This window comes from Dryobates pubescens, chromosome 5, assembly GCF_014839835.1.
Source record: "Dryobates pubescens isolate bDryPub1 chromosome 5, bDryPub1.pri, whole genome shotgun sequence".
In the NCBI taxonomy this organism is placed as follows: Eukaryota; Metazoa; Chordata; class Aves; order Piciformes; family Picidae; genus Dryobates; species Dryobates pubescens.
Window position 1 is genome coordinate 35,436,927 of NC_071616.1, and position 50,779 is coordinate 35,487,705.

The 50,779-nt window shown below is 45.3% G+C and overlaps 2 protein-coding genes across 4 annotated transcripts; one reads left to right on the top strand and one right to left on the bottom strand.

Annotated features, from left to right (window-relative positions):
- Positions 1–13,892: 13,892 nt before the first annotated feature.
- Positions 13,893–23,012, bottom strand: GSTZ1 (glutathione S-transferase zeta 1). 3 transcript variants are annotated; one of them, XM_054161996.1, is made up of 9 exons: positions 22,943–23,012; positions 19,823–19,874; positions 19,111–19,178; positions 18,202–18,282; positions 17,652–17,777; positions 17,097–17,172; positions 16,188–16,240; positions 14,900–14,949; positions 13,893–14,360 (listed from the first exon to the last, which is right to left on the bottom strand). In XM_054161996.1, exons 1-9 carry the CDS (start codon positions 22,961–22,963, stop codon positions 14,234–14,236), a joined length of 654 nt encoding a protein of 217 aa, XP_054017971.1. In that variant the 5' UTR covers positions 22,964–23,012; the 3' UTR covers positions 13,893–14,233. The 3 variants fall into 3 exon arrangements, with proteins under 3 accessions (XP_054017971.1, XP_009907653.1, XP_009907652.2); XM_009909351.2 differs by lacking the exon at positions 22,943–23,012 and adding an exon at positions 20,400–20,481; XM_009909350.2 differs by lacking the exons at positions 13,893–14,360; positions 22,943–23,012 and adding an exon at positions 20,400–20,478 and having other exon boundaries at positions 14,864–14,949.
- Positions 23,013–23,087: 75 nt separating this feature from the next.
- On the top strand, positions 23,088–50,493 carry POMT2 (protein O-mannosyltransferase 2). The gene is made up of 21 exons (XM_054161995.1): positions 23,088–23,369; positions 23,993–24,077; positions 25,530–25,634; positions 26,728–26,836; positions 27,823–27,931; positions 29,636–29,795; positions 31,954–32,060; positions 33,818–33,900; positions 35,034–35,143; positions 37,026–37,092; positions 37,904–37,973; positions 39,427–39,505; positions 40,435–40,586; positions 42,539–42,630; positions 43,744–43,820; positions 44,933–45,004; positions 45,219–45,278; positions 45,489–45,594; positions 47,955–48,095; positions 48,696–48,810; positions 49,376–50,493. The coding sequence occupies exons 1-21, from the start codon at positions 23,125–23,127 to the stop codon at positions 49,479–49,481; spliced, it is 2,250 nt and encodes a 749-aa protein (XP_054017970.1). The 5' UTR covers positions 23,088–23,124; the 3' UTR covers positions 49,482–50,493.
- Positions 50,494–50,779: the final 286 nt, after the last annotated feature.

Sequence of the window (50,779 nt, forward strand, 5' to 3'; positions counted from 1 at the left end):
CATTAATCCAAGTGACAGCTTCCCTTTGGATGGATATGTAGTCTTCAGTAATTTTCTGATAAAGCTTGGCTACATGACTAGTGATTAACAGCAGCCATTCCCATTTAAAGTGGAGCCTGTAGTTGGTTCAGAAAAGTAATTTATTTCTCATGCATCCTTTTTTCAGTTTGGTGTATCTCCCAGATTTGCATTCAGTCCTCCTATCTGGCTGAGGCAGTGATGGAACTTTTTATTATTGTAATTGCAGACCTCTGGAACTAAGCCTTGAGTTTAGAAAGCAAGATGAATTTAGAAGGCAGTTGCACTCCAGAGAGGGAAATTAATCCTTGAGAAAGGAAAATTCTTTCTTTGTTGCTGTAGAAGGAAGATTTTGGGTAAGTGTGTGTTTTCTCCTGTAAACTGTCTTAAGAATTCAAGAAGCTAAATCAAGAAAGAGGCTTCTTTTGCATTTTGGGTTTGCTTTTGTAAAAGCACAACATTGTTTTCCATTTTCTTCTTAATATACTTCAGATCTAGGAATAAAACATGTTCAGTCAGAGATACAAGACAATACTGTAGTGCAGGATGTGTATGAAACTTAGCTTGTGTAATTGCTTACAGTAATAAGCAGCAATGTTTTGGGCATTTCTTCTGTCTCAAAGAAGGTCATAAGCTCTCCATTGTTTTCTCTTTTTCTCTCCAGGTGTAATGTAGTAGCAGGAGTTTAAAATGTATTTTACTGAGGACAGAGAGTTAAAATTGCTTCAGTTAGGGACTACTTGGACTGATCCAGTTTACTCTCAAACTCTTTGGAAGCCTGCATTATGGCTTCTTGTGAAAGGTTACCGGTGTCAGACATTGGCTGATTGCAAATTAATGATCGGGACCCATTTAATAGTGGCAGATGATTGTTAGTAGTGAGCTGTTTAAATGAGCAGGTAACGTGAAAATGCATAAGAGAAAGAGTGAGTTTAGTTGTTGGCTGGGTGCTAGGAAAAGAGTTGAGTTACCACACAACTGAGTCTAAAAGACAGCCACACACCTTTCATTTTGGCTTTACCCTGCATGCTTGTCTACTGTAGCTGTGCACACATGTAATCTTCATCCATGGTTGCCAGTGGGTCAGTTATTGTGGTGCTGGACCTTGTGAGGTGGGGTAGGGATCATATGTCTATTTGCTGAAAGACTTGTTCATCCTTGTGGAGAATCAGAGTAGAGATCCTTAAATGAGTTCACTCCTATCCCTGCTACTTACACACTTCTTTTTTGTCTCACTACCCCTACTAAAGCCACTGTACAGAGGATTTATTACAAGGTGCCATAGGAACAAGGAGTGCAAAATAAAAGCCATAGATGTCATTAATCCAAGAGTCTTCTTGTTTCTCTGCCCATGAGTCAGACAAGGAGAGCCCCTATGGGCTGTTTCTGCAAATTTAAGCTGTTAATCAGAGACTGTCTTGTTGCTGTAAAATTAGTTTGAGTTTCCTGGTGCCATAAGATCCATGCCTTGTGAAAATCACACATTGCTGTCAGATATTGAGGAACACCATTGAGGACTAATCCTTTTGAGATACTGGTGATAAACCTGAGGACCAGAGGAACACTAGACAGACATAGAAAAGCATCCCTTGTGTCCATTCATCATTTTCTCCAGAAAAAGTGTCTGAATCCAGTGTTGTGAGTGGTGTGTGCTTGTATATATTGAGGTTGGATAAGAGACCAAAGCAACAAAAGGGTTTTTTTCTATCTACAGGAATGAAAGAAAAGACTGTTTCTCCTTTTCTCATAATTAGGGAAGTGCTGGATCTGATAGTGTCATGTAGATGCAGCAGAACATCTCAATGAAAAACTGGGAACTGATCATGTTCAACACATTGGTTAATTAAGACTGTGAAAGAAGCCAGTTTAGCAGGTGTCAAAGTGCTGCATCATTAATCCAAATAAGTTATCTGAAGCAGTAAATACCAACTAAAAGTTTTAGAAGGTACATAAAACTGCAGAGTTCAAATACATCTTGCTAGGAGGGGAATTTTCTCTGGGGTTATTCCATGTTTGCCTCCAAAGAATTTCTGGCAACTTAATCACTGGTGCTGAAGACATACAAGGTTGAGTGGATGGTGGGTCTAACTCCCCTTGGCTTTTCTGTGTTCCACTCTGCTTTTACATTGTTGCTTTCTCAGAAGCTCTGTCCCAAGAAATGTACCCTTTATCAGGTAGGGAGAGGGGAAGAATTTTGTAATCTCTCAGTGAGAGTTACCTGGTATAAGCCCATCTGGACTGGTGAGTCGGGTCCCATGGGCAAAAAGCTGGATGCTAGCCATTAAGCTCAGAGCCATGGAGGCTTTGCTGAGTAATGAACTTGAAGGTTAGGAACTGCATTTGAAAATTAGAAATAATTGGAGATGGTCTCCCTGCAACCTCCAGGATGCTCAGAGGGAAACAGTCTTTTCTCAACTCACTGCTCCAGGCTGCTACCATAGTCTTTTAATGGGGAGCACCTTGTAGCTGGTCATACCTTTTACAGACCTATATCCTTGTGAACTGTGAGGGTTGTCTGTCAGTCCTTAACTACGTGATGTGAATATCTTTGATGTCCTGCGGTTTCAAAATTGAGTTCTCAGTGCCAACTGTTTGCTGTTCATGTCCTCTGAAGATACAAGTTCTAAATGGAGGAGAGGGTATTTCAACAAAATGTGGCACTGAACCACTTGCTGAAGGGCACATAAGATGACTATAGCAAGATTGCATTGCTTCTGTGCTTGGTTTGTGTTACTTGTATTTGTGTTATGGCTGATTTATAACAGTATATTGGAACTTACTCTCTTTAAATAAACTTTTCACTATGCAACCAGAACCTTTGTTTTCTGCTTAAAGTGAGTGCCTTGATATGAAAAACTGAACTACACACTCCCCAAGAAGACAATTATAATTAGGTCTGTGAGCAAAGAAGAGGCAAACATGTAACACACTGTGCATTCTGGTTGCAGATGGATTGGGAAATACTCTGATGTCAGCTGTAGATGATGGTTCCAGCCAGGAGGCTTTGTCTGTTAAACTGACTTGCTGGGATATTTCTTTTTCATTCTTTACATTTTCTGCAGTGCTTGAAATTGTACTGAATAGCTGAAGAAGTTGAGAGGAGCAAGCAAGTAGCCAAGCTCATATCAGGGACATGTGCTTCATATTAATACTTTTCACGTTCCTTTGCAGAGATGCCCTATAGCTATTCCATTACATCATCTTTCAATTTGAAGGATTAAAAGCATGTCTTCAAGTGACCAGGTACTCATTAAATTACCCTTCATAGCTCCTGAGAGCTGCCTACCCATCAACTTTATCTTACTATGAAGACTGTATTTATGTGGCCTGGAGAAAGCACCTGCTGCTCAGAAAGAGGAATGATACTGCAGCCTGAGCCATCCTTCCTCGCTTGTGAAACTGTAGGGCCACTGCTGCAGAAGTTCAGTGGTGTCTGTTTCTAATCTGCTGTTCTGTGGAGCACTTTTATAAAATAATTGATGGGCAGGAGTAATGAAGCAAGGTGATTGAAAGGATAGATGACTGTCAAGTGAAAGGCATTTCAGCTTTTTAAGCCCACTGAAAAGAAACTGCTCTACAGCAATTTAATTACTGTGCACTCACTATGAATTCCTGCCCTTGTGGTTGGCTCAGATACAGGGTCAGGAGGAAAACTAAATAACTCAATGGAGATGCAGAGAAGCAATGGGAAATTTACTTAACAGTAGCTCTTTCCCACCCTTTCTGCGATTGTTGTGGCTGAGCTGCAGCAGAAATGCTCTGATCATGAGCTGCTCAGCAAATGTCTTGCAGTAGGCTTTGTTTGCCCTGGCTGGGAAGTGATTCTCCCCTGCTTCAGCTACACGGAGAGAATATAATTTTGCTGCTGAAGCCCCGTCGTTGCTTTTAGAGGTGTTAGATTGTCAACATCAGTTCTGAATTTAGCAGAATGATTCCTTGTAACACGGGTGGTATTGGAGACACAGCAGAATCCTGTGGGAACATATTACACAGATTTCCTGCCTTCTTTTGCTGCTAGCCCTGACTGCAGAGTAAGGGGAAAAAGTTTCACACCTGCTGGATTTTATGAGAGCTACGGGAAATGTGTACCGATGCCAGCACTGAGGAATCGGCAGACAAGCTCCCTCTTTCCCCGCAAAGGAAGGTGTGGTTTGGGTTCTAGCTTGCCCCGGCATGAGTGGGCCGGAGCTGCTGCCCGTGCTCTCCTCACTTTCTGCCTGCTCCCGGGGCTAAACCCCGGGGGCGAGCGCGGCGGCTCCGGGCTCTTCTAAAGCCGACTAAGGCGGTGCGGACGGGGCGCGCCCCTGCGGCTGCTGGCTCAGAGAAGCCGAGGGGCGGTGGCCGGCGGGCGGTGGCCGGGGGGCGGTGGCCGGCGCCGCGGGGCTTTTATGGCGGCGGCTCGCAGGCGGTGCACTCGTTTGCTGCCATGTTGCCCGTCTGCCGTCGGGCCCAGCCGAGGCCATGGGGCAGCGCTCTGGAGAGCGGCCTCACCTTCTATGTGCTGTGGGGGCTGCTGGAGCCGCCGCGGCGGCTCGGCAGGTGCGGAATGGCCCAGCCAGGGGTAGTCTCGTCGCAGCAGCGCTTGCTCGGGGGCTGCAAGGGATCTGTGAGATCGGATCCGGCCCGTCTGTGTTCCGGGGTGGGCTCCCCGGGGGGCCGAGGCATGCCACGCCTTGCCTCTCATGTGTGTGGAGGTACCGCAGCTCATGGCAGCCCTCCCTTGTTAGGCTGCCGCTTGCTTCTCGCTGCATCGCTGCGCAGTGTCAGCTGTAAATCACACAACCCTTTTCCTTTTGCCCTTCCGTGGCATAAATGTATTTTCAAACCTTTCCGTATGTTTTTTTTTTTTGGACCTTCCACGTTACTGCTTGGTGGTTATCTCTGTTTTCTCTGTTGTGTTTTGTTTTTTTCCCCACTTCCCTCGCAGCCAGTTCAGCAAGATGGTTTTCCAGGCTTGGCTGCCCCTGCCATTGCCAAAGCAGCTGGTGGTGTTTGCGCTGGGAGACTGGAGCTGTTACTCTGCGGACACAAGCGTTGTGGTGGACGTGCTGGTGACCCCAGGCATTGCACCGCAGCAGGTTGGAACGCTGGAGCCTGCCTGCAGGTCCGACAGGAACTGGTGGTCTCAGGGTGTATTGGTATAGCTGTCTGCTGTGCGGTGCTGCCAGGCGTGCCAGACCTCCACCATGGTGTTTCTTTTTAGTAATGCTTTTGGCAGCTTCCTTGTGGCTGCTTTCAGGGATGGATGTGTTTGTGGGTTGGTTTTTTTTGGTTTGGGGTCATTACCAGCTAGTGTGGGAGCAGGAGTTTTTCCATGGTCAGTGTCTCTTGTTGGCTGAAAACCCCTGGTCCCCTGTGCAGGTCTCTGGTGTGGGAAGGTGACTGGAGGAGAGATATTTTCATGGCCTCATTGAAAGAGATGGATGAAGGCAACTATGTGAAGCTTATCCTGACTGTCAATGGGCAGGTAAAAGAACTGAAGTCCTCCCCTCTTCTTGTTTTGGGTCCCAAAACATTGCCACTGCTGAGCTACAGAACTTCTTCTCCCATCTTCTCCTTCTCTTTGCTACCCAAGGCAGAACTGCCTCATGCACATCTGCTGAGCCTAAACCCTCTTGTGATGCTCCAGGCCCATTGCCTAAACATAGCTTTGAAAAATGCCTTGTGTGTTGCAGGAGATGAGTAGCAGAAAGCAGTTCACTGGGTCTGTGGTACTTACACAGTTGTTTCACCTTGCAGTGAAACTCTTGGATTTAGCATCCCTAGTGCCTGGCTTTGCTTTTCTTTGTTTATTCTGTTGGTGAAGATGAAAGCTGGGCTATTCCCTTGCAGGGAATTTATCACTTGCAAGACATCTTTTGGCTCACCCCTTGGGGGTGGAGCCCAGCACACCCGGCATGTCCTTTTATTCTCATTGTCGCTGTTGCAGCTGCTCCGAGGTCTCTCCAGCAGTACCCCAGCCCGCACTTTCCTTGTGCCAGAAACCACCCAGTCACCAGTGCTCCCAGCAGGTGATATGCCCCATGGCCAGGACATGGAGGAACCTACTACAGTATGTCTGTACTTTGGAGATTTCCTCTTGTTTTTCCATCTCTTAAGTATCTTCTCCCTCACTTATAGCTGTTGAGTTGATATCTAGCAGAAACATTTGCTGCTGCTGTCTTTGAGGCAGCCTGGCAAGGCAACTTTTGGAGCTGAGGATTCACTTGTGAAAGTGGTACTCTTAATTGAAAAGCCTTTGGAAGGAATAAATTTAACAGCCCTTGGTGGTATGTTTGATTAGGCTGCTCCTAGCACAGATGGTCTTTCTGCCTTTCTAATTGCTTTGTGCTAGCTGTGCCCATTGCAGCCAGCAGTCTGAAAGCAGGCTGTTGGGCATGTAGTAACATGTAGTAGCATTGCTCAGGGTGTATTTGGCAGCTGATTACTGTTGGCATGCTAGTCCTTATGACCAAAAGGGAAGGAAGATGAGCCTGAAAATAGTCGCCACATGAAACTGATGTCTGACCCAGTAGTAACAGTGACCTCAGGTCTTTTTCTTCAGGGCTGCTTTGACTGAGGCTCTTGTCACAGGTTAAGGGTCAGAGCTCAGAGGTGACTGCTAGAGCATTCAGGCCTGCGAGGAAGGACATCCATCCACCACTGAGGACCCTGGCAAACACCTGTGCCCTTAAGCCACCATCTGACAAGGTGGAGCCCACTGAGGCCTGCCGGAGGAGTCCTGTCCACCTCAAGAAGCCCAGAAAAAATTTATTTGAACCCACAGCATCTGAGAAAGATCTCAGTGAAGAAGGTAACTCTGGCAGCTCCCAAATTTGTTTTACAGATCTTGTCTGAATGCTGCTGGGCAAGAAGCTTCTAGACCATTTCTCTGTATACCTCAAAGGCAAGATGGGCTTGTCTATTTAAGCTTGAAAAATACTGAGAACTGTTCTTTAGTCCTGGATAAACTACTTGATGATTTTTTTTGTGCCTGTTAGCAAAAGGCCAGAAATAGAACATAGGATACTTTTAGTGTCAACACACTGTATCATAACATAATATGCCTGTCTCTTTGTAAAAGTGCTTTATAAATGAAGGCAAGTATTGTTAGTCTTGTTTTACAAAACAGTAAGCTGAGGCATAAGAAAGTTACCTAATATGATGTTCTGTAAATTCTCCAGCCTGTTCTCCTACTCACACTTGGTCCATAGAAGACAATGGATGTTATTATTAAAGTATAGAGAACATGAAAAGGAATTATATGCATAATTAGTGTAGTTGTGCTCACTTTTCAGTAGTGAGGAGGTAGCTGCCAAGGGCTTTGAACCTTTAGCTTGTGGAGTGTTCATTCCAAGTCAGCTCCAGGGTGTGACCAACTTTGTGTTAACATTTGACAGTAACTCAGTGGTCTGCATGTAAAAGTGACTTTTTGGGGCTTGACTTGCTCATTACAAAGGCAAATATAACTTCTTCATAAAGTCACTTTTGCTGTAGGCAATGTGAGAAATGAGCTTCCATCACAGGGGTAAGATGCACTGGTGACAGCATGATGGCAGAGAAAGTGTGCCCTGCTGTTACCTGTCTTCTGCGTTCCTGTTAAGACTTTCTTCAGGATTCTTGGTCTTGCATCATGTTTGTTGCTTTGAGGTAGCTTTGTTCTAGGCTAAAAAAACAAAAAAAGAAGGCTAAAGGGCTTTTAAACCTTAGAGCTTAGCACTTTCCAGGGTATGTCTGCTGGCTGCATTCTTTATGGGGCCATCTCTGTGTTTCCTCTGCAGATCTGGCAGTGGAGGAGTTGCAAGGTGAGAATCTGGTTCCTGGGCCCTGGTTTGTCTTTTCAGCCACTCATTGATGCCATTCCCTTTAATGTCACAGGCCTCTCACACTTCATCCTTTTCATCCTTTATCTCCTCAGTGATTACAAATATCAAGTAGGTTGTGTGTGTATACTGTTCTTCCCCATTAAATTGCCCTCAGTATATGTTCTTCCAGTACTGCCAGGCTCTCCAGTATGTTTCTGTAGCCCCTCTGAATCTCAGGCACACCTCTGGGTGCATAGCTGATTGAGGCAAAGGGTAAGGTGTGAAATAGACTTTGATTGAAAAGTATTTTTTGGCTTACTCAGCCAACCACAGGGGCCTGGGAGAAGAAAGGAGCAGGGACAGAGCAGTACAAGCAATAACTCCAGAAGCAGTTCCAAGCTTCTGATTGCAGTATCTTAGGTACTGGCAAGCTCTTCCTGGGTAGGTCTCTCTTACAAGAAATAACAGGGGGATACCACAACTAGGATAGTCTTTCTGGGGATGGGTAATTAATTGGGGGTATCCAACCATGTCTGAAGTGGCAGCCTGTATGCATCCTAAATCCAGCCAGACTCCTTGCAGACTCCTTCTGCTAGTAGTGTCTCTCGTAGTACAGCAATTATTCTCCTAAGCCAGCAGAAAGCCTTCCTTGGGAAGATGTCTCTTGCCACCCAGAGGGAAGGATCCTAGGCCCTTTGCCTTCCCACTTCTTCCCTCTGAGCCTTTAGCTGCCTTGTTGTCCCCAGCAGGGAAGGGAGCTGAGGGTGCATTGTCTGACTGCTCACAGCCCTGTGCTCTCCCCTCCCCAGGCATTCCCAGCCCACGGTGGTGTCATGCTATGTGCCTCAGTGACCTGGGGACAGCTGTTCTGATCGGTGGACAAGGTGCCAATCAGCAATCCTGTGAAGATGCGCTCTGGAAGCTGGAAATAGGTGGGAATTTAAGGGTTATCAGAGGCAATAAGGTCAGTAGGACTCTAGGGTAGCTCATGCACATGGGAAGAAGTACTCAGGTCTCTGTGCACAAGGAGGGGACCAGGGTCACCAGGCTGAGCCGACAGTGTAGGGTGCCATGAGAGGCTGTTGGGTTGTGTGTGAGGGCCCTGTAGGAGCCAGAGTGTAAGATCTGGAAAGAGTTGTGTGAGTTTTAAGGGGTAAAAGCAACAGTGCAGTTTACAGTCTGTGTGCTATGACTGGTGGAGAAGGGCGAGATAAAATTCCAGTGCCTCACAGCTTTCTGCCACTCACCAATTCTCTCTTCCATCCTCGTATTCCACACCTAGTTAGTGTTTCCCTTCATTCTTCAGAAACATTTCTGTATGAGTCCCCTTTAGGCCTGACTCAAAAAAGAGGAGGAGATGAAGGAAGCAAGGTCTTGAGTGAAGATTTTGACATATTCTTTAAATATAGAGAAAACAAGAGCATCTTTGAACTCTCACACCATCTGTCTGGTGTTGCTCCAACAGACAGGGATTTCTGGCTTCCACTGGATTTCCAGCTACAAAACACCACACCATTGTGTTTGTATGGTCACACAGCCACCTATGACCCAGACACCAAGCGTATCTACGTCTTTGGGGGAGTAAGGGAGGACAAAGACTGCAGCAGCATCTACATTCTGGACACAGTTACCTGGAAATGGCTCCTTGTGGCTGTAAGTACTGCAGCAGATAAAAGCACAGGGTCAATGGCAGGTCCTGCCTGAATGTGGCAATCTGTGTGCCCATACCCTTACTCTAGTAGTCTTGGGCCACTGTTGCTGCAGGTTTTCGGAGCTGCTTAGGTGGGATTGACATGTATAAGAATGCTATGTTGAAGGGCTACAAGCTTAGAAACCAGGGGCTGTGCTTACAGTGAGTGAAGCAAGGTGAAAAGATAGTTGTTGCAGAGTGCTGTGCCTGACCAAGGTCATGGGTAGGAGGGCTCTGCAAGTGACAGAGGGAAATAGCCTCTCATTTGGTATGGTGCTGTTGAGAGTTGCACTGGCAAAGAGCTGGTCTTCTCAAATCATGGACTGCTGGGAGCATGGCAGATCTCTAAGCTCTGCAGTTGCCTGTCGTGTCCGTACAGAGGGCTTTCTGAGCTGTCACAAGATTGCTTCTACAGAATAAGCCTGGATGACATTTGTCTGTTTCCTGAGGAAGCTAGGTTAGGAGATTGACCACCTCCTCTCATCAGCGCATTCTGGTGGTGCAGAGGATGCACTGTCTGCCTGTATGGCAAATCTCTGGCTAGGGAGCAAATAAAGTGAAAATGAATGCTTGTTGGTCTCCCTGCATGATGTGGGCCCCTTTCCTACAGGTCATGCAGCAAACAATGCACTTCTCATGACAAAAGTGTGCTGAACTTTTTCCAGGCTAAAGGGAGGGTGCCATTGCTCACCTACCACAGTGCAACCATCTACCACAAGGAGCTCTTTGTTTTTGGAGGGACTTTGCCCAGGAAGGCACCAGTTGGACCCTGCAGCAACATGCTCTATGTCTTCAATCCAGAGCATGAAATTTGGTACCAGCCCATCTCAGAAGGGGAGAAACCTCTCCCTAGGCTTGGGTGAGAGTGCTCTTATTCTAGCCCTCCAAAACAGAGCAGTAAAACTCTGCTCACCTTCCCTCCCACCCCAGTAAAATTTCCTAAATATTGGGTGATAGTTCCCCAACATTTGCTCCTTAAGACAGGGCTATGGTTTGAGCAATGTGACTCCCAGTACTTCCTGTCATGAATCCTGATGGGATTTTCTCTTTGGGTAGCAGTGGCTGAAGGCAGAGGCAGCTGCAGACTGAAGCTATGGCAACCCAAGGCTGAAATGTCAGTTTTGGGAACCTGATGGAGATACAGAATTACAGAATATAGCTGGTTGGATGATCTTTGAGGTTTCTTGCAGTCTAACCCTTGACCCAGCACTGAAGGGTCAATACTAAACCACGTCCCTAAGTGCCAGGTCCACACACTGCTTAGACACCTCCAGGGACGGTGACTCCACCACTGCCCTGGGCAGACCATTCTAGTGCTTTATAACCCTTTCAGTGAAGAAATATTTCCTAATATGCAGCCCAAACCTCCCCTGGTGCAGCCTGCAACCATTTGCTCTACTCCTGTTGCTTGTTATCAAGGAGAAGAGGCTGCCCCCTCCTTGCTCATACCTCCCTTCCAGTAGTGTTAGGGAGTGATGAGGTCTCCCTTCAGCCTTCTCTTCTCCAGACTGAACAATTCCAGCACCCTCAAATGCTCCTTGTAGGTCATGTGCTCCAAGCCCTTCATGAGCCTGGAGTACTGTGTTCACTGGCTTCCTCATTGCCCAGGCATTCAGCTACTCTGCTGAAGAACAAGCTGCTGATTTTTGGGGGTCGAAGGACTTCTCTCTACCTCAGTGACATGCATATCCTGGATCTGGGTAAGAAAGTCTCTGCCAGGTGGATGGGGAAGTTCCTTTCTAAGACGGGGACTGGGGAATGAGGCATGCTTGATGTGAGGGTAGGATTAATTTCCAAAAATCATCCTGACTAGGCAATGGAGATGGAAAACTAAGGGGTGAAAAAAAACCCCAACCAACCAACACCTTTCTGGGGTAAATATGGGGGAGTCTGCTTCCTTGGAAGAAGCTGGCTAACAGAGAATACAGGGTGCTGATGTGACAGAGTATGTCAGTTTCTATCTAGTTATGAGGCTGAGCTTTTTGAACATTTCACCTGCATTTCTCCTGTCAGGTTTCATGGAGTACACACCAGTGCCCCTCCTTGCAGGACAGCCTTCTGCACGCTGGTAAGATCCTACTGCAGACTCAGAAGCCCTCTTGCTCTGTCCTTTCTCTCTGAAGCCAGACTTAAACGGTGCCTGTGATCAGACCCAGTTGTGTATCTCTGCCCCACTAGTCAAAATACAGTGGATGGCCCCTCTGCTGTGGGACCAGAAAGTCCTGTGCTGTCCTAGTTAGTGCCTGTAGGGTGGGGGCAGGGTACAAACTCTTAGCCTCCATGAAAATCTGCCTTTCAGGCTAGGGAAAGTTTTCTGCTCTGTTCCAGTGAACTTCATTGCTTGCTGTTTGGTCTACACAGTACCTGGAATACCACAGGCACACAGAAAAGATGAAACTAAATCAGGACTAGGTGGTTCCTAAAGAGACACTGTTGTCCACTAGAACAATGACCTAGATCAGATCAAAACCCAGCTAGCCTGCTATCTCACTCCACAGAGCAAAGCACAGGAGTTTTAATAGCTCCTTCTGAGATAATAAAGTGCTTTTCAGGCCTGCTTATGGCCTGAGCTGTGGAGGCAAACAAACAGCTCTGTCAAGGTTATTCAAGTCAGAGCAAAAGAGAAGCAGAAGTTAGCTTTCATTCTGCAGCTTAAGCCCCCAGCCTCCTGCTGAAGTCTGCCCACCACTGCCCATTGCAGACTGAGGTAACTGCAGCAGGTTTTATTGTAATCACCTTTTGCCTCTGCTTTGGTCACAGTTTTCATGCAGCTCTAGCTGTGTCGGACCAGAAGGTTTTGATCAGTGGAGGCTGCAATGCCAAGGGAGCCCTGCAGGATGCCTTCATCTTCCACCTAGGTGAGTGACTCTCCTTCCCTGTTTCCATAGCTCAAGGTGACTATGGGGCTGCAGTGGTGTTTTTGAATACCTAGGCTGCTCCACTTGTTGTTTTATCCCTTGGACTAGGAATGGGCTTGTCAGTGTTAACAGCCCCTTTCTACTTCAGATACTCTTTCATGGAGCACAGTGATCCATCATGACCTCTGCTCTGTGCCCCGAGCTGGCCACACATTGCTTGGCTTGACTCCTGCCTACCAGATGGATGTGGACCAAAAGAACAAACAGGAGCACAACCTACACACAGTGTTGGTCTTTGGGGGCTCCAACTGTTCTGGGTCCTTTTACAACAGCACAGTCAAGATCCAGCTGGACCTAGGATAATGCACAATACTCAGAATGAGCCTGGAACAGAAAGGGCTTTTCACCAGCCTGAGTACAGACATGCACGGCAATAAATGACCCCAAGTAATGTGGCTGTCCAAGTATCTGTATGTAAGTGAATGCTACTTTGGCCCAAAAGATCATGGGTTTGTGAAGTCCTGAAGGCAGTGGTATTGTCCTCTTATGGTAGCCAATATACAGCTTCAGACTGGCAGCAATTTCCTCCCATGTCTCTGGCTTGGTACCTGGCTTGAGTGCCAAAATACTCAGTGTGATCTGAGCTGAGCCTGGACAGGAACAGTCACAGGCTTCCAAGTTTCCCTTCTCACTCTACAGGTTTCTGGGCTGGAATTCTTGAGGTGTTTTCACTCAGGTAACACTGGAACAGGTTGTTCAGGGAGGTCATGGATGTCCCCTCCCTGGGGGTGTTCAAGGCCAGGTTGGATGAGGCCTTGAGCAACCTGGTCTAGTGGAGGGTGTCCCTGCCCAGGGCAGGGGGTTGGAAGTAGATGATCTTTAAGGTCCCCTGGTCCCCTCCAACCCAAACCATTCTATGAATGGGATTTACTCCTGCTGCTTGGAAGGTCCTCATAGTCAGGTATGATTCCAGTTCGGAGGGAATCTGAGGTGGGATTTCCTTGGGCAATACTCTGCAGCTGAGGACTAGGAAAGCACCTAGAGCAGTGTCTTGAGGAGGGGAAGAGAATGCCATAGTTTTCAGGGTATGGGAGTGAGCTGGTTGTGTCTTGCTGACTATGGCACAACCACCTTGCTGTGGACAGGCTTTTGTTATAACTCCCGTAAATCTGCTGCTAGGAAGAGGTACAAGTCAGTTGGCCAGGAAGTTATTCTCTTGTCACTGCAAGAGGTGGCAGAACTGCTGACTGATGACTCTCACAAGACCTGCAGGACCCAAGGAGGGTTGGGGTTAAGCTGCCTGCTGTCAGAGACTAGCTCTTAACTATTTATATCCACAGCACCGATGACTATGCCATAGCTCTGAAGCAGCTGCAAGGGCAAGCAGACCTACTAGGTTAGTAGCACACTACATGCACTGGTTCCCTGATGCACTTAGATGGTAGAAAGAAGCCCCGGGGGAGAGTCCAGAATTGGCTCAATGCTTCACAGTTGTTCATGGTTACATTCCCCAAACCAAAGACATACAAGTGGGACTTCTGATAATTATGGATACTTCTGCTTTAATTGTTTCATGGAGATACATCAGATAGAAAAAAATATAGTCAGAAATAGCTGCAAACTTTCCAGCACAGGCCTAGAATAGAATTAACCAGGTTGGAAAAGACCTTTGAGATCGAGTCCAACCTATCATCCAACACTATCTAATCAACTAAACCATGGCACCAAGCATCCCATCCAGGCTACTTCCAGATCCTCTGTCTGTCTTCCCACTCAGATGAAAGTGAGACAATGGTACTAGGGCTTCCTGCTGGCACTGAAGTCCTACTCAAGCTGTACCTGTTTTCTTTGCCACCTTACTTGATTTAATGAGTAGAAGGGCTTCAAGCTCGCAGCTCTGCAGGAGTATCTGGCTGCCGGGATGGGTGGCTTACTTTGAATGCCTCTAACTCCAGGAGAGCTTTGTTTATTCTGGTTATTGTAGGATATGGACCCATATCTACTTTGTACCTGCAAAAGGAAAAGAGTTTGTGATCAGAAGGGCAGAGCAGTGTGCTGTGCTTGCCCAACATGCAAGAAAAGGTTCATCTTTTTTTTAGGTTTATTTCTTCCATCTTCAGGCTCTCACACAGAGTGCAGCACAGCATAAGAAGGCACTATGCTCTTCCTGGGAATTGTGCAGCCACTACTAGCATAGGTTTTCAACAAATATAGTCTGATTAATCTTTTCCCACTGTGTGTAGTGTAAATATAGGGGAAATAGGGAGAAAGGATGTGGAGCATGAGCAGCCTTAACTTCTCTAAGGCCATAAGATCAGGCTTCTCCCAGGAGCCTCTGGAAGACAGCACAGCTCCTCATTTCCAAGAGCTTCCAAAAGAGACAGTATTTGTGACAGGAAAATGAATGCAAAGAAGAATCCATAACTGGATAGGCCAGGCAGAAGGGATGCTCTTCTTACAGGCACAAGGGGCAGCAGAAGCTAAGCTCTGACAGCCCATCACAAGGAACAGATGCCCTTGAAGAGTGCCGCTAGCTTAGCTGTAATTACCTTTCAGCATTGAAAACTTGAGGTACCAAGCACAGATCAGCCATGGAAACCTGCGAATGTAGCAGAAAAAAAGAGGTCAGAGTAACTCAGAGCCTGTCCCATCACATTTCAGTGTGGCAGCAGGCTTGGAAGCAGGATAGAAATTATTTTATTGTCCAGTACAGAGGAGTTGTCCTGACAATCTCATTCTTTAATCTAGCAGTAATAATACAACAATGGTGCATGGAAAGGAACTTCATAGTTGTCACTAGCAGAATAAGCCATCACCCTCTGGGGAGCTTCGTATCTACCAGCTGATTGTGAGGACCTCAAGGACACAGTGCTTCTATGGCAACTGCCTCTGAGCAAACAAGTCTGCTGGCAAGCTACAGAGGGAAGCAATGGAGGGAGGAGGGAGTTTGCCTGGCTGGGAGGAGTAAATTTTGCATGTTTGTATTGCAGGATTATCTAGCAGCTCTGGCCAGTGTCAAGGCTTGATATGTGATAGTGCCTTTGCACACAGGCTCAGTGACTCACCATGTGAAAAGACTCAAGGACGTGCTGCTTAGCAGCACAGAAGCAGTTGTCATCCCATTCCCCAGGTCACAAAGTCCTGAGTGCCCTTCAGAGGGCACTCAGCACAACATCTTGTAACTAGCCTTTGCCCACCAAGGGTTCCAGTTCCATAAGGCTCCTATTAGAAAATCCTCTGCATTAGTGTATTGCAGAAGCTTTCCTGTTTTGTCAGCCTTTTATAGGAAAGATCCAATTTCCTGCTAAACAGGACTACTAAAGGGGAGAGGCCCAAGAGGCCTCTACCTTGGTAAGGGTCAGAACAGCTTTTATGTGAGCTCTCTGAAATCTATCCATGTTAGAACTGGACAAATAGAGCAGAAAAATACAGTACAGCTTGGTTAACGGCTCCACAGAGCAGAGCTAAGAATTGAATCTGTGTTACTTGAGCCAAGCGTTGCTCCTATGACAGAACTTCAAATCTCATAACAGATGAAACATATGTAATCTATTTCCACATTCTCTAGTAGCAGCAAAATCCTAGGTACAGCTGCAGAGTGGCCATCAGCAGGTTAGAGGTAGGGACAAATAAACATCTTTGTAACTACCTGCAAGTCAGTAAGGACCTAAATAGGATTCATGCAGCTGTTTCTCTTAGGGTGAAGGTAGCACATGTAACTCCAAGCACAGGGTGGGGTTGTGCTGTGTCTCCACAACTTCCTTCCTTTCCTATTTTGTGGAATATACAGGAGTTCTCAGCTCTTCAGTGGTACACAATACTCTGTCAGATACTTACTTCATCCCCCACACAGTAGCGCCCAGCAGTGTGCTGCAGAATCTGCTCCAGCGCTGTCAAAAGAAGTGGTACATTGGAGTGAGATACAGGAAACTCATTTTGAAAGGGACACCAAAGATCTTTTAGACTGTGAATTATGAGCAAGTGCATTTTCACTCTGAGATAAATATCAAAAAGGAACTGTATGGAACAGAACCTGGAAGAAACAGAAATCTTACAACAGTGTAGTCATGGGAGTCTTTACAGTCCTTCAGCTTTTTGGGACTAGGGATTTTCAGCTGCTTCACACAATGCACCTGAAATACTAAGAGGGCAGTGTGGGGGTACATGACTGGAGAAGGGAAAAATGCAGAGGTTCAGTCTGTTTGCACCTTTGCAGAAGTGAAGACATGCCTACCATTCCAGCATGTGGGAGAAATGGGTTTTGAGGAAACAAAAAGCACCACATTTCTCCCAGGGAGGTAACTAAATATTCTACTACTTGCTAGATTCTGTGGGATTTTGCCATCAAGTATCTTTTGTCTGATTACAAAAGCATATAAATATAGACTGATATATCCTTGAAGCACAAGACTCTAATCTTGGAGTAGATGCGTGGAAAGAACTGCCGTCAGCCCTCCTATTTCAGGATGAATCAACTGCTGCGGTATAGAGGAAGCCTTAGGCCTTTCCCTTGCATGCACAGAACTGCCCTGGACAGCATCCCTCCTCTGAGACCCTGGAGAGCTACCTGGGAAAAGTCCTGGGCAAAGGACTCAGCAGAAAGAGCACTACCTCTGCCAGCAGGGTGGGACTCCAGTACACCAGTTTAGGGAGGGCTGTTCTGTTCAAAGAGGAAAGTAGAACCCCAGAGGTGAAGCATTCTGAAGGGTCAGTTGAAGTGCTGCTCATTTTGGCTGTGGGACGCACCTTTAAAGCCAGATGTGATGCAGTTCTGAGCCCATTCCATTTTTTTCTCCCCCATTTGATTCAGGATGCTCAGGTTCTGCAAAGGCAAGCAGTCTGCAGGTTAGATTGACCACTGCTGGCTGCAGCTTACCCACTGCCCCATTCAGTGGAGGAGAGGAGTTGAGGACTTGCCAAACTGGAAGCCCTAGCCTGCTGGATCAGCCCTGTTCTCACCCTTACTGAATAATGTATTCTGCTGTCTTAGAGCTGTCCTTCTGTACCAGCTTTGTCTCTGACCTTTGGGTTGCTCAGTTGTCTTCTTCCTAAACCATCCTAGGCCCAGCAGTGAAACTCTGTGGGTTCTGCTGTTTCTGGAAAGACCCCTGGGGTGCTATAGGATTCTCCCTGTAGGCAATACATATTGTTGTCATTGGCAGATGAGGCAGAGGCCAAGCAGAGATTGCATCTGCTAACAGCCTTAAGGTCTGCTTATCTATTGGCTGAGCTTTTCAGAGATACAGACACCTAGAAACCCATCCTGGGTTTCTCATTAGTATGGCTATGACAAGACAGTACCTGGAGTGGCTGAATGCCAGAGACGATGTGTTCAGCAATCATTCTGACTTGGGCTCTTTTCTTTGGATCCTGGGGCAGGAGCCTGGGGTTAGGATGGGTGTCCTCTAGGTAATGAAGTATAGCTAGCTGTAATGAACAAAGAGATAAGGGGAGGTAATTGGAAAGGTATCTGGGAAAGGGAACCTCATCCAAGAGAATACAACAGCTTTTGAATGAAGCCACAGAATGTCCCCTTCGATGTCTGCTTGGGACCTTGTCATTTAGCTCAGTTGCAACTTCAGGCAAACCCTGGCAGAGTCATGTAAGTCAGACCATAAACTGCTCAGTGGAAAGTGAAGATACAAATTAAAGATGAACTGAGATTAAATTCTATGCAGCAGTTTCCTAGCAGAGGCTGTGTGCTATTTCTGCCCCAAGTGGGACTGTTTATCACAGCTGCCATCTCTTTTCCAATACACAGATAAGAGTTCTGGTGGAAAGATGTGGCAAAGTTGTCACCAGACTGGGTGGCAGATTGGAGTGAATGGTTAATAGGGATGTGGTAACTTACTGACTGAGAAAGGGTGATGCCATCAATTTTCAAGGCTGGGACTTGCTGCATTGGGTTAATTGCCTTGAATTCAGCAGAAAACTGTGGAAACAAACCTGAGATTAATGCAACAAGAAATTTTTCTTCCTATTTGTTTTCCTCTAGAACTCAGTTACCACTTATTTTTTTTCACCTGGCTTTATCCCTTTACCTCAGTATCAATATTTGAGTAAGTTGTGCTGTACTATTAACCTACAGCAGGCTCTCACTGGTGCTCAGGGATTACTGTTACCCAGGGCCAGACTGCCTTACCTGCTGATAAAGCATTGGTACAAATCCCAGGACAAGCAGTGCTACAGCAGTGTCACTATTACTGTTCTAGTTCTCCAACTCCATCTTGGCCCATACTGGCAGACCAAGCTGGTGCAACTACCTGGCATACAACTCCCTGCTACAGCCCCCTCAGTAAGTTCTCAGTGAGGATATCTTCTAGCAACCCACCTCTTCCCTTGACAGGCCTTTTGCAGCCCCTTGCTATATCACTCAGCATCGCTTAGACATGCATCCCCTGCCACACACACACTTTCTGGTATTGAGAGAGGTCAAGTCTGTGTTTAAATTGTGGTGCAGCTTCTCTGAAGTCTGTATGCCAGATACATTGTTGTATCACGCTAAGCAGGAGCAGAAGACCTTCAGCCTTATGACATTCAGTCACAGATGTTCAAGAGATGGAAAACCTTTAGTCTCCTGCAGTCATTTTCTCCCTGTCTTGCATGCCAGAGAATACTGGCTGAAAGCACCTATTAATTACAGAGAAAAGGTGAGGAAATGAGTGACTTTGGTTGTGAACTTTCTAGTGCTAATCTCAATTCTCCCAATAATCCCCAAGTTCAGCACCCCTGGAGAAAGCAATGGTAGCTGTATCCTTACCTGCTGCCCCCCATCCTTCAGGAGGTTGACTGGCACCAGGTCATAGGAAATCCCTTTCAGAGCAAGTGCTAGGGAAAGCAGAGTGTACAGCTTCAGACAGGCACACTGAGACCAGTTCCATTGGTAATGGGCTCAGGGAAATGTTACCATCTCAGTTTGAGAAAAGAATGGCTTTAAAACCACAGGAGACCCTATCCCTCAAGAAAATTGGCCTGACTCCACCAAGAGGATAGTGTTCTGGTATTTGCCAGACCAAAGCACTAAGGATCAGTCCTAGCAAAAGCGCTGCATTCTCCAAAGTAAGCTTTGCCAGTCTGCCACAGAGCCCCTCCTGAACTGGCTTACAGAAGGCAGGGGGCCCTGAACTCACCTGCAAAACAAGTAGGGACTGTTCCCAGCCCTGCTTAGCTCTCAAGACCTAGGCAGAGCAGAGACTGAGGCAGTACCTGTGTAAAAACAGTGTAGAGCCCCTCTAGACAATGTGGAAGAAACAGCTACCTGCAGCATGTTAGCTTTACAAAAGGAGTCCTTCCCTCTAACTAGCTGCAGGCTGAGTGACGCCCTCCTGTCTGCTCCTGCTGCAGAAATGCCTCACAGTTCCAGGTTCATGTTTGCTGATCTTCCTCTTAATAAGTGACTGATTAACTGTGTCAGTGAGGGGGAGTATTCTGCAATAACACCAAAACAGTAAGAGATAAACACTGGATCTTACCGATTCTCACTCTCCATGAGCAGGAACTTCGAAAGTAGCTATAAAGGATCGGCTGAGAAGAGAAAGAGATAAAATGGTTGTATGGTGGTAACACCAGAGCACTGTAAGGAGAACAATGCATGAACAGAAGGCATTTCAGGAAGTGTAAGACAAGAAAAAGCAACATTTTGGGCCTAAAAGGCTCCTTTCTGAAAGTAACTCTTTTTTGGGTGCACCGCTAGTGCCACTGCCACTGTCCTTTCATGCTGACCCTCTGATATTCAGTTGCACTTGAGGTTTCCAGCACTGCACAAGATTACCCTTTACAAAGCTTCCCTCTTCCTCAGACCTTGCTAACTTCTAACCCATCTTAGATTTCTAGGACAAATTCCCCACTGATTGGTGCTAAGCACCTGCACTGGGTATTTGTGTGGCAAGAAATAGCTTTTCCAGCCGCACAGGGGAGGGCCAGGCCTCTTTCCAAGCAAGAGTTTCTGCTGTTTGAGATGAAAGCCAAGAGGGTGGACAATTAATCTCTACCTGAACTCTAGCACTGAGGCAGCTTTCCCAGATGAGTTTACCCTGTTCAAGCTCTCACCTTTTCAGATGCCATGGTCAGTGTATGCAGTCTACTCCACAAACTAAAACCAACCTTTTTGCTTTCCTTTTAAAGGCACCTGCAATGGGGGAAGGCTTCTCTCCTAAAGCCAATGAGAAAAGGACTATGCTCCCCAATCTGTGCCCAGGACAGAAAAGCCAGCCAGTCAGATCCAATCCCGAGCAACTGCAGTCAGCTGGGTCCACATCCACATCTCCATGCATCATGTGGCAGCCCCAGCCCTGGTATTAGAACCAGGAAGCACATTTAGGAACCATCCTTATTTCTCTGTCTTTTTGTCCAGGAATAAAAGAAGATATCTAGAGAGTCAGGCTCTCAGCAGTTTTTAATGCAGAAATATATCCCTGGGGAACAAACCAGGGATCTGAAACCACGTGCAGATTTTCTGTTTCACTAGGGAACGACTGGAAGCTCCCTGAGCAGCAGCTGGCTTTGCAGGGAGGGCCCCTAGGGTCTTCCTGTAGCCCTCCTCTCAACAGTACCAGCAAGTGCAGAGGGCTTTTATATTGCAGGCTTCTCTGCTCCTGGGCCATCTTTGTGCAAAATATGAACCTTGGGGTTTTTTTCTGTTAAAATCTTGTCTTTACCCACAGGAAATAGGTACTTGTGCATGTCTCTAAATAAACCTGTAAGTCTTGTCTCTCCTTCCTTTCATAGATTCCCAAGGCATGTCAGGGAACCCTCTGTGTCTCCACTCTCCCAAAAAGCATAGAAATCATACCAGAGACCAAAAGCAAGGAGAGGGGGGAAAAAAGGGGGGTGGGGGACACGACAGATATTTGCTTACTGATACAAAGTCTGCCACCAGGAAACCAGAGGCCCCAAGGCTCTCTGTGTCTTTTTGTAAACATGATGTTTCTCTTACAATTTAGAATGGTTTAGCTATCTTTAAATGAGGTATGCATTTGATTAAATTAGTTGAAGTTTACTGGAGAAATGGACTTTAAGTTAGAAGGTAAGTGATGGCAGCACTGGCAGAAATTTTCTGGACAAAGTATTTGCTGATTTGCTTAAATTCTCTGGTTCTGGAAGCAGAGCACTAGAAATCTCTGCTATGCTTTTTATTGAATGTCTAGCCTGCTGCATTGCAAAAAAAAAAGAAACAGAAACAGTGACTTCAGAAGGGAAACAGACAGCATTCATTACACTCATTTTTTGGCTCAGAAATTCATGTCCTTCACCCCATCTGTTTTGGACTCTGGCTTCTTAGCTAGCAGAGTAATTTCTCCTGACCCTCTCTACGGATCTTTGGTTTTGCAGCCTGCAATATCATTTGTCATAAATTGTGCTAAGCTAATTGCTTCACTTTATGACGTCCAGGACGTGGAAGACTTCACAAGAACATGAAAAACAACCCATTCCTCAGCTGGGAACTATGTCTCCAGAGGCTGGGGCCTGGAATGATCTCTGAAATTCATGCTGTTTTGCTCCCAGTGGCAGGGCAGATCACAGGCAAAACAATCAGCTAAGTAAAGCCTAGAAATAGCAGGAGTATTTTCATCCTCAGTGGACAGGTCTCAGAGTGACTTTATATCTAGTCCTCCTCAGAGGAAAAGCTGAGCATGGACCAGGAAAGTAGCAGGGAAGAAGTGCCTCCATTTACAACCTGGTGAGGTATAATCCCCATAAGCTGGAGGCTAGACCTGTTGGAACTGGGAGGACAGTAGGACATTTCCTTGATGTCTACTGAGATTTCTGGTTTGATTCTGGTTTAATTTCCAGTATCAGTGGCACAGTGAAGGAAATCTGGGATTAAATTCTAATCCAGAATAGAAATCTGGGAAATTAATGTCACTGTTTAGGAAGATGGAAGAGTCACCCCAAACTTTGTCTGTTAAGCTCTCAGGTTTCCAAGCCTGCCCACTTCAGTATGGTCTTCTCTGGATACCACTTCTTCCCAGGCTATATTCAGGATGCACTTGCAAAGGCAACATCTTTCACCTCTTTCTTGAGACTCATCACTCCTGTACATACCAATATACACAGGGCAACCACCCACATGGGACATGAGAGAGAAAACTGCTCCTTGGAGTTTTGTGTAGGGGAAACCTCGGTGTCTGAAAGGCGCCGCTTGTATCCTGCTGCCTTGACAGATAAGGGTATAGGCAGGAAGTACAGCTTTGCTCCGGAACTCAGGACCTTTCTGCAGCAGCTGCTGGCGTTAGCAGCCCACATGGCTCAAGCGAACACCACCACTGCTTTAGTTTTGCTTAGCATGGTTACAGATTCCACGTTCCCCACTGAGGCAGACAGGAGGCTGGGGCTGCAGAACTCTCCGGAAGACACCGTGCACGAAGGTGCACTCCCCCCGGTAACCACCATCGGCACCTTCTCGGGGATCCCGGGGCAACTAAAGCCGATTTAGGTCATCCCAATCAGCTGCCGAGGAGGGCGGCGAGCCTGCGCCCCAAACTCCGTCCCCCATAGCTCTGGCGCCGCCATCGTCCCCCGCGCCCCTCCCGCCCGGCGGGGACGCTCCGCAGGGAGAGCGCGGAGCCGGAGCCAGCAGCAGCACCGCGTACCTTGGCTGCAGCAAAGCTCATCCCGCGCCGCGACCCCTTGCGGGGACTCTGCAGGATCACGGTCAGGCCCGGCCCGCTATAGAGCCGTTCCCTCAACTAAAGCTCGGCTACGAGAGCCGCGGCGGAGCAGGACTGTATCTCCCGGCGTTCCCCGCGTCCCGCCCCGGACTCCGTCTCCCAGGATGCGCCGCGTCCGGCCCGGCGCTGCGCGCGGCGGAGCCCCGCGGATGCTGCCGGCCGGGGGCGGCCAGGCCGAGGCGGGCCAGCGCAGCGGGCAGCGGCGGCGGCGGGAGGCGCGCCGGCTGCCAGGGGGAGCGGTGCGCTCCGCCGCCCCTCCCGCTGCGGCTCGCCCGGCGGCGCTGGCCCTCGTCACTCTCCTCAGCTTCGTCTCCCGTTTCTACCGCCTGCCGGAGCCGCCGCACGTCTGGTACGGGCCGGGGAGAAGCCTGTGCTCCTCCGGCGGGGCATCGCCCCGCGGGCGGCGTGCCTGGTTGTGGGTGGGTGTCTGTTTCCACCCAGGAGGCGCCCCAGAAACAGCCGGCTTTGGCCCCCTCGGAGGGGCGTGCGCCCAGGCTCCCAGCCTTCGCCCCGTTCCAAGCATGCGTCCGCCCCTGTCTCGCTCGGCGGCGAGCGAGTGTTCGTCCTCGGCAGGTGCTGGGGCGGGATCTCGGCAGTGGGGGCTGCGGGGAAGGGCTGCGCTCTCTGACCAGCGCACTCCCGGCCCCGCGATGTTACACAGAGGGGACCGGGATTTGGGGAGGCTGTTCGGCGACGTGTGAGTTGACTTTTAACATCTCTAGGCTTAGTGGAATCAACAGGGCAGGCTAGAGGTTTTAGAATGCTAATATCAAGTTCCTTAAAAGGAACCCTCCCTAGAATGGCTGAAGAACTCTCCATGGTGTCCCAGTGAATCTAGTACATTGTCTCATTTTGAATGTATGACACTGTCCTTCTGTATGATGAAAAGCATGAGTAGAAAGCTCTTCCTGGATTTTTTTGCTGCCTTCAGTATTATCAGGTTAATGGCTGATGTTGTTTGTTTTGTTCCAGTTGGGATGAAACTCATTTTGGGAAGATGGGAAGCTACTACATTAATCGAACCTTCTTCTTTGATGTCCATCCCCCATTGGGGAAGGTAAACTGCTCTTATGTTACAAGTTTTAGAAGCTGACAAAAGTCTTCCACTTACCTCTGGCTGAAGGGTGTGATGAACACCAACCAGTAGCTTTCATAATTGATGTTGACATCATAGTACTTTTCTTTTTACATCCAGAGCCGCAGCGTGCAGCTTTTCTTCTTTGTGAAAATACTTCTAATAGGGGAAAGCAAAACTGTATTGCATGCTTAGTATTTGAAAGGCTTAAATAAAACCACAAGTGTGGCTACAGGCTGGGGTCGAAGTGGCTGGAGAGCAGCCAGACGGAAAGGGACCAAGGGGTACTGATTGACAGCTGGCTGAACATGAGCCAGCAGTGTGCCCAGGTGGCCAAGAAGGCCAATGGCATCCTAGCCTGCATCAGAAAAAGTGTGGCCAGCAGGAGCAGGGAAGTCATTGTGCCCCTGTACTCAGCACTGGTTAGGCCACACCTTGAGTCCTGTGGCCAGTTCTGGGCTCCTCAGTTTAAGAAGGACATTGAGACTCTTGAATGTGTCCAGAGAAAGGCAAAGAGGCTGGGGAGAGGCCTTGAGCACAAGCCTTATGAGGAGAGGCTGAGGGAGCTGGGGTTGTTCTGCCTGCAGAAGAGGAGGCTTAGGGGAGACCTTATTGCTGTCTACAGCTACCTGAAGGGAGGTTGTAGACAGGTGGGGGTTGGTCTCTTCTCCCAGGCAATCAGCGCTAGAACAAGAGGACACAGTCTCAAACTGTGCCAGGGAAGTTTAGGCTTGAGGAAAAAGTTTTTCACAGGAAGAGTTGTTGGCCTTTGGAATGTGCTGCCTAGGGAGGTGGTGGAGTCACCGTCCCTGGAGGTGTTCAAAAAGGGATTGGACGTGGCACTTGAAGCCATGGTTTAGTTAGTCATGGGGTGTTGGGTGACAGGTTGGACTTGGTGATCTTTGAGGTCTTTTCCAACCTTATTGATTCTATGATTCTATGATTTGGAGGAGATACATCATAGTTCATAAGGAACCAAGCAGTTTGTGATAGTGTATGTGTGAATGAGATGTCTACCACAAACAACTGAGTTGCTATTCTGTAATCTATAACTTTTTCTAGCAACAGAGTATAGTGTTGGTGAAGGTGGACTCCTTCAGAGAAGTAACTTTCCTTTCAAGGCTGGGCTGTCTTAAACTGTAGTAATAGGAAGCTATGGGAGAATCTACAGAGACACAATTCTCTCTGTCTCACACCTGCTATTTCTCTTGACATTATCCTTAATAGTCAGTGGTCAAAGTCCTTTTGATCCCTTCTGATTTTGTTTTTAGACAAAGGGCAGTATGCATGCATATGAATTCTGTACATAAACTTTATGTCTGGATAAAGTAGCTATCCTCTGGATGGGATTTGCAGATCTGCTGCCAGCCTGGATAGTTCTTCCTCCAATGATACCTCCCTGACCATTTTATTTTTTTTGCCTTTCCTCTTCAGATGCTGATTGGACTTGCTGGCTACCTTAGTGGCTATGATGGTACATTTCCTTTCCAGAAGCCAGGGGACAGATATGAGCAGCACAACTACATGGGAATGAGAGGGGTAAGGCTCTCCAGGCTAGTATCAAGCTAGTTAGCTCTTGTGCTTTTCCATACTGAGTGTTGTCTCCTGGATCAGATTAGAGGTCTGCTTAGCCTGGTGCCTGTTTTTTTAAGCTCCTTAGCAAACCGTTAGTGGATGTATTGTAAGCCTTAATGACTGTCTGTGAGAGGCCAGGTAAGAAAGTAAAGTGACTACTGAGGCCAACTCTTGCTGCTAAGTAGTAGGACTATACTGCTAAGTGAAATGGATATCTTGCCTGTTCTGCAAAGGCAACATTTGGCTTCTGCCCACTCCATTGTGCCTGGCTGCTCTGCTGAGGAGCCAAGGATTTTGGTAAAACAGAATCATCCACTGCCACCTGCAGTTTGCCACCACCAGTGACACTGAGCTGAGTAAGCTGGTGGAGCAAGTCAGACTAGGGAGTGGAATTGTATCTGAAACTCTGACTGGTCTGCTACCTAGGAAGACCAAGAGTCATAAAACTGGCAGCAGGTAACACGGGTAAGAGGAAGAAACAGTGGCAAATTGGTTGTACCTAGAACAAAGAAAACCTGGGAAGGTGTATTGTCTTGGTTTAGTTTCTGGGTCTCTAGCAATTGATAGGTCTAGAATTCTGTGAGCCAAACATGGGAGAAGTGCTAGAGCCAGACACTGAAAAGAAAAAAAAATTACTGTGATGCCTTTTTTTTAAAATTTTATTTTGTTTCTCTGATTATCCTCAGTCTCATTTGTGTAGTGGAGGTGAGATACTGAACTGCTGAAGATGTAACCTGTGGGTGTATTTTGTTCTTGGATTTCGTATTCTCTCAGCTTGTGAAGAGTGTGGTGGATGTGTAGGGCACCTACTTGACATAACTTTTATGAGTATCTGTCTAGCAAGAGAATGACCAGCAGGTGTTGCTGACACCTTGGCAGAGCAGAAGAAGCCTTCTCTGAACAATGTCTCTGTTCATTTGGCTTTTATCTGATGTTCTTAGCGAGTCCGTTCAGATAATGCAATACCTCCTGCTGTTGGCAGGTGTGGAAGATGAGGGCAGGGATGCATGTTCACCTTGGGGAGGGTTATAACTTCAGTGATCTTCTTTTTCTGCAGTTCTGTGCATTTCTTGGCTCCTGCCTGGTTCCCTTTGCCTACCTCACAGTGTTGGAACTGTCAAAGTCACTACCAGCAGCCTTACTCACTGCTTTCATCATTATTTTTGGTAGGTGTTGCTGCTGCAGCAAAATGGATCAGGTTAATTGTTCAGAGAATTTAATTTGTTTATTACTCTTTGTTAGCTAGCCAGAATATATTGATGTTAATGAGAGAGTTTCTCTAGAGCAAAATATTTCTGTTTTATATGTATGAATAGAATAGAATAGAATAGAATAAATGAAGCTTGGAACCCTTGAGAATTGAGAGTTTTGTTTCACAGTATCACTAAGGTTGGAAGAGATCTCAAAGATCATTGAGTCCAACCTGTCACCACAGACCTCATGACTAGACCATGGCACCAAGTGCCACATCCAGTCCCCTCTTGAACACCTCCAGGGACATACTTCTGTTACCTTTGTAATCACAGCTTTGGATCACCTTGCACCTCAGGTTTAAGGATTTTTATAAGATGGGTGGTCAGGAAGGATTTTGCCCACAAGTGAAATACTGGTGATTCCCATATGAGTTACAGAAGTATTTAACAGCCTGTTGCATTACTGTGGAAGAGTTCACAGTAAGAAATGAATACATCTCCCTGTTGAATTGAGCCATGGAGACATTAACATTGCAAAGGGAGTTACCCAAACTGGGATTTGTGAGGACGCACAGATCCTGAGGTACAGAGACTTAAATAACTGAAGTCATGTTAACTTCTTGTAGGTAACATCTGAAAGATGACTTCTCCTGTAGCAGCCCCTGGCACCATCCTGGTGCCTTAGTGGGTGGATCATTACTATCTGCAACACTCTCCATCTGAATATGGTAGCAGCACTTCCCAAGTGGTGTTTTGCAGGTGCAGTTGTGCTGCCTGGGCTTTGTAAAGGTGTTCTTTTTTTCATTGGTTGCACAGATAGAAGTTGAGATGTTCTGATCTGCTTCTGAAATGTCCCCTGTTCCCCTTGTCTTGACTACACTGAGGAAACTTGCTTCCTGCAATCTTAGATTCACTGGGGAACTGCAAACCTTGTGACCTCATTGTGCATCTCTTTCCAGATACAGGCTGTATTACCCTGTCTCAGTATATTCTGCTGGATCCCATTCTGATGTTCTTCCTCATGGGAGCGGTTCTGAGCATGGTGAAATGTAACAGCTGTGCAGATAGGTAAGATAAAGATAGGTACACAGATAAACACAGATAAAGTAAGAGAACTTGTCTGTCACTTGGTAGTCTGGGTGAATGGCTGAGATGAGATTGTTTCAGGAAATGTGAAGTGAACACAGCATTTGGTAGGGGAGAGAAATTTTTAGTAGGAAGGTTTGTGAAACTGGGGAGAAAGTACAGTGGCTAAGGTAAAGCATGAGAGACTTAGATTACTTTGGCATGAAAGGAAATCTCAGCAGAAATAGTATTTATGGAACTGCAAATCCTGAAAATGAAGGTTAAAGCTTTTTTAAACTTGACAGGAAGGAAAGCTAGTATAGAGCTGTAGGACAGAGAAGGAGGAAGGAAGGATGGTTTTAACCTGTCCAGCACTTTTCTCCTTAGTGGCAAAAATACTCATTTGTTATCTTGAACTAGTCACTTTGTCTCTAGGCTGCAGAAACACAGTTTATTTGTGACTGTATCCTGTAAGTACTTAGAAAAATTCTGCTAGCTGAGGTAAATAGTGTGATTTATTTGGTAATTCTACTAGCTGAGGTAAATAGTGTGATTTATTTGGTATAGAACAGTTGGTACCAAAAAACTGGAGGGAAATACAGCCAGGATGTTTCTGAATAAAGCAGTCAAGTTGCTGACAATATTTGCTATAGACCCATCCAGAGAAGGATGATGATTTGTAGGTATTTGGATATGTCAAAAGGCTTCTTTGTGCCTGGGCTGTACAGAGTAGCTTCCCCATAATGCATCCAGAATTCAGAGTTACAAAAGCTTAGAATAATGTGGAATATATTATCAATTGGGTTTTAGGAAACATTCAAGAACAGGTCATATCAATCTTAGTGTGACTGCAGCACACATGGCTGAAATGCAGCCTGCAGCATCATGTAGAGCCATTCAAGGCCATCCTCACCTACAACACATATCCCAGGGAGTGCAGGCACGAAGTTACAGGGCAGTATTTGATCAGCTCTTTATGCCTTGACCCAAACTTATGTTTCATGTCTTAGAGCTAATCCTGTTTTCAAACTAGGTGATTTTATGCAAATGAAAAGCCAGCTCTAGCTATTGCGTGGCTTAGCAGGTCACAGGGGTTTTGTCTAGTCAAAATACAAGCATCAAAGGTGTGAGAAGTCAGAAAGGATTTTAAATTTTGTCATCTTTTCTTTCTTGTCTCTGTGGTTCAATATCGGTTGAGTTTGGAGTTTGCTTTTTCTGGCAGTTTTTGTTGGTACTTGGATAGATGTTTTCTACTAGGGCCTGTCTGCTTTAGGAAAAGTGGCTGTTCCTTTGTCCTCTTCTCCTATATGTCCTTAGCTTTCTGGGAGAAATAAGTTTGCATTTTATGGAGTAAAAGTCCTGCTTCTATTTTCAGACCTTCCATGTGTCAGATGTTCTTCACACTGGTGTTTTAGCAAATACTTGCTATCGTGTTCTTTTCATTAAAGGGGAGATCTAGGGCTGCCCAGGCTTATGTGTTGGGCCCTTCTGAAGCCTGTAACAAGGCTTCACAACCCTTTATCTGAAGCCAGTACCCTTCCATCATTCTAAAATTAATGAAAAACTTGTCTTTCTGTTGCTCATGGGCTCCTCAGAAGATGGAATGTAATTTTGCATGGTGACTGATGTGCTGTTCACATTGCTGATCGCAGATGCCCATTCATGCAGCTGTCATTTATTTACTGACCTGCTCTATCTGTCCTGCAGGCCATTTTCTGCCTCCTGGTGGTTCTGGCTGAGTCTGACTGGTGTGAACCTTGCTGGAGCGATGGGGGTAAAGTTTGTTGGCCTTTTTGTAGTCCTTTTGGTTGGCCTGAACACAATCTATGACCTATGGGACTTGCTGGGGAACCTCAGCCTGTCACTGGTGAGTTCAGGAATTTGAGATGAAAGTTGTAATGGGAAAAACTATTGCCATACTTCTGAAAAAACAACAGCAACAAAAAGAAACACACATGTTTAGCAGGATGTAATGTCATAAGAGCACAGCAAAAGGGTTTCTTTTTCCTATCCTATTGAATGCCTTAGTTACTTCTTTGTTTTTTCAGTCTGGGCTAAAAATGCTCAGTGGGAATGGCTGAGAGTGCAGGGGCATAGGCCACACAGCAGTAGCATGTTGTAGTCCATCATGAATCACAGGAATGCTTTGCAGCTTGCAGTCTCCACAGCCAGTCCTGAGGATGGGGGGGCAGCCATAGATAGCCTGCTTGTTTTCAGATCTAGTTCTTAAAAGCTCCAAGAAATGTGCTAGTGAGTTTTACAGCCCTCTTAGATACTGCATTTTGTAATTGGGAACTGTGAAACCTGATTCACCATTTGCTGTCTTGCAACCAGCAGGAAAAGAAATTGTTCAAGCACATCTTTTAAAAGGCATTCAGTTCTCTCATCTCAGCCTTTTCTGAAGCTTGAAAAGCCTATTTTTTTTCCACTTAACTGTTTGTCCTGTTTGTATCATAAACAGTGGGGGTTTGGGGTGACTTTTTCTATTCCTGCTGTGTGATTTCTTTTCTCTGATAAATGTGAATCAATATAGGTTGCCAACATGGAGTGTTTCAGCTCCAGAGAAACACTTCTTGAGCAAAGTCAATTAATTGCATTTGAAATGGAACAAATCCATCATGTCTAAGCTTTCTGCCAGAGGATGGGTGCACGCTGATTTAATTTGTGCTGCTGGCAGCAGAGGAAGCAAGCCCTTGAGTGTTAGGATATGTAAAGAAATTTACTCCAGAAGGTAGATCCTTTCTGAATAACCATTTGGCAGCCTTGGCACTTGAGATTAAAAAACCCAACCAAACACAAAAACCTAACAACAAAACCCCCAACACCCTAGTGAAGATTAAACCCCTGAAAGCCTGAATAAATTCTCTCTGCATTTGTTAGGAAACTACTCATGATTATTTATGTGCAGTGTTTTTCAGACTAATTTGATTTCTAGGATTCTCAGCTTGATTTGATCCACTGTTGTGGTTTGCTTGATGTTGTCCTTCATGCGTGTCCTCCCTTTTTGACTTTGCATTGATGTCTGTTGTTAAAAGAAAACCTTTTCACAGAGGTTAAGGCATTTTGAGCAGGGGACAAGAAGTTAGCTCATGTGCCTCTCCACTGGGTAAATATTGTCGTGTCCCATCAATCAGCATTTTTCCAAGTGGCAAGTGTTTAATAAATATTTTGCTTTCATCCATTTTGAAGTTAGGTGTGGATATTTAGCAAAGCCTTTTTGCTATTTAAATGTTTGTTGGCTTTTTCTCTCCTCCTGCAGCTATTTATTACCCACCTTGTATTTTACAGTGTTTATTTGCCAGCAGTGTCAGTAGGATGTGAATGTGTAGTTGCTTCTTCAGCATCTGTGTACAAAACACCTTTTCAAGTGGCTTAAATAAAATACTCAGGTTTTGTGTTGAGGCAGCTGAAACACTCACAGGTTTTCCTGCTGACTTTTCTGTAATTTCTGGCTGAGCTGCAACAGAAGTTGCTGTGTGAGAGCATCCTTGCCTAAGTAAGCTGGTTTCTGGGAATGAAGCATATCTAGGACCCCAAGAAGCACAGGTTACAGGGAGACTCCAGGGAGTCCAGTCCAGGGAGACTTGTTGGCAGAAAAGGGTTTCATTTTCCTTTTTGCTTAGGTTTGACATTTACTCTTCTGGAAGCCATCTCCTTGCTGTGATTTTGTATCAAGTTAAAGTCCTTGTTTTCAAAGTATTCCCAGTGGGAGGTGCCCAACCTTCTTTGCCAAGGTTGGCAATGCTCAGTACTTTGAAAAGTTATACTCTCCTATTGCCTGAGTTTTGTTTTCCTCCTGAAACCATGAAATTTCAAGGTTCTACAGCTCCAGCTTTTGGATATGCACAGTGAGGCCTGCCTAAGCTGTTATCTCTCTCTAGGCCTTTTCAAGGTAGTTCTGCAGCCTTCTGAGCTTGCTTGTTGGGCAAGCTACAGCTATAGGGCTGCTGCTCAGAGTCCTGTGGAGTAAGGAGTGGAGTTGTTCCTGCAGCTGCACTGTTTGATCCAGATTGTGTTTGTTACAGGTCATGCTTTGGAAGCATTTACTGGCTCGTGTCCTCTGCCTCATCCTGCTCCCGCTTGCCCTCTACACAGCTATGTTTGCTGTTCATTTTACAGTATTAAACAAAAGGTATTTCACAATGTTTTCTCCAGAAGAGTCACTTGTCTTTACGTTGAATTAAAGCCTGTTGGTTATGGATTTCTCCATTTTCAGTGTTGGAAGCACAGCCACAAGCTGTGTCTTTGCTAAATTCCTTTCTTAGACTCCTGCATTAGAATAGAATAGAATAGAATTAACCAGGTTGGAAAAGACCTTCAAGATCATTGTGTCTAACCTATCATCCAACACCATCTGATCAACTAAACTGTGGCACCAAGTGCCCCATCCAGTCTCTTCTTAAACACCTCCAGTGATGGTTACTCACCACTTCCCTGGGCAGCCCATTCCAATGGCCAATCACTCTTTCTGTGAAGAATTTCGTCCTAACATCCAGCCTAAACCTCTACTGGTGCAGCTTGAAACTGTCCTCTTGTTCTGCTGGTTGCCTGGGAGAAGAGACCAACCCCCATCTGTCTACAACCTCCCTTCAGGTAGTTGTAGACAGCAATAAGGTCTCCTCTGAGCCTCCACTTCTCCAGGCTAAGCAACCCAGCTCCCTCAGCCTCTCCTCACAGGGCTGTGCTCCAGACCTCTCACCAGCTTTGTGGCCCTGCTCTGGCCAAGCAACTGAATTTGAACTTGAGACTTTATGAAATGCCAAGCAAGTATCCTAACCAAATTCTCTGTCTCCTTCTTAAATTTCTTCCCTCCCTCCCACCTCCCCTTCTTTCCTGGACCTGAAAATGTCTCAACACCATTCTTTTTGTGATTTAAAATAAACCAAAAAGCATTGCATTCCTGGAAAATGCTTTGACTGTGATTAAAAAGCCTGAGTGTGCCCAAAGGGAGGTCTCTTCTCTGAATGCCTGCAACCAAGAGATGCCTTTTTTTTTTTTCAAGTGGAAGGAGCACAACAGCTAGTAGAATAGCCAAATAATGTTTTTCCATATTGCAGCATATGAGATTAAGTCAACTGGGCTTACTACTCACCTCTTAGCAGAAATGAAACTTAAGGGGCCACAGAGAGGGGCTTTTTTGTATCTAACCTGAGAGTTGGATCAGTTTATTTGTCATAAGAATACCTCCAAAGTCAGCTTTGTGCAGTGAGAGAGTATACACTTCAGTGACCTCAAGGCCTTGCAGCTGGACAGCATTTTGCAAGACTCCTGCAACAAGGCTGGTGAGAGGCCTTGAGCACAAGCCCTTTGAAGAGAGGCTGAGGGAGCTGGGATTGTTCAGCCTGGAGAACAAGAGGCTCAGCGGTGAGCTCATTGCTCTCTACGACTGCCTGAAAGGTGGTTGTAGCCAGGAGGGGGTTGGTCTCTTCTCTCTAGCAACCAGCACCAGAACAAGAGGACACAGTTTCAAGCTGCACCAGGGGAGGTTTAGGCTCGAGGTGAAGAGAAAGTTCTTCACTGAGAGAGTCATTCATCATTGGGGAATGGGCTGCCCAGGGTGGTGGTGGAGTTACCTTCCCTGGAGGTGTTCAAGAGGGGATTGGATGTGGCACTTGGTGCCATGGTCTAGTCATGAGGTCTGTGGTGACAGGTTGGACTCGATGATCTTTGAGGTCTCTTCCAACCTTTGTGATACTGTGAAGACTGTCTGCTGTAATTAGAGGTGTGTGCATCTGGGAGCACTAAAGTCATTCTTCTGATGCCTTGTCTATTTTTGTCATCTTCCTTCTGTCTTTTCTTCTGTAAAAACAATGTGGTAATGCATGACAGAGCTTTGTATGCCAGTTTTGCCAGACTTTGAATTGTCACTTTCTTTGCTCTCTTTTGTAGTGGTCCTGGAGATGGTTTCTTCAGTTCAGCATTTCAGTCCCAGCTGATTGGGAACAATCTGCATAATGTCTCTGTTCCAGAACGTGAGTGTCCAAAGAAATAAACCACTCTTGAGTGTTGTCAGTGTATGTGGGAGTTTAAATAAAAACAAGGTCTCCTTGTGACTCAGTGCAAGGCAGTTGAGATTTTACCTTCATGGTCATGGTCAGGTTCATGCTGTTCCTCTGTGCAGTTTTATGTATCAGCAGAAGAGAAGAAGGCTGCAAATAACACCATGTTTAGACATGGTCACTAGCTGTTTCACCATATTCCTTCTAGAGGGAAAGATGCTATTTTGAGGGATTTGACAGCTTTGTATGTATGCATCTTGTTATTTTTTTTAGCCTTTATGGTGCTTGAGAGAACAAAAATAGATTTGTCCTGTTTACCTGGGGTTTATAGGTGCTCAGATGTGGGATCTGTTTTCAAAAGATGTGTAAATGAAGACTATCAACTCCTTTGTGACACATCAGTGCTCCTGCTTCAGATATGTTATATTCAGCATGCATATGAATCAGATGGCTCTCTGGTTGTTCCCTAATGCTGAGGTTGGCTAGGAGCTACTGAGCCTTTAAGATGGCTTAGCTTTCTGATTACTTCAGCTTTTCTTTGGCAGGCCCCTGCTCCAGAGCTGTTACTATGAGAGCATCAGGTCTGTTCTCCCAGACTACGTTCTCTCATTGGCGTTGGCAGGCTGTGAAGGAAGGTATCTTAAGCCAGAGAATCAGCTCTGCTATCCCATAGCTGGGCTTGCCTCCACTGCCTCTTCAGTTGCTCCAGGGGTCCAGCAGTGGAGTGCTTCAAATCAATGACATGCTTTTCAAACTTGGTCATGTTTTAATCTGACCACACACTCCTATGCAAAGTTATCTCAAACCTCTTATTACCAAAATTACATACAAAAGAACTAGCTCTTCTGATAATTTTAAAACTAGGTGGGAGAATTTTCAGTGCTTCAGCCAAATGTTATGTAACAGCTTTAATGAATTTTGGTTGGGGAGGGAAGGTAAAATTGCAGTGAGCTGTGCAGAGTGATGTGTCAAACAGGAAATGAGCTGTCATCAAAACCGAGCAGGAGAATGCTTGCCTAATCAGAGTGCTGCAGACTAGCTGGGGGAGATATTTATAGGAGAGCTGCCTTATGCTTGTTTTGCCTCCTTCCTTCCTTCCTATGTAGACTTGGCTTATGGGTCTGTGGTCACAATGAAGAACCTTCGGATGGCAGGGGGATACCTTCACTCCCACTGGCACCTCTACCCAGAGGGGGTTGGGGCTCGCCAGCAGCAGGTTGGTGTGCTTGAGGAGCTCTGCCTCTGACTACAGCCATGGACTAACTCCCACTCCGCTTAGCATTACAGGGTCACTGTGACAGGAGCTATGTATTTACTCACCATCTGTCACCCTCTCAGCTCTGCACTTGGCTTTGAAGTGTGAGTAGAAATGATGTTTGAAAGCAGTCTACTACATTGCACCAGAGAGGTGACTTACAGCAACAAGGCCTCATTGTAGTAGCATGACCACACTCCATGGATGGAGGCCAGGAGGATTTCAGAGTTATCTTCCATAATGAAAATGCTTTTGCTACCTCAAGTAAGGCTATAAAACTTATGTTGAAAACAAATACCTTATAGGTTTCATTGCTGTGTTTACCTTACATGAATTACTCCCCTTTGGAGCCTTGCTTTCCGCCTGTGTCACTGAAGAGTTTGTGAGGCTTTGCTCATTAAATTAGATATCTGTACATTCATAAGCTAGCCATAACAAAGCTATCTGACCTCTAAGAATTTCTGATTAAACAAGTGATAAAGTGAAAATCAGAAGTCAGGTAACTATCACTAACTAAGCAGTACAAAGATGAAGTGAATTTCTTAACTTTTTGTCCATCTTCATCAAAACTTCCCATATCTTTTCAGCTCTTGCACCTTTCCCAAGATGTGTTTTGCAGTTTGCATGTCAGTGTCTAAAAATTGTTCTGAGCTCCATGAAAGAAAGTTGCTAGGGAAGAACAAGGGTTTGCTTTTTACCTCTCTTCAGTGAGGAAGGTTTCAGAAATGCAAACTGTCTCGGTCTCCTTTTCCTGCTGTTCTTCCCAACCAATTCTCTGTGTGGCATTCATGTTGGTTACTGTGGATGGAGGTGTCATACCAAAACTGGCTCAAGGATAGGCACTATTCAAGTGCAGAGAAAATGCTTTGTGACATTAAAAGCATTGAAGGGAGAGGACACTGGTGGGAGTTTCCTTGAGGCTAAGCAGAAAAGGGTAGAGATGCCTACTATGTAGGTGGGACAGGGATAAGGAGCTGGAGAGTTTGGGTGCTGTGGAGAGGGGAAGAGAATTCAGAACTTGGAGGAGATTTAGGTAGGAAAAGAATGGAGGTAATAATCTCTCTCTGCCTCCTCCTTTCCCTTCCCTTCTAATGGTATAACCTCAAGTTATGATGTTCTACCACCAGCTCTCCATTTCTCCCCTCTGCCTCAGACATCCCTGTATGTTCTGCCTTTCACCCACCCACTAGGCCATCTGCTCCCACCTGAGTGGGAGGCACACATCTGAGGCTGGGCTAGAGTTCCACAGAGGAGGGCTTGCTGCTTGCTGGAAGAGGAGAATGAGCAAAGTGGATGCAGTTCCTCATGCTGTTTTGGAAGGTTGCCTTGGGGCCAGATGACCTGCCCTGCCATGGTAGCAGTAGGAGCAGTTACTCCGTGTAAGGCTGAGTAGGCCAGTTAGGATCAGCTGTATAGCATGTGCAACTTTAACAGCTGATCCCTAAATCCTCACCTTGTCTAGATCTTCTGGCAGAACTATTATGGTTGTCACAGGCAGCCAGTTGTTGTCAGTCTCTGCCAGTGTTGCTCATTTGTAAAGCCAGTGCTGTTTCCATCTCCTCAACTGGTCAGTGACTATACAAAGAGTTGAGGTTTGGATCTGTGCCTGTTGCTGTAGGGTGAGAGGAGGTCAGGCTGTATGGTTGGAGGCCCATCATGCATGTGAACTGACAGTAAGTGTGGTGATTCGGAGTGTCCAGGCTATACACCAAATGAAAGGGATCACTATCATCAAAATCATCCTGAGGTTTCTGTGTTACTGGTGCAATTTGCTGGCAAATGTGTGTCTGCTATCCCCAGCTCTTTTTCCTGTTTGGTAAAACAAGTTTTCATGTGCTTTCAGGTCACTGCCTACTTGCATAAGGATTTGAATAACCTGTGGATTATAAAGAAACATGATTCAGATGCAGGTAACAACCAGTAACATGGCTTTTATAAAGGCTGGTTCAGTTTTTCACTTGAATATTCTTGAGTTCCCTCCAAGGCATGGATGCAAGGGGGAGGGGAGGAAGAACAAGAGTAACCTGGCTCCATCTTGATTAATGCTCTTTGTGTCTGCTGTGGTTTTGTTGTTTTTTTACCTCTAGATTGTTCACTGACAACATTTCAGCTAGGTAGGGCTGCAAATAACAGAGAGGAAATTAATCTGAACTCAGTTAATATTTTATGCAATCTATTGTTATGGCTATGGGCCCTGGAAAAACTGGGTCCTGGTACATTCTGCTCTCTTGTGTTGATTGATTTGCATGGATATTTGCCTGTGACAAGAGTGCTGAACATGGAGATCTGTGGTTTGTACATACATTTGTTGTTTTAGGATATCATATAGTGTAGCTCAGGCATATTTGATCTGGCAGAGTTTTCCTTTCTTCACCTGAAGCTTGTGTTTGTAAAAATGAACAAGAACTGGCTAAACAACAAAAATGCAAATGGAACAAAATTATCATCAGTGTTGCAAAGCTAATTTTATAGTTAATAGAAATATGTAGTTATTGTGTTCAGTTAGCCTGAGCAGGCATCCCCTTTATGTAAGGGGAGCAGGGTGTGCTCCTGCGGGTGATATTCTTTGGAGTAGCCCTCTGGTCATTAAACCAGAGCAGTTGTTTACACCAGGCTTGAAGCAGACACAAATTAGTTTGCCTTGTCTGCTTGAGGGAACTTTCAAACACCCTGATATGTTTGTCAGTGCATTGATGTGATTAGCTTGCCTTCCTTTGGCAGATCCGTCAGACCCCTTGAGCCCCGTGGAGTTCGTGAGGCACGGAGATATTATTCGTCTGGAACACAAAGAGTAAGGATCATTTCTGGGATTCAAAGAAGATGCATGGTTGAATAGATTGTGACAGAGGTATCTGTATATCTGCATTTCCAGTGTGGGGTTTGTGGAAATTTTTTCTGTGGTTTATCTTTTGAAGGGTGTTAAACTTAACAGAACCATCATTAGAGTTACCTACCTAAGCAGCAGAGGGATGACTTTTCAGCTGCATACTGTGCAGTATTAAGGGTAAGTCTCCTGCAAAGAAGCAATTTCAGAACCCTCATACTATTGCTTGTGCCAACTCAGTGAATTTTCTAGGCAAATAGAGTGTGGTGTTTTTTTGTAAGTGTGCTGCACACGTCCTAGTCCTATGGGTATAGGCAGTATCCACCCACTGAAGTTCTTGACGGCACTGAGATCACAGCAGTGAAACACTCTGAGCACAAATGTTGGCTGATGCCTTCAGGGAATACCTGAAAGGAAGCCCTAGTGGCTTGATATTTAATCTTTATCTGGCTTAATGTCACTATGCTACAGTTCTTTCTGCTGTTACAGCTTTGATTTCTTAACAGAAAGCTCTAAACAGAAGCTCTAAACTTGTGAGCCTGGAAATCATGTCACGTTGTGTTCAGTATTGTGTGTTCACAAATTGTTGCTTAAGTTATCAAAAGTATTTTAATATTGTGGGGTTTACTACCAAAGATAGGAGAATGAAGGTGATAGAATCTTCATAGGCATGTGGTCTTGACTAGAATGGGAGATGGAACTGTGGTGCTGCAGAATAAATCCAGCAGATGGCTCTGGTCTCCTTGCATATGAACCTAATCCAGCCTGAGCAGAAGGTTCCTGTGCAGATAAGGCTGGGCTGGATGCAGCTGCATTGTTGGTGGGAGTGTTTCATTGTCTGAGTGGTTTTACTAAGGACTGACCAGGATAGAGTCAGACTTTTCTGGCTTCCCCAATTAGTAGTTCTCATTAGAGCAGTAGGCTGTTTGTCTGCGTCATGCACAGCTTGTGCTAATATTAATGGACCCCTGGTTCTGCCCTCAGAAAAAATCTATGCCTAAGCTGTACAATCTTTCCCCTTGAGGAAAACTGGTAATCAACAGAGGTCAGGATCTTGCTTTGCTTCTTCTAAGAAGAGGACTGTTAGTCCCACCTTTACTTGTAATTAAAAAACCCCCTCATAATCAACAATGTCTTTTCCACTTGGAGGTGGTGGATTATAGCTTGAGGATTGGATTTATTCATGCTGTCCTCCTTTTCCAGCACTGCCCCATGTGGCATAAGCTCAGACTTTCATGGTGGGAAGTGGTAGTTTCACTCTGTGGCCCATTGCTGTTAAGGCTGCGTCCTGCCCTGCCCTGTTCTCATCTGGAATTCAGTGATCAGAGCACTGGCAGCTCTCTGAATGGCTCAGACCGAACTTCTTACCCCAAATTGACTGAAACATAAAAACAAACCAAGATTTGCCTTTTTATTTCAGAACTTCTAGAAATCTTCATAGTCACCAGCACGAGGCTCCTCTGACAAGGAAGCATTTCCAGGTCACTGGATATGGAATAGTAAGTGAATGGCAGGATAAAACAGTATCTCCTTCTTTGGGGGAGGGTTCATACTATGCCAAGGGAGTCTTTCCTGGTTTTGGTTTTTTAAAAACAACTAAATAAATAATAAATAAATGTATATCAACCATACTTGAGGAAAAACTGATTTACCATAAAGCAGTTCATCTCATATTTAAGGTCTGTTGAATGTGAATACAGATTTAAGCTTTTACTGCCAGTCTACCTTTGGCAACATTCAACGCTTGAAACGCCAAACTAAGCAACCTTGAACATTTCTCTGGCAGGTATTATTTCATATATTTGGCCTTGCCACATAGACAAGTGCCTTTTTTTGACAGAATGATGACAGAATTTTGAATCATGAAAATGAAATCTGCTTAGAGGGCTGAATTTTCAAATGCAAGGGGCTGTTGCCTAAACTCCTTTAGCAAAGCAGCCAAGTTAATCCCATTGAAAATGTAACACTGAGCAACAGTCACATATGAATTGGAAGGAAAAAAATAATACTTAAGGTTGGCAAGATACAAAATGCACGTGTGAGTAGTTGCTCCTGTCTAGAATTGTCCCTTCCTGATGGGAAATGTTAGGTGAAGTCTGAGCAAGAACAGCGTGGTGTTCAAGAGGGGATTGGATGTGGCACTTGGTGCCATGGTTTAGTAGTCATGAGGTCTGTGGTGACGGGTTGGACTTGATGATCTCTGAGGTCTCTTCCAACCTAATTGATTCTATGATTCTATGAACTTCTTTGTTTAATTTTGCCACTATTAGAGTGTTAGAGGGTTCCCATTTGCAGGGCTTTAATCCTCAACATCTTCTAGTTGGTGATTTATTTATTTTTGGGTGGTGGTGGTGGTTGTTGGTTTTGGGTTGTTTGTGTTTCTGGTTTTGGTTTGGTTTTTTGGTCCTATTGTATGTTTGCATGATAGAATGGATCAGGAGACTCCAATGATTTCTGGCGGATTGAAGTGGTGGGCAGAAGGACCGGGAAGCTCATCAAAGTCCTACGGAGTCAAGTCAGGCTAACTCATGTTGCCACAGGGTGTATATTGGGATCTTCTGGAAAGACTCTGCCAAAATGGTAAATGGCCTGTAATCCCCCCTCCACCTCTGCTGGCGTGTTCCTTTGCTCAACGGTACTTTCAGACTAGGCAATATCCACCTTTCCTCCAAGTGTTGGTCTGCAAAAGAACAAAAAACTCGCTGGCAGGTACTAAAAATAAAACCAGAGGGGAAGATCTGGGTTAAGGTTATGCAGTCTGCTACAGAGCAGCTCTGATTAATGGTATCTCTTACTGAGAGAGCCAAGGGCGTCATGGATTTTGTCCTGATTTTGGCTGGAATAGGGTTAATTCTCTCCAGAAGTTGGGAGGGGACACATCTGAGCCAGCCAGTGAGGTGTTCTATACCATGCAGCCTCATGCCAGCTATGTAAGGGGGGCTGGGGCAGGCAGTCCAAGCAATTCTTGGGCACGCAGGGTTCAGTGGGGTGCAGGCATTTGGTGTCATGTTTTACCTTGCTCATTTTTATGTATCGCTTCTTTACTGTTGCTGTTACTCATTTCACAGTACTGTCTCAGTGTCCTTCCTAAACTGAGGGGCCCAGAACTGGACACAGTACTCAAGGTGTGACCTAACCAATGCATAGTACAGGGGCACAATGACTTCCCTGCTCCTGCTGGCCACGCTATTCCTAATGCAGGCCAGGATGCCATTGGCCCTCTTGGCCACCTGGGCACACTGCTGGCTCATGTTTAGGCAGCTGTCAATCAGCACCCCCAGGTCCCTCTCTGTTCCTGATGTTCATTCATTCTTTGTATTGTTCTATTAAACTCTCCTTATCTCAACCCACTGGATTTTGCACTGCACTCCCAATTTCTCCTTCCCATCCTATTGGGGTGGGGGGAAGCACCACAGGTATAGATCTTGTCATCTACTAAGTCCAGGAAGGGATAGCAGACATGTTCTTCAAGGCCCATTTTTTGGTTGGGATTCACAACAATTCCTAGAAACTGAGGCAGTTCATGATGTTCCCATACCATAGTCCTCCAAATTAATTTTCATTGGCACTAATTTATTTTGTGGTTGGAAGATCATCTGTCATTTTTGCATGCAACATCTGAAGCAAGGGGAACAGTAACAAGCTATTAGCAGAGGTCAGGATTTAAGATATCCTTAAATGATATGTCTTCATTATTAAAAGGAGGTATATGCAGAGACATCCACTGTATCTGCAGAGCTGTGCTGTGTGGGATGCTAGCATGGATCCTGAAGCAGCAGGCTGTGTGCTCATGTTGCTTCTGTTTCCAGAGCAGCCTCCATTACTGCTAGCTTAGGTTTCCCATCACTGTGTTAGAGTAAAGAGGGCTTCTAAGAAATCCTGTGGATGCTGCTCACACAGGCAGATACCTCTGGTGATTGCCTGGTCAGAAATGCCAGTGCCATTTAGACTTTACCAGTAAAACCAATGTGGTTGGTTTAAACCCAGAAATAAATCACTGCCTCTGTCAATAGCATTCAAGAAAGGGAGTGTTCCTTTTTCCCTAACACAAATGCACTCTGTGAATAGAAGTTAGTGCCTCAAAGTATTGATGATATTAAGATCTGAGGGGAGAAAATACTTTTTAACTGCAAATAAGGATGGATAGAGTATACTTCTATGTCTTTTTAGGAGTGTAAAAGGGAGTAGTCACTGTCCAACAGACAACGAAGTGGTGAAGCCTGCTGAGCAGAAAACTCCTTGTTAATCTGTGACATTACTGCAGGGTTCGGTGCATTTTCTCCTTAAGTATTTGGCATGGCCTGCTAGGAATAGGAAGAGAGACTGAATGAGCAGTTGGTGGGACCCTCTGTAGTCATTCTTTTGTTTCTGTAATACCGTTGTTTTAGGCATGAATTGACTTAATGATGGTGATTTTCTTCTGGAGAGACTTGAAGTACAGTTTCTAGTTGTCAGTGTGCATCATCTTCAAAAATCCCACTGCATGGACATGTTTTTTTTAGCTTAAATGCCCAAAGTTAACTGTTCTTCAGGGGTTGGGAGCAAGTTGAAGTCACCTGCACACCATACCTGAAGGAGACTCCCAATTCCCTCTGGAACTTTGAAGATCACATCAACCCTAAGCGTGAGTTCTTTATTTCCTTTGAGAGTGAAACTTGGCTTGCTGTTAAAGGATGAGCCATCAGACATCAAGAACTGGCATTCAGTGTTTGGGATTTGTCTGCTCTTTCCCAAATCAAGTACAGACTTGCTGACTTTGGGCCAGTTGTTCAGAGGTGCATGGCCTTTTTCTGCTTCACTATTTGTACTGTAAGCTAGTAACCATACTGTGAGTGTAATGGAAGTGTAAGGACTCCTAAGGACTTTGAGATCTTCATAGGCAATAAAGGTGTGAAGTTTTATAGGCACTGCAGTAAAGGCTATTATAGTATCATAGTATCAGTCAGGGTTGGAACATCATTGGTTTAATTGGGGATTACTGTCCTCAGTGTGAGTATGTGATATACACTTGAGTGATTTATTCCAAAACAAAACAAAAAAGCTAGGATCCACACAGTTCTGCTGGAATCTTTTTTGCCTTTTCTTACCAGGGTCATGCTAAATGATGGCTTTGCAGTACCATCAAGAAATGAATAGAAGTGTGACAGAGAGCTAAGTTTACCAGTAATGACAAATGTGCCTTGCAGCCTTATCCAGGAGTGAGATGTGTGTAACAGCCTCGTTTGGCCTGAATTATTTGATACCATTTTCATTCCATGAATTGCAGATGACTTGGGCTAAATTCTGACTTAAAAAGCCTGCTGTTCTCCATCCTTTCAGAGCCAACTGTATGCAAACCAAAGGAGAGAAATCCTGGGCTGTCAATTTGTAGAATTTAATCTTCTATTGTAATGCATTTTATGTTCCCACACTCATGGCTCATTTGCAGATAAACAGCAGCCTATGTCTGTAATTTCAGCTGTATAAATACAGAGCTGTTTATTTCATGGATTTCTATCTGTTTCTTTTGCTCCTGAAAGTAAAGGAGGAAATCTAGGAGTTACATCAGTTGTAAAATTAACTGGGGGATACTTTTGACTGCAAGCCTCTGTGTTTAGAATATGAATGAACTGGATAGGTAATTAAAAGAAGTGCTAGAGGAAGATTTGCACAGGAGGAGAGAGTTTATTGTGAAAGAGGCAAATAAAAGTAAACCATACAGACTTCTAGCCTTTATTTTTCTCCTCTTTTTCTACAGTGCCCAATATCAGCCTGGATGTTTTGAAGCCCTCTTTTGCAGAAATTCTGCTGGAATCCCACATGGTTATGATCCGGGTAAGATATTGATACTAGGTTATCATTTTCTTCCTGTTCGCTCTTGCATCAAAAAGATACAGCATCTTCTTAGGTAGCTTGGTGGTGGCTGCAAGCTAGGGCAGAATTTACATACCCCAGCAGCCTACTTGATTTTATAATTAGAAAGAGGAGTGCTCTTGCAGCTAAATCTTCCCAAAGTTTGGAAGCCTTGGGCTTCATGCCTGGCTCTGCTGTTGGTGTGATCTTGCTACAGTTATGCAATCCCTCCGCTGCTGAAATTTGGTTTCACAAAGAAGAGTTGGAAATTTTCCCTACCCTACTAGAAGGTTTTGAAGTTAAATTCATTTTTGTGAGGCAGGAGGATATGATCCTGGCCACTCAGGAAAACTAGCTGAACAGACACTTAAGTACATGTTGGGATTGAAAATCAAAAACTTCTGATTTATTTTATTTTTAAGTTGAATCAAGGTGCTGAATTTTCTGCTTTCCCTATTTACCCCTGATATCAAAAGAAGAGCTGGATGTAATATTTTTGAGGTGGACTGCTCTTGTGGTTTTTTCCCCCATGATTGTTCTTTGTGCTCCTGGCCACAGCCTTTCTGCTTCCACCTTTTGTCTGAAAAACAAGGAGTTAATCTCTGCAGAAAGGAGTCTAAGGTTTTATTTGCTACTGTTTGTGAAGCTCTTCTCAGATTCCTAAGAGAAAGAAGGTAGTCAAACAAATTAGTATTAATGCTAAGCATTTCCATGGCAACCAGTGATAATACTGTCTCAGGTAAGGAAGCACCTGCATGAGTTTCCATGGAAATAATCTTTCTGAGGCTTTTTTTTTCCAGTGTGAAGGAAAACCTGTCGAAGTAGTCTCTTAATGAACAAAGAGGTTTTGCTTATGCAACGTGTCCTCAGTGACAGAGAAGCTGTAGGAGAGAGACCTGAGGGAATGGTGCCTCTAATGGTGCCCAAAGAACATTTTCACTTGCACAGTAATATTGAAGCATTCATTGTCTTCATTGTGGCCATCTCCAGCCTTTATTCAGGAGGAGTGTTCCCGTGTGTTTGTGTACTCAGACATTTCTGTGCAGGCTTTGCGTCATAACTGCCTGCTCATTTAAATTTTATCTTACCTGTAGGGAAACAGTGGCCTCAAACCAAAGGACAATGAAGTTACATCCAAGCCTTGGCACTGGCCCATCAACTACCAGGTATATTGATTAATCCACTTTCCTTTTTGTTTTCTAGTGCTTTTGTTATGCTTCTTGAAGCATAGCACCTCTTAATTTCATTAAAGGCGCTGTCAGCTTTATTTTGTAACACCTTGGCTGCATGGATGGGAATTTGCCTCACCTTTGACACTGTGCAAAATGCAAACTGGATTGCTGGAAATCCATTTCACCCTCTTCTGGTCTGTTTCCTCAGGGCCTGCGTTTTTCTGGCGTCAATGAGACCGATTTTCGGGTGTATTTGCTGGGAAACCCGGTAAGCTGGAGTGGGAGGTTCCATGCCAATGTGCTCAGCAAGTTTTAGCTTAGTCTTGCTTCTACCAATGACAGCAATTCTCTGTCTCCTCCTCCTCCTTTTCACTGTTTCTCTCCTTGTACTCTTATGCTTGCATGTAGCTTTTCATTTGCTCTCGACACACGTGTGTCCAGCCTAAAGTCCTAAATCTTCCCTTTTTTATCTGTGTAGGTGATTTGGTGGCTAAATCTGGTCACCATTGGATTATATCTTCTGATAGCAGTTTCTACTGCAGTTACCCTGAAGAGAGGCGTCCAGCTGACACCTGAGCTCAAAGGTGAGGTCAGTCTTCCTATCCCTCCTGCACTATAGAATCCCTATTACAACATCCTGGTATGCCAATACAGGAAAGCTCATCTTGGGCTGCTGCCTGTGTTACAGAGATCTTTGTATGTTGTATTGAAACCCTGGAGGTTGGACAAGTTACACTTAAGGCAGCTGTGTGTACAAAACACTGAGCTGTAGAATGCCTCGAAAGCATAGCATGAATGATGTGACTGTTAACAAAGGTTCCATACCAGAAATAATCACTCTGATGAATAAATCTGACTTTTACATGGCAGGCCATTCCCGATGGGTTGTCAAATTTCCTAGGCCTGTAAGACTTGATAGGAAATCTTCAGATTGGCAAGGGCCCTGATACACCTCCTTAGCCACAGAGAAGAGCTCTGAAAGTAACTCACAGGCAGGAAATGTGATCAGTGGCCCATCAAAAGTCTTACCACTCCATTGCTGGAGAGATTGGAGCTGGATAGGTATAAGGTGGCATTTTAAGGTGACCCTAAGGTCCTGGTCTCAGTAGGCTTTTGTGGCTTTATTTTCTTGCAGGAAACAAGGGCTTGGATTAGTCAGTAGCCGATATGTTATCACTCAGCCTAGCACAGGAGTTTCTTATGGACTGCTCAGGATGCTGGCCACAATTGCTGTCAGTTCAGCCAGAAATGACCAGATGTAAAGCTGCTGGAAAGACTCTATTCCATCTGGGTCTCACAATAAGAGAAAGTGATAAAACATGTCAGGGAAACCTTACTGATGCAGAAATCTACTGGCCCCATGTCTTTTAACTTACACTGCTTTGCAAGCTTCCAAGAAGTGTTTTCTAGTAGAGATAATTACCTCGGATAGGTTACTGATAACAGGCTTCCTTTTCACAGTTGCCTTTTGCAGGCGCCTTGAAAGTGTGTGGGTGGCAGGATTTTATCTGCCAAGGGCAAGAAACCACTGAGCTTAGATTATTGAGCAATGTCATAGAATCACAGAATGCACTAGGCATGAAGGGACCATTAAAGGTCATCTAGTTCAATCCCTCTGCAGTAAGCAGGGATATCCCAAACCAGGTCAGGCTGCTCAGAGCCCCATAAAGCCTGACCTTGAATGTCTGCAGGGATGAGGCCTCCACTGCTTCCCCTGCCTGCCTGTTCCAGTGTTCCACCCCTCGGTGAAGAAGTTCTTCCTAATGTCCAATGTAAATCTACCCTTCTCTAGTTTAAAACTGTTGACCCTTGTCCTAGTGCTGCATGCCTTTGTAAATGGTCTCTCCCCAGCTTTTTTGTAGGCCTCCTTCAGGTACGGGAAGGCTGCTAGTTGGTCTCTCCAGCGTCTTCTTTTCTCCATGCTGAATGTCCTTGTCTTTGTAGGAGAGGTGCTGCAGCCCTCTCATCATTTTTGTGGCTCTCCTCTGGACCCTCTCCATCAGGTCCAATCCCTTGTTGTCTTGAGGGCCCCAGAGCTGAAAATTAAAGGCCTCAAAGCTGGACACAAGGAAAAGAGTGTGAGCTTCCTATGGTAGTGAACTGGGCATATCTTCCAACAGAAGTACTGCAAGTTGCTCCCTGTATCGGCTGGAAGAGAGACAGACCAGCTGCATCAGTGCCCTGCTCTCAAGCTCTGCCTGTGCTCTGTATTGCTGTAATATATGTGGTGTTTTAAAATGATAAATATTTCCTGGTATTTGTGAAAAGCACATTATGCAAGAAAAAATATGAAATTATGATTATGCAAATGCAGGAGATGCAATGATTCCTCATTATGTCCAGTGCCAGGGTTGTGGAGCTTTCCACAAACCCTAGAAACTGATAGTTTGACCATTCCAGATTATATCAATGGTTGCTTCATTCTCTCTGCGGGAAGTGAATTCTAAAATGGGATGTGAAATTACAATTAGCTCTTTGCTAAGCTGCATGCAGACACCAGAGCTCCTGGTCCCTTCTCCAGGCTCTGAAAGATAGGCAACTTTTCTTTCCAGGAGAGGCTGGAAGAATGATGATCTGGATGCCTGTAGCCTTATGGCTGCAGAGAGAATTCACAACCATCAGAAACTGAAATGATGTCATTAGTCTGATGTATGTCCTGAGCAACTGCAAGTTCAGTCTTAACATAGAGCAGGATCAGTCAGTCATCTGCCAGTCTTTTGAGACCTAGAACTTTGCATATCTTGCCTGCTAACTGTTCTCCTAAAGTGTTTATGCTTTGAAAGAGCGCAGCTGGGATGCTGCAGAAGCTGGAAGCAGTTTCAGACCAGTACATGACTTCCTGCAAAGATAACCATCTGCTGAGTTTACTTGTTTGTGATAAGGCTTGCAATAAGGAACTGTAGTTGAGTTTTTCTCTGCTGAGGTCTGTTTATTTGTGTTCCAGAACTGGCCAGAATTGTGCTGCGTGGCGGAGGGCAGATCACTCTGGGCTGGCTCCTTCATTACCTCCCTTTTTTTATGATGGGACGAGTTCTCTACTTCCACCACTACTTTCCTGCCATGCTTTTTTCCAGCATGTTGACAGGTAAATACTAGAGTCTGGAAGAAGACAATTCTGGTAACTGGATTGTTTTCAGGCTAACCAGTTATTTATTTAGTTACTTTTAACAGGTTTTCTGAGTGCTTATGCAAAGTGCTTGAAAACATTGACTAATTCAAAATGTTTTTCATAAAGCAGCTTGCATTGCCAAATTGTCTTCTTTTTTCTGTTAACCACCATGGAGAGGCAGTTATGTCTAGTGCTTAGGGCATTTAAATTTGGAAACCTGATTCCTGTTGTCTGCTGTGTCACTGTTTGTACGTGTGCTTTGTTACAAGTTACTTCCTGTTGTTTGCTGCCCCCACTTATCTGTCATGTGTGCTTATCATTCACTCTTGGTAGTTGTTCCAGTGGCTTTTTTGTACCAATTTAGCATGCTGGGCCCCAGATCTCTTTTGCATTTATGCACAGGGAAAGGACTTTCTACAGATACAAAAACAATACCTGCAGTTCTAGAGGTTAGTAAGATAAATGGATTTGAAACTTACAAGCTTTTTTGGTGTTAATAATGCTTTGTCATCCTGGTCTGTGCTGAGCATTGCAGATTCTTCATTGCTCCTGACTTATACTTCTTCCTTCTCCTAGGAATCACCTGGGACGCACTACTGAAGTTCTGTGCTGGATTCTTGTTGCCCAGCACCACAGCTAGAAAAGTATATGGAGGGGGGTTCTTGACACTGATCCTGCTCATTGTGTACAGGTGAGCACTGGAAGCTGAACTTCTTCTGAATGTGTGACAGTTTCTGTCTCAATGGAAATCTTAGTGCCTGCTAATTATCCTTAGTCTTTGTCTCTCTTCTGTGCTCAACTTGTCAGACATCATCAAGCCCAATCTTAACTCCTAGAATTTGATTAGATTCAGCATTTGTGTACCAGTAATGCATTATACAACATCTTTCCATTGCAGGGAATCTTTCTTTTATCCCAGCACTCAGTCTGAATGCTGTATTCTCCTCTGAACCCCGCAGGTCACTGGTTTCTGAGTCTAGTCCCAGTGTTGGGTGGTGTCACATCCTTCCAGGACAGGCAAATTCTTCATTGTTCTGGTTTTCAGAGATGGCTTTTCTGACAAGCTGTTGCTTTGTAAGATAAAAGACCACCTGTGATGGAACTGTGTTCAGCAGAGATTAGAAGGTCCACAATGGAGCTTAGAGTAGCCCAAAAACAAAGGTCCCATAGGACATCTTTGTGGACTAATCTCCTTCAGTGTTCTTGAGACAGAAAAACTGTGCAGTTTCTGATGGACATTTGGTGTCTTTCCACAGCTTCTACCTCTTCCATCCTCTGTCCTATGGGATGATAGGACCCATGGCCTCTGACCCTAGCAGCCCCATGGCAGGGCTCCGGTGGATGGACTCCTGGGAGTTCTAGAGCCAGCAAAGGGAGCCTGGAAACAGCAAATGAGGACCATGTGATCTGCTGCATGTCAGGCTGATTCTGGTGCTTTGGAGATGTGTGACTGTACAGTGCTCTCAATGGAGAACTCTGGGTGTAGTAGCCCTGTTGCTATGGCTTTTGCACTGCCTGCATTGGAAGATGCAGAGGATGACCATGAGAAGGTCCTCTTGAAAAGACTCATACTCTGAATCCTTAGATTCCTGGATAACTGACTACTTAAATCTCTGTTCTTTGAGCAATATATGTATTAATCAGACAGCAGTGGCATTCTAGCTGTCAGATGGGTACAAGTTGGAGACTGTGGGTAGTTGCATGGTTGTCATGCATGTGTGTGTGTCTTCCTTCTGGTAATCTAAGCATCTTTCAGTCTGAGAGCCAGACAGTGTCTGAGACATTAGGATTTTTATCAAGATGAACAACCATCCTTATGGTGAGGTTTGAGAAAGCTTCATGTAAGTATCTTGGTACCTCCATTCTACCCTGCCCTGCTGTCTACCATTTTTTTAATGTTCTGACTTTGAATTTAAAACATTTGACTGAAAGGAGCCTGCTTGAAGTCTCCTGAGCCACTGTGCCTTGCCTGTCTCACGGGCCCTTTGCAGACAGAGATGAAGGTTGTTTATCCCTGTATACTGCCTTGCTTTCTAGTCACCTTTAATCATTTATCACAGTCACCTAGCAGGCCTGAGCTCAGAGCCAGATTGTTCCAGCCTAGCACTTCATAGCTTCTTTGCAGTTCTGTCTGAAATTGCTATGGAAATTGTGGTGGAAATAGCAGGTGATTTGTTTTCTGCCCTAAGTATGCTGTGAAGACCAGCTTCTTGGGGCTGTATGGGAGACTGAAATGATGGCTTTGGAATTTTACAGACAGCTGCCAGTCATTCATGTTTTGATCCCAGCTATTCCAGTGCCAGTTCTGTGCTTTTAGGGGGGAAAGCCTTATCTTTGCGAATGTGGCACCTGCAGAACTAGCTGTCAGTGCTAAAGTATCTGCACACCATTCTAGCAACCCTCATATAGATGGCTGATCGTGAAATTACTGCATTGAGGAAAGTCAGGCCAGGAAAAAACTTTGTCTAGTGAATGTCCAGAGCTATTGGATGTTGAATCCACCTGTTCCAGGAAAGCAGTATCTTGTTTACCAGGTGCCTTTCTCCTGCATTAGTCTGTTTTTGTAACTGTCCCTTTTAGTCCATCTCCTACTCTTTTTCCCAATTTCAATTTCTTGTTACATCTCAAGGTTGCTACCTTGCAGCATCCAACATGAACCC

Bases quoted from the DNA above. Each gene is read 5' to 3' on its own strand.
- POMT2 (XM_054161995.1), top strand. From the start codon at position 23,125: ATGCGCCGCGTCCGGCCCGGCGCTGCGCGCGGCGGAGCCCCGCGGATG. The intron at 37,974-39,426 runs GTAAGGATCATT...TTTTTATTTCAG, and splicing joins ATTCGTCTGGAACACAAAGA to AACTTCTAGAAATCTTCATA. The intron at 39,506-40,434 runs GTAAGTGAATGG...TTTGCATGATAG, and splicing joins AGGTCACTGGATATGGAATA to AATGGATCAGGAGACTCCAA.
- GSTZ1 (XM_054161996.1), bottom strand. From the start codon at position 22,963: ATGAGCTTTGCTGCAGCCAAG. The intron at 19,179-19,822 runs GTAAGATCCAGT...TGCTTTCCCTAG, and splicing joins CTCATGGAGAGTGAGAATCG to CACTTGCTCTGAAAGGGATT. The intron at 17,778-18,201 runs GTAAGTTACCAC...TGTTCATTACAG, and splicing joins GCATCACCCTTTCTCAGTCA to CTAGCTATACTTCATTACCT.